Raw genomic sequence first — 65,331 nt, forward strand, 5'->3', positions numbered from 1 at the left:
ATCTTTCTTTCACTTAACTCTACCGTCAAAAACTGTTAAAATTGAGGGTATATTTGTCAAAACGCTTAAAAATACATTTTTTACTTTAAAAAAATTCTAAATTTATTAGATTTTTTTAATTTCTGAAATTTCTAATAAATATTTTTTTAATTAAATATATAATTTGAAAAAAAAATTGTCTTTTTTTTTCAGAATTTTTTTTAAAAAAGTTAGAAATGTATTTTTTAGTGTTTAGACAAATATACCCTCAATTTTAGTGGCTTTTAACGCTAGAATTAACGACAGTGAGTTAAGTGAAAGATGGATGTAAAAGTTGTAACAAAAAAAAAAGATGGATGTAAAAGTGAGTGAGGTAAATGATATTGTTGAAAATACAGTGAGTTAAGTGTTGAATGAGTCATAATTCAGTGACAATTTGTGATATTTCCACATAGTATCTATTAACAGAAGAATTTCAAAGATACAAGGAGAAAATTATTCATCCATATAGTATTTTGAAGTAGACAATAATTGCAGTTGGCTTGTTTCTCTGTCATCATATTGGCTTTTCAAAAAACATGATCATAGGTGATATGTGTAACATTTTAGGCGAGATGCTTGATATCTTGAAAAATAATAGAAACCATATGCTTCTACTTGCATAATTGACACAAACTCAATGGACATAGAATAAGCTGTAAAATATTTCTTCGAACAGCTTTGATTACAAAACCAGCAAACAACTTTTCCTTTTCCTAAACAAGCCACTAAAAAGTGTCAAAAAGCATTAGGGTGAAAGCTGCTAAAAGAACAGTGTCCAAAAGTGTGGTTCTGTCATTGCTGTATACAAACAACTCCAACTGAAATATGTTTGTTTTCACACCCAACAAATTTTCCATGATAAGTTTTAAGTGGGATTTGGGATTATAGCTTTGAACCATCCATTTATCTATTTGTACATCAGTCAATCCTCTATTCTCTAGCTAATATCATGCAAATAATCATTGATAGTTGAAATAATTATTGAACAAAAAGAAAAGAAAAGTCTTCAAGGAGTTTTGATAATATTTTTTTAGGGAAGAATACTGGCGGCACCCTATATTAGATGTTGCGATCATTCATTTCCAAAAAAGTTCCAAACTGAGAGGTGTTCGACTGAGACGGAAATTCTAGTATATGTTGACATATGCCATACATCAAGTTTTTGGAATATTTTAGACCGTTGAATTTAATTAAAAGTTGAATATATCTGACGGTCTGGAATATTCAATAGTGGTAACTTGCTTACCAGGTAACCTATATCTACTTTTTTTATTTTTTATTTTTTTTATTTTTTAAGATTCCCAATTACATATCAAAAAAAAAATTGAAAAGGAGAAGAAGAAGATTAAAGGAAGAATATTGTCCCTGTCCAGATTACTCATCCATTTTTTACAACAGTCATTCAGTTTTTGTATAATTTTGTTCTAAGAGAAAACCCTAATTTGAAGAGGAGAAGACGATAGGAAGGAGGAAGAGCTTGATCTAGGAAGGATATGTCGTAGCACGCCGGTAAGTTTTTTTTTCAATTAACCTTGTTTGCTTCCGTCAACCTTAAGTAATCCTTGTTTGCTTCAATTTGATGTTCGGAACTGATTCGAATTTTTAAAACCTGTTTGGGTTCAAGATTACATCCCAATCATCACTGGTCATCAGTAATCTAGATGCGATTGGAGTTGTGATCCTTCAAGTCGATCTATATAATCATGTCTTTTCAGTTGTGCCACAACTATATGAGCATTGCGAACGATGATGCTCCTTTGTAATCGATGCCTACCCTCATACATGGTGGATATTCTGTACCTCATGCATGTCGACACAGATTAATGTCAATTACTCCTATATATTACCCTCAATAAAACAAATTGTAATTTCTGTGTTTTACCCTCAATATATTAAATTGTCTTAATGTGACCATAATCCTTATTGGCCTTAATGTTAAATTGTCAATAACCTCTATATATGTTGGTGTACGTGTTGATGTAGGAACAGCTCGTGGATAAGCTGGAAGAGAGTAAGAAGAAAACAAACAAATCGAAATAGCTATATGTCTGCATGTTTTCTTCTAGTACTTGGACTGTCTTAGTTTCCAGTTTCCATTAGGAATTAAGTTTTCTTTTGAATAGAAGTTTCCTTGTCTAGCATATAAGGATAAGTTCCTAATCTAGTATGAATAGAATTATTATGTTCATTGGGAAGACACAATAAACCATTCGTTGAACCATATATCTTGAAGTAGTCTAGTCGGGATTTATAGTCTAGTTGGGGATGAAAGGGAGGTTTTAACTCCAGGGACTGCTCAAATCTTTCAAAAGGAAAAAGAGAGTAGCAAAGCTCAACTTGGTCAAACCTTGAGCAGTCATCCGTAATTAGATTGGTATGGGAATGTTGTCTGATATGTGTTGTAACAAAACTTGAGCCGCGAATCAAACCCGTCCACCACTTGCATACACATTGAAGCCGATCTTCGAGATTTTACTAGGAGCCTTACTAAGATTTCTAGGTGGAGATCTTCAATGATGGAACTAGCAACATCCTCACTGTGTTTGTTTCTCATCCTGAAGAACATACTTTGATAATTATTCAAGTTGATACTTATTCAAATAAGGCCATGTTGATGGTGGTGGTGGTCCTCGTACTGCCAGTGGGTATAGCATGCAAATAGACATGTCAATGTCTCATATGCTAGCTGATAGGCAATAGTCATTTGACTTGTTAACAATGATGCAGTGTTTGTAATGTAAGTATAGCTAGATATCATTATACTAAAACTATATTTATCAGTCTTAATCAAAGGCATGGCTAATAGGTCTTTTAGGCCATGCTGAGATCATTTCTGTAGTAGAAGTTTAGGGCTTTGGTATTGATATTTTGTTGGGACAGAATTTGGTCAATTGTTAGGCTGTAGTTGCTTTATATTTTTCAACCACCTTATAGGCTTCTACCAGTTGTTTAACATGATATCAATAGAGTAATGAAGCAATGAACGTGAAAGTTTTTATCCTTATTTTTCACTTCTCAACTGCTTTCCGAGGTTACAAAATTTTGGAAGACCAAGTAATCTCCTAACCTGGTAGTAGGTCTAGTCTTCATTATAAATTATATAACAAAACTGACCTCATGCAAAGGCTTTCCAGGTTCGATAGGATTTATGAAATCCGTGATTCCCATTGCTTGGCCTATGTTCACATTACGAAACTAGTACTAACTTAGCAAAGCTTTTAGAAATTAGAATCTAAATACCTTGTTGATTAAACAAAAAAAGAATATACATTTGATAAATTTATTGGGGTTAATGTCAACCCCAATTATTTTAGATGCTGCCCTGGCTCTTCCTTAAATTGGTCTACTATGCATGCACGCAACAATATTGTTGAAGCTCTCACCTTGTTGAAGCATTCAGACAACCAAGCATGCAACAATATTGCTGAAGCTAGACAAAGGTCACTTCAAAAAGTTATATGCAAGAAACGTGGACTAAACACAATGAAGACAGATCAAGACAGCACAACACGCAGCAATACCGATGAAGGTTTACAAAGGCCTCCAAAGAAAATGAAGCCAATCCAAGAAATAGATGCAGCCAACGTACGTGAACAAGAAAAAGGGTCTTGGTCGGTCTCGTGGCTCAAAGAATAAACCTAAGAAATAACTAATAGTGCACACCAAGTTACAACTAGTTACATTTTATCAGACTCTTTTGCAAGTTACAATTTTTGATTGTTAGAAATGCATTTCTTGAGGTGTCACTTTCGGTTTTGATGGTTTAACTGAACTGCTATGGATGATGACAAACTCAAAGCCTTGTTTATCCTTCCTTAGATGTCTGATGCTATTTTTCTATATATATGCCTTTTGTGTCAACGTTGTTGGAATATATATGACACCAACTTTGCCCACCTTTAGTGATGATAACACCAGGAATAACTTCATTTTATTTTTTTGTGTTCTCCTCTTCGTGATAAAACATCTTAATTTCAATGAGTAACTTCATCAAATGAAGCTAAATAGGTTTGGTTTGTAAAAAAAGATCTACTTTGGTGGGCAAGCTATATCTGTTTAGTAAATGTCCCTCTCTTTAGTAAGTGTCAGAAACATTATTTAAAACAAAAAAAGAAAAGAATAGCTCCATGGCTCTTCAAGTAAGTAGCATGCCTGTGCGGTATGTATTTGAAGCAACTCCAAACAGGGTAAGCCCCCATTGAGATTCCAATTACATAGAATTTGGACCCAATCTGCAACGTGTCAGCTAGTTCTTGAGTATCATATGCTTCACTCTTAACTGAGCGTGAGAGATACGGATCACTTTCGCCATAACCAGCTATGTCAAAGAAGAGAAAATATACCCTTAACTCGTCAACGAGTTCCTGACCATAAATAGAACACAAGTTAACTTCTTCTTTTTTTTGAACGAAAATACAGAAATTGAATTCCCAAATGCCATGGGAAAAATGACCACCCTAGAAATTGAATTCCCAAATGCCTTGTGTGCAAGTTCAGATACCAAAGACAATCACCACCCTAGCAAAATCTAAAGATGAAATGACCCTTATTTTGAATAAGCAATATGATAACAGAGGCACAAACTAGAGTTGCAAGATTGGCTAAATTTGGCCTTAAAAACTTTCATAATGAAAAGTCATTTAGATATACAAGATATTTACTAAAAGGAATCCATTGCTCTTGAAGATGCTAAGCCATACCAAAGACTTTTTATCTTTCAGAGCTAACACATACTCCTTAACTTCCAACACAAAGACCATAATCTACTAAGATCTCCATTGAAACTTTTCTGTTGTCGGTAAACCTGAACAAGACATCTCCAAGTACAAGATTACACGTACTTAAACACACTAGACAAACTCATGTAGCATCTCAACTCTCAAGCAAACACCACTCTCAGGTTAGCATAACCATTTTTTTTAAGGCGAAAATACAAATTGCATCACTGGTTCAGCAGCAACTGGCTAACTAATAAACTAATACATACCGGTGATCTATCATCATTCCATAATTCACGCCTTAAAGCTAAAATTCAAGACCGAAAATGAAAACAGGTAATTTATCAAACACCATCGTACTCCACCATTTATGCACTTGGTTTCATTTACCTACATTACTACTTAGGTAACAAATCATATGAATATTTAGTCTGAACCCAAAAGCATAACCAATCAAAGCCATTCATCTATACCAGCACAGAAATTTGACACTCTTAAGTCCCACCAAACAGCTCAACAACCATCCAGTCATGTAAACCAAGAACAATTCTCCACTTTCAATATAAATCCATTTCACAAAATCATAAACCCATCTCGAATTGAACAAAAGGGCAAGTGGGTATCTAATAAACTCGATGATAAACACCAATTTCAGACAAACAATGCAAACTACGGCCACCACACTTGTGTGAACAACTGTAATTGCTCACTGAAAGAGAGAGTGGATGTACCTGAAAAGACAGCAACGGGTGAAGAACACAAAGATTTAGGCTTTGTGCTCAAATTAGCATTTGGTTTTTCAAGGCTAAGCCCAAGACAATGACTTTTCAGAGGAGCTGAGGAAAACGTCGAGTTACAAAAATCAATGCTTTGTGTTGTGTTGTTTGCGTGTAAGGTGAAATGTAGTTTGTGAGCGGTATATGAGAAGAAGGGATATGGGAATTCAATTTTTGTGTTTTGATTCACTCAACCCTAAAATTAACCCAATAAGCAACATTTGGGGATATACCTAATTCCCTACTACTATCTTGTTCCTTCTCATCTCCTTCAGTCCATGGCAAGTTAACTATGGACCAAGAAGGAAGAAGGACGCTGGAAGACAAAGGCAAATAGAGAACCCCAATCCTCAGTTCGGGAAAAAAAAAAAAACTTGATTAGCCATGTTCTCTTTTGATTTTACGATAACAGAGGTCAATAGTAGTAATTAAAGTTGTAATTTTGATAATGCTTCGATATTCCAATCCTATGTCATAAAATTGATGATAGAACGAATTACTGTAAAAAGTGGTAATCAAGTTGTAATTAGTGTTAGTATTTCACTATAATAAGTTTGAGAACCGTTTTACCAATAAAACAATGAATTGTGGTAAAAAGTGGTAATTTAGTTATAATAAGTGTTAATAGTTCATTATTACAAGTTTTGAGAATCACTTTACTAATAAAACAACAAATGTGTTGCTATAACAGTAAAACTTCATCTTATTTAAGTAAATTTGCAGTGAGTTCTTTATGGTGTAATAAAATTGTCTATTTTGTAACTACTGTCCTTTAGGAGTTATTTACTTATTTGACAATGTTTTTTCAAGATTTTACGGCAATTGAGGTCCAAAATAATAACCAAGGTTGTATTTGTGGTAATTCTTTAATATTACAAGTCTGAGAACCATTTGACCAATGAGACAACAAATTGTTGTAGAAGTTGTAATCAAACTCTTATTTGTGGTAATTTTTTATATTACAAGTCTGAGAACCATTTTACTGATGTGACAACGAATTGCTGTGAAAGTGATAAAACTTTATGTTTATATTGTAAATGAGGCGCGAGTCCTTAATTGTGTATTAAAGTTCTCTATTTTGTAAATCTCATCATCCATGAGAGAATTACTTGTTTGACAATGCATTTTACTATAAATTACAACAATTGAGGTATAAAGTGGTAATTATGGTTGTTTTTATGATAATTACTTGAAATATGATCCATTTACAACAACAACAAAAAACTATCCATTTACCAATGCTACAACAAATGTTTTGTTTATATGGTAAATTATCATATTAGACCTAAAACTTTTCAAGTCTTTATTCTTGTAATCCAGTTGTTCTTTTTGTAATTAGAGTCATTTCTTTTTTAAATTATATCATCCATGAGGCATTTTAGAACAAAAGACCACATTGGACGTATTTAATGATAATTATAGTTGTAATAAAAGTAATTACTATATTTACGATCTTCATTACAAGTTTTTGAACGATTTACGTATAAAAGAATAAATGAGTACTTAGTATGATAATTTTTTTTTTAAGTACACATGTCAAATTATAAGTGGATAACCTGTTGACCTGTACAACATGTTTCACCAATTAATTTAATTTAATATATATTAATTAAAAAGTTGATGTATGACAAACATCAACACACTCTAGACTCCCCCGACTGAGAATAGGGTCTAGCATTACAATTCTAGTGCTTCATGTCCAAATTGGGGCATTGTGCTTTGGGGTCAATGATATGTTTTATGACGTGTCCTTGTGCGATGGTTGAGGAAAGATATTTAAGCTAGGTCATCGCAGAGTGGTATAAACTTTTGGTGGTGGTGGCAGGTTCTTTGGCCTCAACTTTGAACTACTGGCCTTGAATATCTTGACTGGTAACTTCGCTGGCACTGGAGGTAGTCGGTCTCTTTATGTTGGGGAACAATAGGTGGCCGGTGCCTGCAATTTTCTGTCTGTTTTCTTGGTGTGGCTATATTAGACGGCCATAGGATGATGGGAAGGAGATCACCATTGGTAGACACCAAGGTTTTCGGCGGGGCTCTCATATCCTTGACGTTTTGTTGTTTTTGATTTGGATGGGGCTGCTTCTTGGCAAGAATGATCAAGGCAAGGAATGAGTGGGGAGTTCAATGTCACCTCCCACGTCATCTTATCGTGCATGTGATTAGTTGAGAAATTTTTCAGTGCTACAGTAGAACCACATGGCAATCTGATGTGGTATGACGTCCCTATCCTATTTTGACACCTGTATTCTTCTTAAAACAACTTGGAATCCCCTTATCTTGATTCTCTGATGAAAAGACATTTCTGGGTTTTCTTTCTTCCTCATCGACTCTTCCTTAATACAATTGAAACTCTAATTATCCCAATTCGTTTTGCCGAAAATGTTATTCTAGTTCCAATCGATCATCCAAATAAACACGGTGTCTTGAATACAGTAGGTAGACATGAAACCTTGATCATTGTAATAAAGATGTGAAACCTGGACTAAGATGCATCCATGAGATGAGAAATTAATAAAGATAAACTTGAGAAGCTTTGTCCAACTTCAACTGCGATGGGTTGGGTTTTCAACTTTTCATTAATAGTTTCACTTCTTGATTTCAAAACTTCATGAATCTAATCAATCAATAGGATTATAATTTTCAATTTCAAAGAACCCAAATTGAATTTGTGAGATTCAATTACTGACTGGAGGCTTTGGACGACGAGCTCGGCCTCCTGGCGATGACTTTATTATTGAGTGAGATGCAGAAAATGGAGGCGGCCAATTTCAGGGTGAGTCCTCCGGCGTGCTTGGCAACTTCGAAATTCAAAATCGAAGAATCTTTTCAAAAGTTACTCAAAGATACAACAAAATTAGACTCATTATCCTAGGAATTGTTCCACTCGCAGAAAGTATAATTGATGAATAAGAGGCAAGAAGATGAACATGCTTTAGAGCTCAGAGACCACAGAACGAAGACCCAAAAAGGTCTTTCAGAAAAAAAGAAAAAAGAAAAAAAAAAAGACATAATTGAGTTTGTATTATATTTACTGGAAACTAAGTGTCAAAATAAGATGGTACGTCATACCACATCAGATTGTCACGTGGTTCTACTGTAGCACTGAAAAATTTATCCCAAAAGGGTTTTTGGCGGTCAACCAAGGACTACCCCAAAAGGGTCATCTTCGACGGTAGCCGCGCCTAGGGTTTGACCTTCCCCTCTGCCAGTTTATTAATGTGGCGAAGATTTTCTGGGTATGGAGTCATGGACTAAAGCATGAGCGATCGATAGCAGTTTGAAGCTATATATCGTCTCCGTTGGGTTTTAATGCTCAAATCCCACAACTTCCAAATGTCTCCCTTGACAAACTGAAATTTGTTTGTTTTTAAATGGTCACTGCTCTCTCTTCCATCTTCCTAAGGCGGTTGAGTTGTCACTTGTCACTAGAGTGCAAATCACGTTAATTGCTTTAGTCCTTGCCTTAGAAGGAATCCAATCTGATTCTCCCATGAATTATGAGGAGAATAATGTTATTCCGGATTCAACTGCTCATTTTAGACTTTAAACAACTAGTGGACCCTCTAACTCTACCTACTAATTGCAAACGTCATAGTCGCCTATCGGGAGCTAAAACTAAAGTACTAAACCAAAGGTATCCCAAGATGGCGGAACTTTCCAATAGCCAAGAATTGTGATGGAATAACTGATTGAACAAAGTCCCCGGCCCAGTACCTAATGTCTTAGAGACTACAGCATCAAGGCTCCAAAGTTCAATTTAATTTTAGCAGCTGCCTTGCAGGTGCTCTTATCGTCTCTAATTCAGTGCGCGTAAGTGCCTAATAAAATTAGTGAGGTCTTTCCGTAATACCCCAAAAAGAGTAGGACATCATTTGTAATATTTTTCAATACATTGGCCTCTTAAAAAAGAAAAAAAGAAATAAGAACAGTATTTGTTAATTATTTGCATAGGATCATATACTCTTAAAAGGAATACTTGTATACTAAATATAAGAAAATTAAACATTGTTTTTCGATGATCTTAATTGTTCCACTTGTTAGCTGTATTGAAAGATAGACTAACAAAACATCATAGTAAATTTAGGTCAACTAACATTCTAACCACAATTAAACAAATGGAAGAACATTAATGATAATAAACATGAACAAAAAAGATCATGACAAATCAAAAGCCATAGCTCAAACTGCAAATGAAGGGGTTTGGATGAATTATATTTGAAAAATAAAAAATCTATTATAGAGACTAATTTTCACCAGAAAGTAAATGCTTATATTGAAAATGAGAATAGATGATGGCTAGAAAAATCAAAGGTGATGACTGAATATTGTAGGTGTGTTAGCTAGTAAAGTAGGTCATTAGTTATTAGTTGAAAAGTTTTTCAAGCAATTCTGGTATTGGAGGTCCACAACATTTAATAATGAACATGTATGAGATGAGTCTATGGTTTTGTTCACCTGGTCAATTATTGACCAAGAAAATAATGTTTAACCACTCTTGGATGTAAATCCAATGGCAGAGAAAATTATTATTAAGTTGAAGTGTTTTGTTTTCCACTCTTGGATGTAAATCTAAGGGTTATTGAACATAAATTATTTGGTCAGCAACTGACCATGTGAACACCACTGATTAATGCGATTGATAATGTTGTATGCGTGTTAGCTAGTTAAAGTTGGCCATTAGTTAGTAGTTGAAAAGCTTTTCTAGCGATTCTGGTATTGGAGGTCCACAACATTTAATAATGAACATGTATGAGATGAGTCTATGACTTTGAAAACCTAATTAATATGCGATCGATAATGTTGTTGCATCTGCCTAGGGGAACAGATCAGACAAGGTCTATTTGTGTTAAATAATAATAATAAAAATAATAATAACAACAACAACAACAATAAGAATAATAATTTTAAGATTTCTAATTAATTTAATCTATTAATTATCGAGTATGTAAATTTAGTGGTTAATCCTCCCCAATTAAAGAAATATATCGTGTTTTTTACAAATCTATCACAACTTCACAAGCTCAGTTTATTAGATGGCCTCTCTCAAAAAAAAGTATTAGATGGCCTATTATTATAAGGGCAGTAGAAATATTGATTAAGCTCAATTTTAGCGTGGAGGGACTAGCAAGACATCCGAAAAGATGAATAATTGAGCCAGGAAAATAAAATAAACCAAGAACAAATCAAAGATCATTCTAAAACTAAACAACAGGCAGTAAGGTGGGTTTGCGAAACCAAAAGCTAAAAAATAAAAAATAAAAAAAACACATAATGGAATGAGTTTGTTTCAGTGTCGGTTTTTATCTATCCAAAACCTAACCAAACCAATTTGAATCAAAATTGTAAAATGAAGTTATTTTCTGCATTTCCAACAATCTCTGTCTAGGCTCCTCGATTAGCCCTCTAGATAGGCTTTCTATTTTAGTTTTTACTATAGCTCCCTAAAAGAGAGTTCTCTCATTTTCTCCTGCTTTTTCTAAACTCAAAATAATTTTTTACTTCCCGCCCATCCTTTATGTCAATTATAGTCAAATCCATGACATCTATGGTGTTTTTTTTTAATACGCAAGACATCTACGGTAATAGAACAGCGCAGTATTTTTTAGGGTTAACTACAAAGCACTACCAGACAACATATTTTTTGACAACTAAGTCCACAACCTTTTCCACTATACAATTAAGGACAGACACTATTCTCCTTTTACCTTCTTTGCTTTTTACATAGTATCAGCTACAGTACACAGTATCAGCCTATTTCTTTTCCAAACTAACACAGTATCAGCCTAAGGACTAGCCTTCAACATGCCACAATTTCACCTAACGACTTCCTGTCTAAGCGGCTACTACCAGGGCGGAATCACTGCTGCCTTAGTATGATAGGGGTCATTTTTTATAGAAAGACTGCTACTGCTTACTGACTGCTACTGCTACCAAAACATAGATGCAAAAACAGTAAAATATTTTTGTGACAGAGTACTGGGAACAAACTAAATTTATTTATTCAAACATAAATACAGATACAGAACCCAGAGCCTCACTCTTGGGCAAACAGCTAGAAGCTGTTTTAGCTACTCATAACTGATTTACAAACACTTACTTGTAATAGAAAGCACACTGTGTCCACAGACGGACTGCTACTGCTACTGAGATATGCTGATCTTAGAGATTTTCGAATATAGAACTAATGCCTTTTTCTTCGAATGCCTTCTAAGGGAAGCTAAAGCTCCTTATATAGGGAGCGGAACTCAAATTACAATTCAAAACAACAAAATGTACAGAACGACTCCGTGATTTCCTGCTTTCCTTAGTGCTCCTGTTGGTGGAGGTCGACCGGGGAAAAAGCAGATTCCTTTAGGTGAAATGTTTTTCACCTGCTTTTTGAAAAGCAAAAGTCACTTTTAGGAAAAATCCAAAAGGACTTTCGGTGTTTTCTACACCTGCTGCTTCACATGTTCTCGTCGGTTTCTGAATTGTGACCAAGGACAAACGAGTCGTTATCTGCCTGGGCCATCCTTACTGTTGTTGCATTGTCTTCGACATCTGTATCAACATACATCTTGTAGTGGTTGTCAGTTTCAAGTTTTTCCACCCATCGTAAGCATGCCAGTGTCGAATCTATCTCTTTTCTGGTAAGAGATAGAAACAAGTCACTGCTGACTACGTCAGGATGATCGTAAGCAGTGATGATAGTTTTCTCTCCTGCTGCCAGGAAGGTATTGTAGGTATCCTCAGAGATGATCTTTTTGATATATTCTAGAGTCATGGCTTTCATCCAAGGGATGCTTGAGTTTGGTTGGCCATTGTACCCTACACAGGCTGGTTGAAGATATTTCCTTTGAATAATTCTTACATAATGATAAGGAGGAATATATTCAACTTCACCGTTTGCCTTCTGGATCCATTCTGGAGGAGTGGATCTGAACTTCAGTCTAAGCATACAGTCATTTTTTCTTACATTTTTGACTGTATTAACAATGATAGGCGGCAAACCTTTTAGATCATCATTTGTTTTAGTCCACAGATTATGGACAAAACCATTTTCAACAAGCCAGAGCTTGTGTTCTTGAGGATGTTCACTCTGAACATTAACCAGGTATCTTCCAACATAAGGACCTGAAACAATAAAGAGAGTTGGAGGAACTAGGTCTTCTGGATTATGTCTTCCTATCAGACTGTGGAATTCATGCCAGTCTGATTCATTAAGTGCCATGACAGGAACTCTAGCACTTTCTGGACTTTCAAGGAAGAGAATTTTTCTTTTCTTACAGCACTCTGCTGTATATGACTTTCTTCAAATTGTGGTCTGGCGTTCTCATATAGTTCTTCAGCTAGTGCAAAGAGTGCCGGGAACATTAGACCACTGCTTCTTTCTTGGAAAGCAAATAAGAGATTATCTAAGATTGCCTTCTGGTGATAAGCTAGTCTCCTGCCAGTTCTGAACACAGGAGTGTCAAAAGTTCTTAATTCATAATTAAAAACATTTATGACTCCAGTTGGAGTTGGTCTGCTTTTTGGCAAAGCAGCAGCCGTCAACGGTCTTGATGAGCCTTTACCGTCTACCGTTTGAGACGGGCTAGCCAATCCTTTACCCTGGGATTGATCAGTTGAGGCTAGTCCTTTAGGACTTAGCAGAAACCTTTTAAGAACTTTTTCTTTGGTTTCCATAGGATCTTCTTGATGCTCATGTTCTTTCCCAGTCCTTCTGCTTCTGGGATTACGACCTTCGTCGTCTTCTCTTTGGCTAAACATTGCCATTTCCCTGGTCAATGCGTCTGGAAGATAATTCTTGTTTCCTGCAATTAATTCAACATTATAATCATATTGGTTAAGAAATAATTGCCAGTTTGCTAATCTTCCTCTATCAGCAGCTTTATCAAGTTTAAAATTTTTGAAATTCTTTACTCTGGCACAATCGGTGCGGACAGTAAAGGTTTTTCCAAGAAAAGCTGGTGAATTTAAAATCGTTTTCTTGACAGCCAAAATTTCTTTTTCCCCTGTGGGATAATTCAGTTCTGCAGGGCTGAACTTGCCACTACAAAATTTGCAGATCTTTTCAATGTTAGTTCCAGGCGCTCTTGCCAGAACAACACCGGACCAGTAATTATCGCTCGCATCTGTCTGGAGGATAATTTCATCATTCTCTTCTGGTTGTTGGAGAGGAGGGAGGTTTTTGCAGAGATTTTTTATCTGCTTCACAATCTTTTCATCATCTTCTGTGAAGTTCCATTTTCTTTTGGAACTTGTCTTAGGAGATAACATCGCTGTTAACCCTGAGATTTTAGGGATGAAATCTCTCCCATAATTTATGACACCAAGGAATCTCTCTAGACTCTTAGCATCAGGAATTTTGTCTGGGAACTTCCAGATCTTTTCAAGAATATGAGGTTGGAGTTTTATTACTCCATTTTTGATGTTTATCCCTAGGAAATCAACTTCATCAAGGATAAAGAAGATTTTCTTTTCACCTAGGATGATTCCATGCTGAACTATCAGCTTTACTACCTCATGGAGGTGTTTCATGTGTTCTTCTTTGTTTTTGGAGAAGACTAGGATGTCATCTATGTAGACGACGCAAAACTCTGCCACATGCTTGAAGATGTTGTCCATCTTTCTTTGGAAGATTGAGGGAGCTTGCTTTAGACCAAAAGGCATTACTAACCATTCGTAATGGCCTTGTGGTGTTCCAAATGCAGTGAGAGGTATGCTCTCAGGATGCATCTTGACTTGCCAGAAACCCGACTTTGCATCGAATTTCGAAAAGACTTTGGCTCCTCTGAGCTGGTTGATCAGTACTCTTACTTGAGCAATTTGATAACCATCTTTGACAGTCTTCTTGTTGACATCTCTGTAGTCAATCACCATTCTAGCTTTTCCTCTTAGAGTTTCTGCATGATTTCTCACGTAGAATGCTGGAGCATGATGAGGGCTAGTAGAAGGTTGAATCAATCTCTTGTTCAGGAGATCTTCAATATCTTTTCTGAATTCCTTTTGATCTTCCTCTTTGTAATGAGGAATGGCTTTGACATGGCAGATAGCATTCATGTCATGCAATTTCAATTCACAGACCACTGGGTCTTTTTCCCAAAACTTTTGAGGATTTGTATCCACATTCTGCTCGAGTAGTTTCTTGATTTTTTCAAGAGTGGGAATTTGCTGAGACTCAAGCTTATTCTGAAAGTGCTTGAGGTTGTGTTCATGGATGAAACTAGCTTCTTCATCTTCACTGGCTTCTTCTTCTTCTTCTTCTGAAGATTCTTCAACAAGCAATTCTTCTTGTTGTTTGATTTGGAGTATGGGCTCGAATTTGGGTTTGTAGGGGGAAGATCACCACTATTCTGTTGTGATCTCTGATAGTGAGTAGTAAAACCGGGACCTACCACACTGAATGCATGTGTGAGTCGGTCTGCCCAGAACACCCGTCCTCCTTTCCTGAAGCCTATCGCTTCTTCATCCTGAATAAATCTTTGTTGGAGAATAAAATCATTTCCTAACAGGAAATCAGATCCTTGGCCTTCTGACTGCCAAACATTCTGGATGATAAATGTTCCTCCACCAATGGTGATATGAACATTTTTTGCTACTTTCTTCATGGTGAGATGGCTTCCATCAAATGTAACACCAGTAGCAGACTTTTTCTTATCTTCTTTCCAGAGTTCATCTGGAATTGCAAATCTCTTTGCAACAGTAAAACCTGATCCATTATCTACAAAGGCATGTAGATGATATTTCCTGTGATCAGGGAATTTGAGTCCGATCTCTATGTAGTTGCTGTATCTACTTGTAGAGACGACTTTCGATTGGTGAGGCTCATTTTCTTGAGCTTGCTCTTTTGGAATGAATGGTTTACATTCTTCTGAAACATTTTCCTGCATGGGTGATTTATCTTCACTATCATCCCAGTTTGTAGGAATTATCTCTTTGATGTCTGGATCACTGAACCAGGACAGAGGATCATATCTGACTTTATAATCATACTTGCCAGAAGGTTGGCCAAGTAGATCCCATGTGTCAGTAGCCTCTTGTCTTTCTAAGAGATGTACCGTTTCTGGTGGTTTTACCAGTTCTACATTTTCTGGTATTTCAACCAGTTCAATATCTTCATCGACTTTTTCTTTATCGACGATTTCTTCCTTTTTCGAGGAAGACGGTTCCATGGTTTCCTGGAAAAGAGTTTCAATTTCTTTTGCCTTTTGCTCGGCAAAATACTCTTCATATTCTTGCTTAACCAATTGGCTGACAAGACCATTCTTGGTTTTTCTTCTCGCTTCAGCTATGAAGCATTCTTTGTGATAAGTCTTCTTAGACTCTTCACAAAACATTGGGAGACCATTCTTTTCGTGACAAAAGCAGTAGTCACAAACGAATGTACCAGGGTTCACCTGATAAGAAGACATGAAGGATTCTGTCTTGCTTTCTTCCCAGTTTTTTATTCTCAAAACATTCAGTTGTCTAGATTCGAAGTACTCTACTTCAGAATCAATCTCAGACTCTTCTGATGAACTTTCTTCTTCTCCAGACCAGGCAGAGTAGACTGACCTGTCGTCATCTTCGTCATCAGAATAGGCTATTTCGTAGCCTTTCATGTTTGCTACCTCTACTATTTGCTCATATTCTTCAAAGAGAGCCTTAGTAGATCTTTTACCCTTTTCCGGACATTCATTTGCATAGTGTCCTTCAGCTTTACACAACCAACATCTGCAAGCTTTCTTGCTAGGCTGTTTATGCTGATGAGTATTCTTCTTTTTGAAGAATTTCTTTTTAGGATCTTCATCCTGTTGCTTTTTGTAATTGGAACTTCTCTTGAATTTCCAATTCTTCTTCTGATTACTCTTTTTAAATTTTTTAGAGTAATATTTTTCTTTTTTCTTCTTTCTGTGGAATTTGGAGTCATGGCATCCCCAGTTTGTGGGCATATCTAATATTCCATAACAGAAATTTTCAACTCCTTTGAGTTGTTTCTTGGCCATCTTAGCTCTAAGATTGGCTTTGCATTGCTCTTTCAGTAATTGCCGGATTCTGTCGGCAATCCCTCCAACTGAAAATCTTTCAATTGGTTTTTCAGCTATGCTTTCTCTCACAGCTGTTCTCCATGGTTCAGGGAGTTTTCTGTGCAACAGATTAACTAGATCAGTATTTTCTAGTTCACCAATTGTACAGTAGTACTCTTGAAACTCATTCAAGTATTCTTCGAAATATCTCATGTCACAGATTTTAAGAGCATAGATATTCGATTTTGCCGTTTCTTTGGCTTTTTCACTCAGATTTGAAAGATCTCCACAGAACTGATCATACAGTGGTACTGCAAAATCATACGGAGATTTTGAATTTTTGATTTCTTCCAGCCAGTCTTTTCCTCTGGCAGTTTCTTTGAAAGATAGGTAGTACTTTTTTGCTACTCCAGTGAGAGTAGTTTCATAGTACACCTGCAGATCTGGTGCTTCAAATTTGCCAAGGGTGAGTGCAGAAGCCATCATCAGGCTATCTACCCATTGGTCAATGGTTTTTCTTTTGTCTAGACTCTTGTCTAGATTTAACCATATGCCATAGTTCGTGATCGGAACTCTAGGCAGATTGTCCTCTGGGACAAATCTTTGAGAATTTCTTTCTCCTTTTTTACCCGTGGGGGCTTTCTGAAATGGGAGTTTTATTTCTTTTTTTTCTCTGCTAATGAAAGTTCTGGAGCTTTCTCCTTCTTCCATTTCAATATCTTGATAAGGAAAGACTTTTCTTGTCTTTCTGAATTTGTATTCTTTCATTTCTTCGATTAGTTTTTCTAATCGTTCAGGATTTTCGCAATTCCCAGCTTCTTCATAAAGATCATAGAGCTTCTTAGTTCTGAACATATGGACTGGTCTGTTCAGATCAGCTTCCAATTCTTCTTCAGAAATTGTCTCTTCAATAGTGGGTTTTATAGCACTGACACTAGCTTCTCTAGTGCTGTAGCTTCTTCTTAGAAGATTGTTCTTGTTTATCCTGAGATTCTCAGGACTGACATCACTTCTTCTGTGATTGTCAAAATTAAGACTAATTTCTCCAGTCTTTCTACTCTCGTAGATCTTTGCTTTTGCTCTTTCCGGCTGCTTCTTTGGACCGGATAATTTCCATTCAAGAGGAAAAGTTACTTCATTCCAAGTAACTTTGTGGATTTGTTGTGAATGGTTCTTCTGATTGGTGAGGAATCCAGTAGTAAGACCTGGGATATTTGTTATCCTTGTCTTAGGGGCTACTGTAGTACTCATCAATTTATAGTATATTCTATATACTATAGCAAGTTCTTGCATATCTTCTTTCATGGATATACCATCTGTCTTGACTCTCAGTCTGAGACAATGAGCTGCATCTTTCAAGCTGGTGGTGAAGTTGGGGAAGCAGTTGAAATATGCTACTTGGTCGCATAAGGATGCTTCGAGTGTTCCCAACAGACTAGCTTGGAAGTCTATTAACCTGTTGTCCTGTAGGACACATAGGACCGAACAGTTTATGCCTTCACGTGCAAGCAGATTTATGCCTACTTGGACTGCTCCAATATGCATAAATTGATATTTTTTTGCTTGAGCTCTAGCAACTTCTGAAGGATTGATTAATAGAAGATCAGTCTCTCCTCCTGCTGTAGCTGGAGTTGTAATTTCCAGAAGTTTAAAATAATGGCTATCCATTAAATCAAACTTTCCCCTTTTGTAGATTTGTTTAAAATCTAACTTTGGGATTGAGGAATTTTTTACCTCTTGTTCGATTTCGTTGAATTCGAATTCTTCAGCATTTAGGAGCTGTACTCCCTTCTTTTTCCCAAAGATGCTTAACATCTTCATTTCTCTATTTTCCGGATTTTCATACCGGATACTAGTCTGACTAGTAGATGGTTCCAGAAAAATCATATTTGGAATACGATTTGTGTCTGGTTTTTCTAACGGTTTGAATCCATTAGTTTTCTTTTTTACTGTAGGCACTTTCTTGTCCTTCAGTATATTTTTCATGATATCCAGCGTTTTTTGCTGTTCATTGACTTTTCTACTGACAACTGTCAGCTTTTCTTCTTCCACTTTTGGAAGTTCTTTGATATAATCCAGTTTGTTTTCCAATCTTTCTAATTGGTGGATTATAGCAGGTAATTTTTCTAGATGAGTTTGACATCTAGATATTTCTAGTAACAACTTCTGATATTTCTCATCAGAAGATTTCAATAGAGAATTTATTTTTTCTAATAACAATTCTGACATTGTCCCCATTAAGGAGGGGTTCTCCTTGAGCTATTTTACAAGCTCTGATACCAGTGTTGTGCGGATCTAACCAATGCTCAAATAATCAAGAGGTTTTTGTTCCTCTTCCAGAACTTCTAAGAGATTATCTATCTCCTCTTCTATTCTATATATTCTAGTCTGTAGTCTATAGATAATATCCCAGTAATTGGGAGAATCTCTACTAAGATTATCTCTATAGGTTTTTAATTTTCTCAATTTCTCTCTCTCCTTTTGCAGTTCCTTAGTAGTAATTTTGCAAATAGCAATCAACTCAAGTCTATCAATAATAGAAATTATGAATGGTGAAAATAACCGTTTACCTTCGAGTATAGAGGCTGGATTTATACCTGCAATATGGTTAAACAAACAAATTCAAAAGCATGGGCCCACTACGCTCCGTCAATTTTATTTTTACCCAAGGAAGAGATAACTATTAAGGAAAGTAAAAGACTTACTAAAGACAAAATGTCCTTAAGTGTAAACTTTTGTCCTTAGATGTATAAAATCAAAAGTGGAGGAGTTATTTGTGTTTTGGACTTCTACTAGGGGGGTCTTTGTAGTTTGCTATATTTTTTATTGTTTGTTTTCTTTTACATTGCTAAAAATGTTTTCCAATCATCAATCAGGCTTCCTCAGCAAATATTAGAGTCAAGTGGATCCCAAAGGTCATCTTAGACAAATGGATCCCAAAGGTCATTTAGACAATTCAAAAGGCAGCTAACTAGCTAGAGTAATGAATAAAATGATCCACGCACAAATAACATAATACGACACCAGACACACTTCAGTTGTCAACCTTTCTTAAATCTAGTCATCTTTGTATGTCACATTGAATAATATGTCATGCTCAACATATAGTAATTGAGGTCAAATTTGTTAGAATTTACACAAAATGAATACTATAACCTATCTCAGAATAAGCAAATAGAATAAGCACATGTAAACACATATATTGCAATTTGCATTTTAGGAGTGCAACAGTAATCGCAGTGTATTTTAGAATTGTGGAAGCATATCTACATAATGTATAAACTGTGCAATATAGATAAGGTAATTACATGATGCATATACATCACATCTATATAAGAATACAAATAACTATTGATAAATATAGGATTGATATGTTATTTTGATCCTAAGTTAGGATGTATAAATCATTGCAATCATATAACATAGTAAGTACATATATATAGCGGCAAGCAATATAAATTGAAATCAAAGATAAAGGGTGTGTAGAGATACTGACTAGATCCACTGCCTCCTTCCATTGTTCTTCTCCTAGATTCACCCTTGATCTCAGATTGTTAACGGGACAATTTTATTGAGGTGTGGTGCTCTAGTAGGGATTAATATATCAAAACAGCAATTAAGGCAGTTCTTAATTCCATTAAGAAACTTTCTTATAACTTCCTTATCTTTGTATGATGGATTACTCTAATTAACCATACCTATTTCAATTCAAATTCAAAACAGATTGCATTAATAAAACTATTTTCGATTACAAGTTTTATTTAATACTCTGATGTTACAAACTAAACTCTAATACTCTTGAAAATGTCAGCATAAGTGAAAATGTTGATGTCTACTTCAATAAGGTCTTACAACGTTTCCACAGTTAAATTATGTAAAGACTATCTAAAGGACTTTTTGCACAGAATCTACCAACAAAGGGAGTTAGTCTTCACTCACAGAAACTGTCACACCCCGAATTGAATTTAGTAAAATCAGTAATCCCTGCATGGAAACTTAGTTTAGGAGATCACCAGACCGTAAAAAACCCTAGCAGAGTCGCGACGGCGCTCTGAGTATCGCCACGACAGCGGCGCACAAGGCGGTACCTGATGGCTTACCGCGTTCTCGCCTGGAATTGCAGAGGCATTGCAGGCTGCTATCGACGCAGAGCATTGATCGATTTAATCAGGCAAGAGAAACCTCGCATTCTCTTCCTCTCCGAGACTCTCTGTGATAAGAGGCAATTGGAAACTTTGAGAATCAAGGTCGGGTTTGACCAGTGTTTGGGGTATCCCAAAGGGAATGGTTCGAGGGGTGTGGCACTGTTATGGCAGAATGATGTTCCAGTCAACGTGAGAAACTATTCCATACGGCATGTCGACGTGACTGTGGGGGTAAGAGGCTCACCTGATGAATGGAGGCTTACGGGTATATATGGTTTCGCTCAAACCGGGGACAGAAGGGCGACTTGGGCTCTGATGCGGCAGTTGGCGGCGGAGATAAATCTACCGTGGCTGCTGTGCGGTGATTTCAACGAGATTGTGGATAGCAATGAGAAGTCTGGCGGCGGGGTTCGGAGGCTTGGGCAGATGCAAGCTTTCCGGGAGGCCATTACAGATTGTTCTCTAATTGATATGGGGTTTTACGGCAGCCCGTATACATGGTCTGATCATCAGACGAAGGAACGGCTAGACCGCAGTCTGTGGAATGTGGAGTTGCGTGATTTGTTCAGGCATTCACGCACTACACACCTTCACCCGAGTTCCTCTGATCATAGTCCACTCTTGATTGATATTTGTAATGACTCTACAACGCAGACAAGTCGGAAGAGGCATAGTTTTCGATTTGAACAGTTTTGGGCACGGCATAGTGATTGTGAGGCTGTGGTTCAGAATGGATGGCAGGGGGCTACTGAAGGGGACCCTATACAAAAGGTTTGTCAGCAAATTAAGAAAACAGGGAAGCAGTTGGCTACATGGCAGCGTAATACTTTTCTCTTTCGACAGACGGAGATGCGAGCTATTAGGGCGAGGCTGGATGAACTGTTACAAGCCCCCTTTGATGCTGCGATGAATGTTGAGAAGCAAGAATTAAATGGCAGGTTACAGGAGATGTTGACAGAGGAGGAAACTATTTGGAGTCAACGATCCAAGGCAATGTGGTTGAAAGAGGGAGATAGGAATACAGCTTATTTTCATAGAAGAGCATCAAACAGGAGGCAACGGAATACGATCAAGAGGTTGAAGAATGCAGATGGAGCTTGGGTAACGGAACCAGATGATATTGAGAATGTAGTGACTCAGTATTATCGTCACTTGTTCTCTACGGAAGGCACAAATGAGGCAGCTTTGGAATTGATTTTGAATACTGTCCATCCCAAAGTTACATTTGAGATGAATCAGCAATTATTGGCAGCATATACAGATGATGAAATTCGGGCAGCATTATTTCAGATGCATCCTTCCAAGGCCCCGGGTCCGGACGGCATGTCTCCTTTCTTCTTTCAGAAGTATTGGGACATTGTAGGTAGTGATGTCTGTAGGGCAGTACGTTCTTTTCTGGTGTCTGGAAATCTTATCAGAGAGGTGAACTTTACTCATGTCACCCTTATTCCCAAGGTGAAGGACCCGAAAGATATGACTGAGTTAAGGCCTATTGCACTATGTAATGTGGTATACCGAATTTGCTCTAAAGTGTTGGCCAATAGATTGAAGAAGATTTTGGGAGAGGTTATATCTCCACTACAGAGTGCATTTGTACCAGGCCGATTGATCTCTGACAATACTTTAGTGGCCACTGAGGTGGCTCATTTTCTGCATAAGAAGAGAAGCGGGGAGGAGTATTTCTCTCTAAAACTTGACATTAGTAAAGCGTATGATAGGCTGGAGTGGAATTTTTTGAGACAGATCCTTTTAAAGTTAGGGTTTGCAGAAGAGTGGGTGGATCTAGTGATGACTAGTATTCAAACAGTCAGCTATTCCTTCTTAGTGAATGGAGAAGTCCGGGGTTATGTTCGACCATCTCGGGGTATTAGACAAGGTGATCCATTGTCACCTTATCTATTTATCTTATGTGCTGAAGGGTTGTCTTCTCTGATTGAGTTTTTTGCACAGCAGCAATGGATTCAAGGTATCAAGGTTACTCCTACTGCACCGCTTTTACATCATTTATTGTTTGCAGATGATAGTTTTTTGTTTGGCGCTGCAACTGAAGAGGAATGTCAGCAATTCAGAAATATTTTATATGCCTACGAGATAGCTTCTGGGCAGAGAGTAAATCTACAGAAAAGCAATGTCACTTTTAGTAAGAATGTTAGTATGGACAGGCAATTGTATCTGGCAGATATCCTTGGGGTGCAAAGGGTGGATAAACATGAGAAATATCTTGGCTTGCCTACCCATGTTGGAAGATCAAAAACAGCTGCATTTGCTTACTTGAAAGAGAAACTTACAAAGAAAGTCATCAGCTGGAGAGCCAAATTATTAAGCAGTGCAGGTAAAGAAATTCTAATTAAAGCTGTTGCTCAAACTGTTCTAATGTATGTGATGAACTGCTATATGCTCCCTTTGGGTCTCTGTGATGATATGCATCAGTTATGTGCCGGTTTCTGGTGGGGGGATTCAAAGGAGAAAAATAAAATTCACTGGAGATCTTGGGAACGGTTATGTCTTCCTAAGAAGGAGGGTGGTATGCGCTTTAAGAACTTGCATTGGTTTAATAAGGCTATGTTGGCTAAACAAAGTTGGCGGTTGCTACAGAATCCAAATTCATTGATAGCTAGATTGTATAAAGCTATTTATTTTCCTAATGGTGAGTATCTCACAGCTGGTTTAGGGGATACACCCTCATTTTCATGGAGGAGCATTGTGGAAGCTAGGCAGGTGTTAGTACAGGGCCTCAGATGGCAGGTTGGGAATGGTGACCGTATTGAGATATGGAATCATAATTGGATTCCAGATGTGTACCCCAGAGGGCCGTCTTCACCTCCTCCGTATGATGCACCCCGTTTTGTTGAGGAGCTTATTGACCCTATTATTCGAAGTTGGGATGTAAATCTACTTGCCAGGTACTTTACCCAAACTGATATTGATTTGATATTGAGCATTCCATTGACACGGCATGCACAGAGTGATAGACAAATTTGGCATTTTCACAAGAAGGGTTTCTTTACTACAAATAGTGCATACTTTGTTGCTCGTGATTTGGCTTTGGGTTTAATTTTAGCCCCCCCACCACCTGTTGATTCTTATAAGACAGTGTGGAAGGCAATATGGGATGCTAAAATACCTAGCAAGGTAGCTCTACATGCATGGAAGACAGCGGTTAATATTCTTCCTACACGGGTGGGTTTGAGTACTAAAGGCTATAATGGAGAGATGGGGTGTTTATTGTGTCCTCATACTTTGGAAAACAGCTTGCATGTTTTTGTTGATTGTCCATATGCACAGGAAGTTTGGCATAGAGCTGGTTTACAGCTGCCTACTGGGCCGGGCGACAATTTTATAGATTGGTTTTTGGGTGCAATCAATAGTTTGACAAAGGAGCAGATAGCTAGGTGTTTGATGCTCTTATGGGGGATTTGGAAAAACAGGAACAGTCAATTATGGGAACATAAGAGACAGCATGCATCTGAGGCTGTGTTGCTCACTATGGGTTGGTATGAGGAGTTCAAAAAAGTAAATGTGCAGCCAACGGATATTAGGAGACAATTGGTGAAATGGACAAGACCACAAGAGAATTGGGTGAAGGTTAATTGTGATGGTGCATTTCAGCCGGCAACAAGAACGGGGGGTGCTGGAGTTGTGATCCGAGATGCTAATGGTGCTTTTCAAGTTGGTGCTGCTAGACTTCTCCCTTTAGTAACGTCGCCTTTCCATGCAGAATTGATGGCGTTAAAGGAAGGGATCAATTTGGCAGTGGCATTACAGCATGAGCAGGTACTGTTTGAATCTGATTGCTCTTTATTGGTTCAAGCTTTGCATTCAACTGAACCGGATTTATCTACAATGAGTATGTTGCTTGATGAGATCAGACTAGTGTTGCAAAATCATGGTGGTTATAGAATTAATTATGTATCAAGGGAAGCAAATACAGTAGCTCATGGATTTGCTTCTCATGCCTTAAGAAATAGTGATAGCCAAACTTGGTTTGGCATAGCTCCCGAATTTATAAGGGATGCCATTCGAAACGATTGTAATCGTTAATTGATTCAATGAAGTTTATTTTCAAAAAATAAAAAAAAAGGAGATCACATTAAAAACAAACAATAGAAATCATATAAATCCCTGCATGGAGTTTAGTTCAGGAATTACATTAAAACGAACAATACAAAGAGTAGTAATCCCTGCATATAACTTAGTTCAGGAGATTACATTAACACAAACAATTCAAAAGATAGTAATCCCTGCATATAACTTAGTTCAGGAGATTACATAAAAACAACAAAAGAATTCAAACAACTCACACCAAAGTCGATGATCACCCATAACATGAAAATCAAGTCCCTCTTGGACAATAAAAGAAAGAAACCACTTGAAACTCTCCTTTAAAAAATGTGTACTCAAGGGCACGATAACGCGAAGTTATCCCCCAAGCCGTACATTTGGCAGACAGACTAGAGCTCTAACTGAATTGTAACCTGACACCTCGGCCGAGGTTCAAGTATACAATATATGTGCCTCGATCACCAATGTGACAAAAGGTCCTCAGACCGAACATTTAAAAGTCCACATGACCCAAAATGTTACACTCAACCCAAGATACTCTTTTAATACAATTACATCAATCACTCACATGATGAATTGTATTCCATGACACTCAACTCAAAATACACTTTTAATACAATAACATCAATAAACATCCCCTCTTCTTACTCAGATATACAAGTTTGTTGCAAACAAAGAGAAAATGCCAGCTCTTCAAAAATTAAAAGAATGTAATGTACAACCTTTTGAACACTACATCTAAAGCAGTAAGAGGAGTCAATTATATGACACAAGAAATGGGATGACCATAGACATAAATGCGTTGTAACTGAACGTTGCTGAACCAGTATATCGCGGATCCTTCTCTTTGAACTTCTCAGTCAAGCCCTGAAACCAAAACAATATTAGTTTCATCAGATTCTAGCAAAATCTTCAGAAAAGAAATTGCATTCGATTATCTACTTAAGAAATTGCATCAGATCGAGTAGTTAGTCTTACCTTTACAATCATCCCACATCTGCATGTCAAACATAACATTATGTCAGAATCAGAACTCATAGGATTCCTAGGAAGAACAAAACGATGCATCTGAATTTATACTAGGCTAATGATATTGGTTAATAATAGGTTGCCTGATGCCCTGACTTTTAACTAATGTACTTCGAATTCACACTGGTGAACAACATGCTAGATGATAGATAATTCGTTCAATACTAGAGATCGAAGAATACTTACTCGACAAAACTGTCAAAATCGAGTTCAGCCCGACGCCCACTTCCATCTTCGTACCTGGAAGTCAAAACTTGAAGAACAGTAGGAGGGACTGCAAGCCCTAGACCATACAGTGCATCTCTCAACTCCAGCACATCAATCTTCCCACTCCTATCTGTGTCATATTTTTGAAACATGGTCTGAAATGGCAGGTTTAATTAGTAATTCAGTGTTGCAATTAGAAGGGCGCAAAGAGATAAAGAACAGATTTTTATGTAATCTAAGAGCAGTTTGCAGAACAACAAAAGGACTTGACACAAGTGTAGAGGGAAACCAGTGGCTAGTCCTTTCGTTACCAATATTCAATAGCCACTGACGATTAATACAAGGTGGTCTCTTTTGAATCAAGAAAATAAAGAGCAAATCAACATTCTGGCTATATGATGGTCAATAGCAGATCAGTATGTCTCAAAATTTTATCAGGTCGGGAATATCAGATTTATCACCAACACCTATGTTACCTATATAGTAGAAAACTGGAATCAATATTCCCAGCCAATAGAGATTATGTAACAGATTGTTGTCTTTACCAGATTGCAAGAAAGCTTCACTGCTGCATATATGAATCTTAATAATTTTATGAGCAAGTTGAATCATCAAACATTCGGATATTTACAGTGATACCAACTACCAACTGCAGGCTATCATAGTAAAAAAAAACAAATGTCATATTCAAGCTGAATGGCATTTAAACGATCCCTTGCCAACAATTAATGTATTTTCAATGAATGAAATAAAGAAACCTCTCATGCTGTTTTTCTGTTTCCTTACACAATAAAAAGATTCTACTAGGCCATTGTAATAATAATCATCAACCAGGATATATGTTACACTTACTCGCCATTCACCAAGACAACTCCAGAGTGCAGCAAATTCCTGAGGACCTGTATCACCAAAATCAACAAAACGGGAAGCATTAGAATTTCCTATTCTTCTCATAATTTCTAGTAAAACTCAACAAACCCTGCCGAACAACACAAGCTATTAGAGAGAGACAAAAACTGACCGAGTTTTAGAATATAATCATTGTCGGGATTTTTGAAGAGAAACATTAGCAAGCGAATGGTCCTGAGGCTAAACTTATGGTAGCCAGAAGAAAGAGCTAGTTGCAATTCATTGTCATCAATGAAGCCACTCCTGTCCTTATCCACCATCTGAAAGCTGCTAATCACAGCCGGGTCGGTTCCCGGTGGAAAATCCCCTCCCGATTCCCCATATGAAGAAGGAGACGGGCCCTCGTATCTACGGGCGTAACTATGGCCGTAACTACGGGCGTAACTACGCCCGTATTGTGAGAAAGGCTTGCTGTTCCCGTAGTAGTAATTTCTGGCCGCAGGAGGAGGAGGATCATTTGAAAAGGTGGTGCTGTAATATTCTTGTTCTTGGTGCTCAGGGGAGTCGGGCAGGGATGGGGCAGAAGCAGCGTATGAGTTAGAACCATAGTCGGCATTAGAAAAAGCCATTGAAGAAGAAGAAGAAGAACGTGTGTTTCTTGGATTGGGTGAAATTGAGAGGAGAAGCACCTGGTCAGGGGATTTGTTATGGTTTTGATATGCGTTCAAAGTTTGAGGCGGTTCAATGAGGGTGGCGTGTGAATGAATCCCTGTTTTCCACGGAAGCGCGTGGGGGTTATTGCAATGAAGGTTCTCCACTTCTCATGCGCTTGCCTAATGCTTAACGTTGTTTGCATTACCAAAAATATTTTGGTGGTCGCTGTTCGCATTCTAATTAGGATTCTTAACGATGGAACCCCCCAAAAGAAAACGTTATTTTGGAATACACCTCATATCCAATTTTAGTTTCATTTCTTCATATGCCAATGTACAAGGATGGATATACCAGGGAAAACATTTTGTAGGCATTGAACCTTTTTTTTTATTTTTTTTGACAATAGACCAATAGTATTGAACTATTAATTAGATGCCACAAAACTAATATCAAATTTCTTGCGGATACTAAGTTGGATACCTTGATCAATTTAATTTTTTTTTTTTACAAGAAATGAGAGCACTTCATTAACTCAGACTCATAATATTGCGAATGAACCTGCCATAGTGGCTCAAAGAAAAAAATTTCCCATACACAATACTTTTTTGAGTAAATGAATAATCTTTATTAATGGGGATTAGCCTGAGTTATAATCCCGAGCTTGTACATGCATCTAGGATACATTCTGGGGGCGTATCCCTCCATCCATACATGCCTCTCATTATCATCAAAAGCTAGGTTAGCTAACCTGTGAGCCACTCCATTATAGGTTCTAGGAGCAAAACACACTTGCAGTTCCGGTTTGGCCCTCAGCAGAGCCTGAATGTCAGCCATTATTGCTGCATATGCCAATAAATCAACAGGTTGCCCTGGAAAGGAACGCAACATTTTTAGTCTTTCGTTGATAGCCAGCAACTCTACTTATTTCGCACTTTCTACATGTTGAACTGGTAGTGTAAAAGCAGCCTTAAAATTTCCTTGCGCATCCCGTAAGATTCCACCAAGTCCTCCTCCGGTTTGATTTGGAACAAAACTGCCGTCAACATTTAGCTTCCAGTTACCTTCATTATCCGGTTGCCACTTGTTTTTCCGGTTTGACATTTTGGCTGGTTGGTTGGATTGTCTTGCTTTTCTGAACTCTTCAAGCCATGACAGTGCAGCAAACATCATCTTGGTATGTGGTTGAGAAGTACCATGCCAGAACATGTTGTTTCAGTTTTTCCAGATTGCCCAAAGACTCATGAACAGCTTGTCAAAAACATCTTGCTGCAGTGTTGTTGCCTTGTCTAGTATCTAAACCTTGAAATCCATATTGGGTGCAATATGTTGCTGGAAGTTAAAAGGTGGTGCAGAGAAAATATTGTGAGTTGTAGGACATTTAAAAAAGATGTGAATTCTATCTTCAAACTTGGCAGGGCAAATAAGGCACCTGGTGTCACCAGTGAAGCCTTTTCGAAGAAGGGAAGCTTTTGTAGGCAGCAAATTGTTACAAGCACGCCAAGCATTTTTTTGGACTTTACCTGGAACTTTTGATTTCCAGATTCGCTGCCACAAAGGACGGAAGGGATCTCCTTGAGATGTGGAGGCCATGATTGTGCTTAGGACTTGCTCTCGATCTCTGTGTTAGAACCCTCTTTCCAACCATATATGTCTTGCACCATGTTATTCACCATACACAATGAACTGAATAAAAGAAGTTTCGGCCCTTTTTCGACATCTTTTTCAAATTCCGACCAACTCCGGCCAAATTTGAAGGAGAGATCGACTAGGCTTTGTTCGTCTTGAAATTCTTTACAAATCTTCCAAATATCACATCTCAATTCAACCCAAAGAGGAAGATCCGGCCATCGGAATTTAGTGGCAGTGAGCAATGTTTTAAAAGGCTGAGGCGTAGCCGGGAGAGCCTCAGCAAGGCGTTCGCCTTGAGGCGTAAGGCGTAAGCCTTACGTATAAATTAGCTGTATTTATGTATAGAACTAGTCTTATATATAGAACATGTATTGTAACCAAAAAAACATTATAAATTGTCATCCATTCATAATAAGCAAGTACTAAAACCATATGATTCAACAAAATCACCAAACATAAAATAAATCCAAAGATTTAAAGTTGAATGACCAAAGAACATGAACAATTATTGAAATCAACTTCATCCATCGAAATCATCATCCTCATCAATTAAAAGATCAACATCCAAACTATCACCTCCATCGCCAAGCATGATCTATCTTTGTTGTCCCACTAGTACTAGAACTCATTGTGCCTACATTACACAATTTCAAAACGTATATCAATTTAAAGTGGGAGCAGGACAACTAAATACACAATGCCAATCATAAACAGAACCATGTTTTTCATTGTTCTTAAAATTATTAGTTTTTCACTAAATTCATGGATGTGATAAGGGTTAGGTAGATTTAACAACAGCTATAGTCCAGGGTCACCAACCACTAAGTACAAGTCTTGATCAATAGAAGTTAGCTCCAAACAGAGTTCTTTTCAATAGATAATTTGGAGTCAAGCCAGTAACAACCCTTCTGTGTAATATTTTAGTTGCTGATTAGGTGTCTTTTAATCAAATATCAAGTTTAAACAAGAGGATGCAATGCAGTGAGTAGATATATATTCCCTGCAAACTTTGTTAAAGCAGAAAATACACAGAAGCCAAAAGAAACGCACATAGATGCATGAAAAATTCAAATGCTAATGAGTATGGCCCATTAATGATTCTCATAATAAGAACAAGTATCCTCATGCATTCAAATCATACCAACTTTAATTGCCAGAAACTTGTTATTACCAGAAACTTCGGCCATAATGAAACACCATTACCGAATTTGCATATCATAAAATGCTGTGGTAGCAGACTAGCAACTGATACAACTGATCCAAATTCCAATATTTCCAATTGCACAAAACAAAGAAACACGAAACCATCCACAGAAAACAAGGAAAGTTGATCGAAGCATGATCATATTCATACCTTAAATTCCTTTTCTTCAAATCGAACTACAACTCTCCAACTCTCTTCAAATCGAATTTATTTCTTCCTCCACTGCAAATAGCCTCCTTTAGAACCAAATTCTTGAGAAAACTTATGGGCTCTTCATGATTTTATCAAATTTTCGAGTAAGTATTGGGATTGGCTGCTTTGAGAGTGTATGTCGGGGAGGAGGCTGCTTGGACTGATTCGGGGCTTGGCTCGACTTCAAAACTGAACCTAAATGAATTTGTCTCCCAAAATACCAAAACGACGTCGTTTTGGTGTAAAAAAAAAAAAAAAAATACCCAGGCGTGCGCGCAAGACTCCTTTCGCGCCTTTAGCAGCGCCTTCAACGCCTCTACGCCTCAGCTGCAAAACAGAGGCTTTCTCTTGTGCGCCTCACGCTTTATGAGCCTCGGGCGCGCTTTTTAATACCTTGGCAGTGAGAGAGGGAGAGAGAGAGTTTAGTAGCAATGCGTAATAGTGGTTTTCAAGAGTCTAAAATGAACATTTTGATCTTAAATTTGGTAAGTGAGAATTTTTTTTTTTTTTTGATGAAGTAAGTGAGAGTACCTTAGCATCATTTTGTGCATTGAATCAAGGCCCCATATATTTTTCTAGCCCTTTCCCCGCCTTCGTGGGTGGAAGGAATCAAAAAAAAAAACACAAAAAACAAAAAAAAGGGAGGCCGTATGTAATGAATAGTTCAATTTTGGTGGAAGCATTGTTGTCTCATCATTTTGCTTGAGCTAACGGGTACAAGTGCTCTAAGAAAGTGACATAGCTTTTACTTTTGCTTATGTTGTTATCATATTGTTTGATACAGATATTAGACACATCAATCATACAACTATCGTCTTCGTCGAAATGTTAAAGCAATCTTTAATGTATTTAATTAAAATTGAACAAATTTTAATACGGTCGATTAAAATTGGTAAATACATATGCTAATTTGAATTACCAACACTAGGTCGAAATTTAAAACGTATTTAACATGTCGCGTATTGTATGACTAGGTATGGACTATGGAGCCCTAAAAATGGCGGGGTCAGAGGGTAAGAAGAAAGGCGGGAAAATGAATGTTTTGGAAAATTACAATTGTAACCTCAACCCCTCTCCAGCTCAAAAGCGATTCCAACCTCCAGGTATTGTGAGAAACACAGGGTAACAATGGAAACGGCGGAGCTGCCCAAGACTATCGTGCGCCGTGTGGTGAAGGATAAGCTTTCCGAGTGCTCCAAAGGCGACGGCGACCTGAACGTCCACAAAGAAGCCCTCACCGCCTTCTCCGAGAGCGCCCGCATCTTCATCCACTACCTCTCCGCCACGTATGCAATTCTCTCTCTCTCTCGATCTCTCTCGATTCTCATCTCGATTGTTCGATTTCGCACTTCGTAATCGATTTTTGATTTGGTTGCAGAGCCAACGACATCTGCAAGGGATCGAAGAGGCAGACGATCAACGGCGACGATGTTTTGAAGGCGTTGGAGGACATCGAGTTCCCGGAGTTCGTCGAGCCTCTGAAGGCCTCTCTTGAAGGTAAATTAGTTTGATTGGGGGCATTATGTTTTGCACGTAAGGTGTTCGATGAAATGCTCGACTGAAATAGATCTAAAATGTTGTGTGTGTGGTGTTTTTTGATGTCGAGAATGTGCAAGTTGAATTTATTCATTGGATGTATGAGAGAATCGGGTCTTGTTGGTTCGATTTGCAGGGCTGAGGGAGAAGAATGCTGGGAAGAAGGCAGGAACATCAAAGGCAAAGGAAGCGAAAACAAAAGAGGCGAAAACAAAGGAAGTGAAAAAGAAGAGGAAATTGGAAGAGCCGCCGCCCAAGGAAGAGGAGGAAGAAGAGGAAGAAAACCAAGATGAGGATGGCGGCGATGGCGCTAGCGAAAGCTCGAGCAAAGAATGAACAATTTCTGCTAGCTTTGTATTGCTTTTTCTTTCAGGCTGTAGTTCGAAGCTGAAGTTCATGTTTGTTAGAATGGTTCCTGAACAATTACTTGTTTGAGTCGCAATGCGGCCACTCAAGTTTTCCCCTGTTTGCACCATCAAAAATCATGCTTCATTTTAAAAATGCAAACCATGTCTTACAGTGCATAGCCTAATTTGTAGCTCAGGTTTGTAATACCTTGGATTCTCTGGCAACAACTGCCCACCCAACCATAGGTTTTGCATCGATAAAACACTCGCTCATCTCATTTTACCCAAGTTTCACGCCACGCAATGCCTCGCAAGCACTTGTATACGCATAGGCATATCGTAGTATCATACTACTCTTATTCTTCATAAATAGGCAACCAAACTAAAGAGAATCATACATGATACACAATGCAGCACAAAAATTGTTTCACTCTGGCATGATGCCATTTTTTTTTCAACCAACCAAACTGACGAATACATTCTGCTAATATGCCTCTGTTGAACTTCTTGTTTCTTTTGCCGTACTTGCAAGATCAATAATAGATAAATCTATCAAATCAATTCTGACCAATAACAATACTTATGCAACTAATGAATACATCATTTATATATCTGTTGCTGAATGAAGAATCAGAATCCTAAACGCACTTCCATAAATAATCATGATGTTACAACTTTTTAACCATTACAACCAGGACTAGTAGAGTACACGAGAATGCAGACCTTCCCAACTAGCAACAATTACTAGAACAATCAATATGGGTGAAACCTGCGCCCATGCCCAGCATCATGGTTGTGCCTTCCCTTATTTGAACCACCACTACTCTTGCTACCGCTCCCGCCACCACCCCGGCCACTATTTCGCTGATGTGCATGCGGCGTGTGTGGGTGTGGGTGTGGGTGCGGGTGCGGGTGCGGGTGTGGGTGTGGGTGTGGGTATGGCTGAGGCCCTGGTTGTTGCCTGCAATAAGGACAATCAATTACTCTAGTTGGTAAATGCATTAGATCTAAAGTGTCAAATATCAACCAGATCCTGAATTATCATTGAGATGACAATAATCACATCCTGCAATAAACTTCCTTTGGAACAATTAGGCCCCCCATTTGGAGAACCGATGCACTACGGTATGTAAATTATACAAGCTAATTTCTAAAGCAATTGTGGTTATTGGTTTGTTATTCAAATCATCCCAACAAAGAGTTAAGTCTAGGCATGTTTACAAGAGTAAACAGACCAAGACCAACTTCTGTTAACGAAAAAATTAACAACTCAATGAACTCATATTTATAAGCTCCACCGGGAAAATTTACCCAAACAAATAAAACAGCAAGTTAGTTTTCTATGGATCAACTTCTTGTAACATCAAGCCTGAAGATACAATTACTTGAAACTAGAGCTCAGAAGTATAAGCCACTGGCTTTACTATTTGATTTACTCTATTACTTATTTTGCAAGGCAGACATAGAATGAAAAATGTAATGTCAAACAATAAGCAATTAAAGGTATTGAGCCAAAAGATGTACTGTGCTTACAAAACATATCCAATCCGTCCATCAGGCAGAAGCATCGGCATCATTGCCATGCCAGCAGGAGCCGGTCCTGGTCCAGGCATCAAAGGCTGCAATCAGGTTAAGGCAGACTCTTAGAAAATTTTGTCCTTCACGTCTTTGTATGACATTGAGAACTATGAACTAAAAACTGTCCCAGATGAGATTGAATCTTTATGATTTTGGTTCTCTAATTTGGATCCGGTGGCATTAAGTCATCAAAATTTGCATGTCACATGCTCTGAACAAAGAATGCAAAATCATACAAGTATTTTCAAAGATCTACAATGCATGGAGGGAAGAGCGCATACCAACCCCAGATGAACAAATATTTTCAAACAAAAAATAAAACAAACAAACAAACAAGTGAACCCTGAACTTTTATATACATCGAGAAAAATGCTTTATTCAAGAATCAACATGTTATTTAAAGAGATGGACGTGTAATTTGGAGAACGCTTTTCTGGAAACAGGGCCTTGCTATTAGTGTGAGTTACTCATAAGGTTATAATATACAAGCAATCAAGGAATCATACACTGATGCATGATCCATTTAAAACAGAACAAATAGAAGGCTTATTATTAAGTATCAGGGTCTCGTAAATACGATATTGGGCTTGGTACTTACATATTGGTTAAGAATAACTTTAGAATGTCATAACCTTGGAACTTTTGCAATGTCTACTGTGGATAGGGTTTACTGTTCCAACATTGGAAAAGAAAATTATGATGACTTTTAAGAATAGGGTGTATTGTTTTAAAATTGGATTGGCCATAATTATATATGTGTGTGTGCGAGCGCACAACACACAGAGAGACATAGAGATGTTAAAATACTCTTGTGGCTCAATGTTTCATGATATTTACTTTATTGTCTACAATCCAAGAAAAATAGTATTTGTATAGCCCATTCAAACTGCTAGAAAAGTTCCAAAACGGACATAACAGAAATCAGGGATCAACAGTCTAATCAAACACAAACAATAGTTATCAGGCCACAGAGAAAAGCCATTTGCAATATATTTGATATCCATTTATTGTTAAATTATGAAATTCCACGAGCAATATGTGAAACGTACATTTTAGTGGACTTATTATTTGAGAATACCCAACAAAATCAGCATAGGTCGGCAGACATATCTCACCTGTGCAAAACCTGCAGCACCATATCCTGCACCAAGAGCCCCATAGGCACCCCCAGGCACACCATAAAGAGCACGAGCTGGATAACTGGCAATCAACCCTGACCTCTGGGAATTCGATCCACCGGACTTTTGATCTGCCTGTGGCCTTGCAAGAGAGCACTCCAACAGCTGGCCTGAAGATAATGAGACCCATAAGAATTTACAAGCTTCTTCAAACATCATTTTTGAGAAGGAAAACGGAGAACAAAGAAAAAAAGGATTACAGTTAAGAGTTTAAGACATAATAGAATTTATTACCATCAAGTTCATAATTTTCAGTGTTCTTCAATGCTTTCATAGCACTTGACCTCTCTGAAAAATGTACAAAACCAATTCTATTCCTCTCCTGTCCGGATTTTGAAGCTGGCAGAACCACTTTCATGATTTTCCCGTGGTGTTCAAATAGCTTCTTTAACTGTTCTTGCGTCACAGTTTTGGGTAAATTCTTTACATAAACCGCCTTCACCTGTATTTTTTTATTTTGTTATTTTATGAGAACACAATTTCCACTGGGTAAAAAAAACAAAGCATACAACAACAGAGGACATCCCACTGAAGGCATGGCACAAACAAAAACAAAGCAATAACTTCACCAGTCAGAGACCAAGTACATAACAGAAGGTTGCAAAATAGGACACCAGAACTTCAAGCTTCCAGACAACTATCTTCTAGCTTGAAATTCTTCTGTCCTATTTTGTTATTTATTTTATGAGAAACTTAACTTCCATTCAGTAAAAGCAAAGCATTCAACAATAGAGGACAAGGATCCCACTGAAGGCAAGGCACAAAACAAAGCAAAAATACTTCACCAGTCACAGACCAAGTACATAACAGAAGGTTACGAAATAGGACACACAAGCTTCAAGCTTCCAGATGATTATCTTCTAGCTTGAAGCTCTGTTTCCAATAATACAGCTGTTCACCCACCAAGTAGTGAGATAACTATCAAGTATTAACAATACAGGAATCTACAGAAAAAAGCATACGAAACGGGAATGGACAAGTTCAAGAGGGGAGAAAACAATACAAGATGGACAATATTTAGACCAAGCATAGACCATACCAACAAGTTGAATGGTTTGCGGCTATTTAGGTAAGGGGATAAGGCCTAAAATACAATTGAAGTGCAGAAGTTATTTAGGGAAGCTGGGGTCTCCCAAAAGGGAGTCCCTATTCTCTTTTGTCAAAACCAGATCGCTTTTGACATTGTACCCAACAGAACTCCTGTGTTGATGCCCTGATAAGCAGAATTATGAATTTTTGTCTATATCTCAAGAAGTCAATTTCCGAAAAACAAAAGATTGTAGTTTATTTGGTCATCCACCAAGTCAAAAGATTGACATTTCCTTTTAATATCAACATTCCGGCTAGAGTTGAATCCTCAACCATCAGATGTGAAAGAAGAAGGGAGAAAGGAAAAAAAATAATAATAACAAAATGACACCTGAGAAGCAGCAGAAGACTCGGCGTTTTTAGGGTCTGCCCAGCTCACTGTTGGGGCATTATTATCCAGCTTAAATTTGGAGTCCATCATTTTTTGCCTTGAATAGTCAGCACATGCATGGTTATAGTAGTCAATGAAAGCAAACCCCCGGTTATTGCTTGTGTTCTTCATATCCTGTAACAAGAATTGAATAATCAAGGAAGAGAAGAAGCCAAGAATCAAGGAGAACAAGCTGGATCACTGACAACAAAATATAGTAGCCTCATCTTGGATAGCAAAGAAGTACCGTCTTAGGCATTGGAAACCCAGAACTAATCCCATGGGCCTAACTCCAAAAGACCTTTTGGGTCCAAAGAGAAGTCTCCATGGTAGTGCAATGCACGATAACAAAGAAATCCAGAGTCAAAATTAAGGCTTCCTTATTGATTTAGTTATGTATTTTTTTTTCTCTTTTTTAATGAGAAACAAACTTGAATTATAGTTCTCCAAGGGTAATTGTTATCTACCGACTCTTTTGATAAGTATTTTGGTATTTGAGGACTCTAGTAGATGTATTTGAAGCCTATGAATAACATTTTCTCTTGCAAGGAAAACCAAATTCGGAGTGAACGAAAACTGAGTGTCTTAAAGCCTTAATATCTTTTCTAGCTTCTACTCTCTTCTATCCTTTCTCTAAAATTACAGAAGTCAAAACCAATTATTCTCTAAACCTAATCCATTTCTTAACATATATATTATTCTAGGCCCTCCATAATCCTAGCCAACACTCACCATCACACATTTACCAGAAACTTTTTAATTGCTAGAAAGTTCAACAGGCTGAGAACAAGGGATAGAGAAACAAACACATAACTTGCTAAAACAATCCAACCACAATTAGCAACCATATCGCACTAACCTTGACCAGTTCTATACCAGAAACTCCAGGACCAACCTCCATCACAACCTTCCTCAGATCTTCTTCTCCCCAACTCCTTGGAACATTACCGATGAACAAACGGTGCTTTGCTTTAGAAGTTGAACATTTTATTCTTTTACCCTGAGAGAGAGAGAGAGAGAGTCAACACAAAAGCAGAGCAGCCTATTGATAATAAATAGCATGAAAGAATGCCCAAAAAGTAAAGAAACAAATTTTTTGTTTCTTTTCAAAATCAAACAAATATCTCAAGATTGTTAGCACTCGTATATCATAATTCAAGGTCAAGGATCAATTGTATGAATCCCCCTAAGCTATCTGCTTATGCAGAAAGAGATTACGCTACCTTAAATTCGGTATTATTCAATTCATCAATAGCATTAGAAGCCATCTCCATGTTTCTGAACGTCACAAATGCAAAGCCCTTATTGTCACCTAAATCCTTTCCCTTCATAATCCGAACCTGTTGTAAAAAATAGTAGCAGTATAAAAGATTTGTTTTTATAAGAGCATAAAAATGGTACTTTATAAAAAGCAATTAAATTAACCTCTGTAACTTCTCCTACAGCTTCACAAAAGACCCTTAACTCCTCCTGCATAGCATCATGAGGAATACCACCAATGTAAACTTCAGAACCATGTGGAGGAAGGGCAAGAAGTTCAGCATGTTTTTTCTTCTCCTCTTCACTGCTCTCTGAGTTCTTGACATCAGTTCCAGAGGCAATATTAGCATCTTCATCATCCACCTCTTCTTCTACCTCCTCTTCTTCCTCTTCCTCCTCTTCTTCCTCTTCTTCTTCCACTTCTTCTTCTATTTCTTCTACTTCTTCTTCTTCCTCAACCTCTTCATACTCAACCTCTTCATCCATTGCCTCATCAGGATCATTGTCTTCATCAATACCAACCTTCTCATCAGATGCTATTGACTTTTCAGGTTCAACTGATGAAGCATTTGTCTTTTCCCTTGGCATCTTATGTATCTAATAAAATAAGTTTGCAAGGCAACTGTGAAGAAGACACAGAAGCCAGAAGAGTTCATGGGAAGAAGTAAACACATATTGAAAGGAGGAAACAAAATGAATGGCCAAAAGGAGCTGCCTAATATGACTCTCAACTGAACAGGGTTCATGAGGTCAGAATAAAAAGGGTTTTCAAGTTGAAAGACTTTTATTAAGGGATAATGATAACTTGAGAAAGGAAATAGAGTCTTCTGACTGACTATTGAACGATTTATCAATGAGACTGCTGTCCAAACGAAAAAAAAAAATATTGGCTAGTTTAACCATCTCCAAGGATATATTTATCCACATTGCAATAACAACAATAGCCATGAAGCAGCATACAAGGATCTAGGGGAAAAAATGTTATAGATAACGGAGTCCATATGGAGACCTATATAATGCTTCATTGGTATGCAAATCGACAAAACAAAGGGGCGAAAAAGTAGCAACTGAGATTCTATTTTGATCACTCAGATATAAAAGGAATGAGACCGCTGAAACAAAAAGGAGAACAAAGCCACAACATAGTCCAATTTGACAAAGATAATACCAGTTCCCACACAAATGTACCAATCTGATTACTTTCCTGCAATAAATTGACATATAACGACTGAGATGGGAGTGGACTTTGCAGCTTCAATTTTCATGCACAATCATAATTCACTGTCAAGTAATACATCCTCTACGGCCCTTCCCATCCTTTCGAGAAAGAGAGAACTTGGACTAGTGACATTTCAATAGATACACATGAGATTACATAAAACAAGGTTTTTTTTTTTTCACTTTTGATTCCAAATTTTGACTAGTGCTGAAATTCAATACCACAACACTAATTTTGCCCTATCAGTATAATCAATTTATGTCTTCTATAGCCTTGATCAAATGGAAAAAAAAAAATCATGAAATCAAAATTCAAATCAGATTTTCACCATTAGGTCTAGAAATGGTAAAATGTGAGCAAGATGTTTAATTTTGTTATTATTGCGAGTTATAACAGAAGTTTAAGTTTGATTTTGTCTTTGTTGAAGCAAATCCAACATAAGTTGGGGCAATTTAGAGTTCAATACTGAATGCATGCACATCTTATATATAAATTTTATTTATTCCCAGTGGATTCAATCATATATAGACATATAGGTTCTATCAATAGTAGAATCAATCGAAGTAGAGAAAACTACATGAAACGGGTTACAGGAGTACAGTAACTACTCAAAGCCAGAAAATAGGTAACATTCTAATGTACGGTAACTAAATGAACCGTGTGCAAAATTTTGAGACATAATGGATCCTCTTTTCTGTTATACTCTTTTCCAAATTTCTCTCAAATGCTACTTTAAAGCCCCCAAATCACCAACGTGAACTACAAAACCTTCATCTGGATCATTGAATCCATCTAAAATTGAATATCCCAGCATAGCTGAACTAACTTTTCACATTTTCACAACATAAAACTATGTCTTCCTTTTCACAATGATTTTAAAGTTTAAGGTATACAGATAATCAGAGTATACAGCTCACAACAATGGAATGAGATTTTCTTTTTCTTCTTTTTTAATTTCTGAAGCTCAGCAAGCTCAATCAGTCACAAACCCACAAAGAAAATGTGAATGAAATCAAGAAAGTTTTAAAAAAAAATTTGAAACCCCAACAGAAATATTCCAAATCCCAACTAAGATACAGGGAGACCATTCACAACTGGGGCTGTAATTTCAACACACCCAATCACATTAGCCAACCATAAACTAGATTTCCACAACATAAACACAGACACTCAATAAACAAGTAGTTGCTACATGAAAAAACCAGTGAAGCATGAGTAGCACATAGAAAAAGAGTAAGAAAAAGTACCCAGTAATCGTTGTGGAGATTGAGTTTTCTTTCTTCTGGATTGTGCGTGAGGAGCAAATGAAAGAAGGGAATTCGAGAACTTGGGCAGAGGCCGAATGGGTCTAGACTCTAGAGGGATTCTAGAAACCAAGTAGAGGTAAAAAGTCGCTCAGTGTTGGAGCAAAGGAAAAGATTCGGTCTCGTTTACCAAACGGGGCTTCCCCTAATGCTATCATACAGGTCGAGCTCTCCTACAACATATTTACCAAGTTTACCTTGTACATAAACAGCAGTGTGTTACTAAATAATGTTAGCCTCTTGACCCACATGCGGGAATCAATGTAGATGGGTACAAACAAAACAATCATACCATTTGCTTCATCTCCAAAAATGGAATGGGATTTCTTTTTTTCTTTTTTTTAATTTTTGAAGCTCCTCAATACGAACCTTTCGAGGTATTTTCTGCGCTTTTCATTCATTTATGGGTTTTGGTAGGTAAAGAAGATGTTGGGATTGTTGTGAGTAGTTTGGTGTATAGTTTGTACCCCAAATTGCAAGTTGAGGTAACTGTGCGTGGGGGCGCGTCCAGCCACTTTAGGGCTTCTGTTTTTGTGAGTCAGGTAGAGAGTAACGTTACGGACTTGTGGATATGAATTTTGTATTGATTGGTGTACATTTTGAAAATGATTGAAAATTTTGAAGTTCCGAGATTTCGGAGTATTATTCATGATGATCCGACCATTGGATCAACTGCATTTTTCGATAGGTTGTTAAAGTTATCAAGTCAACGTAACCTATGAAATTTGAGCTCGTTTCGATATGAGTTCGACCTTTCAACGAATTATCATTTAGGGGTTTCGGTTTCATTATCATGAATTTATTTTCAATTCTCACAATTAGTTATTCATAATATCAATTTGTTCAGGGTGATATGTAGATCGAGCTCAAAGAAGAATTCGTCTGACGGTCGTTGTAGTCGTAATTCAGTGAGGGGACAATTATTTTTAAATTAATTATGCATGTAGTATTTTACTTTGAATATTGATTTATCGTAATGATTATTATTATATTATTTGAGTATTGTTGATTTATTGGAGTTTCATAATATTATGTTTTTGATGACATGATAATAATTTTTGACATTAATTAAGTTTTGTTGAAGGAAAACCTAATTTGTGTTTAGCCCAAACTCTAGGTTACTTGACCTAGTGGTAATATGATTTAATTAGAAGGATCTAGAATCCTAATCAATGTAGAATTACTTTCCTTGTATGATTGAGATTCTATGCATTGTAATCCTCTATATAAAGAGGCCCCTATTATCAATGAGAATACACAGCAAATTCCTCTCAAATTCAGTTTCTCTACAACACGTTATTAGCACGAAGCCCTAACCCTGAAACAAATAGCCAAACCCTGATTCAAGAAGCTAAAAACCTTGAATCCGAATACAATTCGTTGAAGCCTTTTCTGCCTCCACCTCACACCTTGAAGAACTTTATCCCAGGAGTCCAGAACCGGCAGCCCCACCTCAAGAACCGGCCGGAAAACCACCGAACCGGCCACCAGAAGCTCTATACAACTAGCAGCAAATATTCCACCGGTTCACCATCTTCCGGACCTCCGATTTCCACCAAATTTTGGTACAAGAAGCCTCTCAAGACAAAGATTCTGGAACCGGAAGAAAAAGTGAGAAAACCGGCCTAAAAGTGCGTGAACCGGCCGACTAAATATCCTGCAGAAAACCGGCAGAAAAGAAAAGAAAAAAAAGAAAAAAAAGAAAAAAAAAAGGGAAAGGAAGCCCAGAAGCCCAAGAAGCAGAAGCCCAAGCCCATGGTAGAGGCCCACTGACGCAGGCCCACTTCCACATCAGCAGGAGGACCCACTGCCACATCAGCACTGCCACGTCAGCACACTGACCCACTGCCACGTCAGCGGTCAACAGTCAGCAGTCAACTCCGGTCAACTATTTTCCGGCCAGTTTCCGGCATCTTTCCGGCCGATTTCCGGCGAATTTTCCGGTCAGCTACAGTGATTTTTCCTGTCAGCTACAGTAACTTTTCCGGCGACATTTTTTTTTTCCGGCCATCTTTTTAAGGTAAACTTTCCTAAAAGTTCCCGTTTTTGAAGTTTTTTTTTATTTATTTCTTCTTCTTTTCTCGGAGACTTCCAAAATCCCTTCTTCTACCCCCCTTTCTTCTTCATAGGGGAGACCAATAGCCGAACTGTGGGGGTTCGTGCTCACTCCAAGCTTGGAGCTTGTAGAGTCCTCCAAACTTAGAGTTTGTTGAGAAGAAAATGATCGACCGCATACATCGTTGTTTCGATCTAATCCAAAACCCCTCTTGGAATAGGATTTTCTTGGAAGCGACTACGCTCAGAAAAATCCCTAATTTCTTGGAAGCGACTACGCTCAGAAATTTAATAAGTTTTTCGTGGTAGCCCTTTTCGCTCCGAAACTAACCCTAATTTCTTGTTCTCTTTCAGGATGAGTAACCTGAACAAATTGGACTTTGCTCCATTGGGAACAACTGGCTCTGGATATCACAGGTGGGTTCGTGATATCCGCCAGCATCTCAAGGCTGTAGGAATCTTGGATATGATTCTCGAGCCTAGCCAGGACGTGATAACTGTTGAGCAAGCTCAAGCTTTGGAAGCAAATAGAGCAGCCTTAGAGGCAAATAAGGCGAAAGCCATCATCCTAATGACTCGTCATATGGATGATTCGCTCCAGTACGAGTATATGAATGAAGAAGACCCCAGAAGGCTGTGGGTCTCACTCGAAGAAAGATTTGGCAACGTCCGTGACTCCCTGCTTCCTGACCTAGAAGTGAGATGGCATAGCCTCCGCTTCTGTGATTTCAAGTCAGTTCTTGACTACAGCTCGGAAGCACTTCGCATTAAATCCTTCATGGAATTCTGTGGTAAAGAGATCACAAATGCGATGTTGATTGAGAAGACTCTCTCTACTTTCCCCGTCTCTGCATTGATGGTTGCTAAGAACTATCAAATCAATGTTACTGCAAGACGAATCACAAGGTTTCATGAACTCATTGAAGCTATGAATGTCGCTGAAAAGCATGACAACATCCTTATTAAGAACTATAATTCGAGATCCGTGGGAACAGAACATATTCCGGAATCCAATTATAGTCGCGCCCCAAAGAAAGGGCGCCAAGAGCGAAACCCTAATCTTAGGGATACATTTGGACGTTCTGCTCCATATAATCGCTCTACTTGGGAAGGTAACCGCCAAAATAGGCGAATACGGAACCGAAAAGGTCAACGTGGAAAGAGAGAGGGAGGCAACGCCTCTGGCCATGTTGGTGGCGCCACCAACACTAAGAGCCATCTAAATGACGCTTTCAAAGCCCCTCAATCAATGGAGTTTGAGCAAAGAGATGTATGTTCTCGATGTGGAGTGTCTGAGCATTGGACACACATTTGTAGAGCTCGTGAAGAACTTGTCACCGCCTACAAAGCATATTGTGAAGCAAGAGAAGCTCACTATGTGGAACAAGAAGATCAAGAAAATGATCTAGAGTGAAGGGTTGCAGACTACAAATCTGGCTGGAATCAATAGATCGCCAATTCTGTTTAAGTCTTTATTTTCCAAGAGATGTAGGCGATTGCCATATTACCTTTATTGGATTAGATTTTCTTTGATCATAGAAACAATGATGTACTCCGTTGGCTTATGAATAAAATTTCGAGTTCTTTTCATTATGACTCAATTTTGATTCTAAGCATATTACTTTGTGACTACGATGGCTAGGCCATCAGTATTAATTCAAGGACATGGAATAGCCCAAGTTCCACTTGCCAAATGGCACCTTGATTACTGTTGTCACAGAAACTCTCTACGCTCTTGGGGCAAATAGTACCCTATGAATAGCCAACGAATTCCATGCGAAAATGCATGTAGAGAACGGAAATGAGTTCCTTTGCATTACCTCTAATGATTGCGAACAAAGATGCATCTTAGAGAAGTTTATGTGTCGCTCTAGTGGACTTTATGTCACTATTCGAGCTATTAAATCCAATAAAGTTATGAGAGAAGATCTCTTGGACTTAGACACATATTGGCTTTGTCACGACAGGATAGGTCATCCTGGTCATGATATGATGATTCGTCTACAAAAAGACTTCACACGGACATCGTTTACTAAGCCTGTTCCTTAGAGAAATTAGGACTGAGATCGTCCTATGCAAAGGATATGACATTACTCATTCTGTTCTTACAAAGAATCCGTAGGGATTTTGTGGATTGATTCAACCAACTTGTGGACGCTTAAATATTTTATGATGTTGGTTGACACGCAAACACGCTAGTCACGTGTTGTGCCATTGTCCACCTATAAATGCTGCATACGCTACACTCCTAGCACATATCATATGACAATGGGCTCACTCCCCAAATCATCCTATTCAGTCAATTGGATTTGACTATGCTAGTGAGTTTACATCGAAGACTTTCGATGGATATTGCAATGGGCTTGATGTTGGACATCACATTCCCATGTACACACCCAAATGGTCTCACGGAAACGACTACGATGGTAGTCTGAACATTGGTAATGCGCACCAATCTTCTTACATCCGCTTGGGGTGATGCAATATCGCATGCAGCTATGCTAATTCGTCTACGACCTAATGCCACTCAATGTACCTCTGCGTTACAGCTAGTGACTGGGTACACGTCTTTTGTACTTACGCACATTTGAGTGAGCCATTTTTGTGCCAATTGCGCCGCCACAGCGCTCTATGATGGGTCCTTACAGACGAATGGGCAACTACGTTGGATTTGAGACTCCAACAATCGTCCGCCACTTAATGCCCTTCCAAGGCGATCTCTTTACCACTAGATTTGCGGGTTGTCACTTTGATGAGACAGTCTTCCCGTCGTTAGGGGGAGATAAGAACACGGATGTTCAACAGGAACGACAGGAATTGTCGTTGTCTGTCCCCACTATGTCTCATCTCGATCCCTATTACAGTGACGAGATCACACAAATATGCTGCAAACATGCCTGCAAGGAAGGACGTCCCTACTAGAGGACGTAGCGCCACCCTACACGGAGGTAGGCATGGCGCCAATGCCAAAGAGAGTGGCACTCTGGCGTTACAGGCCATGGCCTCAGCTAGGATGCGTGGGAGGCCTGTGGGTTCGAATGATACTTTGGCACATTCCAATCCTTTGATCATCAAGACTCAAAATCCGTCTCATGAGTATCTTCCGGGTTATGGTTATCGTTGGGGGACGCCTCAACGTCAAACCCTATTCCTGAGAATATAGAGCTCTATGAAACTTACACTAGTGTACATGAGACGTGGGATAGAAACTCCATCATAATTGATGATGTAGTTACGCATTTTGTTGCGCATGAGTTTGCTGAGTCCGATGATATCGAACCACGCTCCGTTGATGAATGAATGCCAACGTAGAGAGTTTTTGGCTTAAATGGAAAGATGCGATCCAGGTTAAGATGGATTCTCTAACGAAGAGGAAGGTTTTCGAGCTAGAGATGCTAACACCTCCTAATATAAAACCTGTTAACTAATGGGTCTTCGTTAGAAAGCGTAGTGAGAAAAAGAGATGGTAATCTCGCCTTATGGCGCAAGGCTTCTCACAAAACGCCCTGGAATCGACTACGATGAGACATATTCTCTCGTAATGGATGTCATTGCACTCCACTACCTTGTCAGTTTGGTAGTTTCCGAATAACTGAACATGCAGCCTACAAATGTGGTCACTATGTATCTCTATAGGGATCTAGATACGGAATATACATGAAGGTTCGTGGCGAACTTCATTTACCCAAGTCAAGTAGCTCTAGACCATGGAGCGCGTTTACAATAAGGTTGAAACGCTCACTAAAATGACTACTTGATTGGGAAGGGATATGCTCACGCGTTTCTATAACAAGTTTCGGATTCCATCGCGGTTCATGTTGGATATGATCTTCATTAGAAGCCTTTAAAGAGTTAAGGGAAACCGCTGAACACTTGAAATCTGTAGTTTGAGATGAAGGATTTTGGGAAAACACGATTATGTCTCGGTTTGGAACTTGAGCATCATGTCGATAGATGCTTAGGCATTTTGACAAGGTCAAGCCTTCAAGCACCCCCATGATCGTCCGTAGTCTTGATCCTGAAAAGGATCCTCTTCGTCAGAGGATGATGACGAAGATGTGCTAGAGGCAAAAGTGTCTTACTTAGTACAATAGGCGCATTATTGTATTTATCTCAATGCACAAGACCGGACATCTCATATGTTGTGAACTTGTTAGCTAGATATAGCTCTGCGCCAACGCGACGCCATTGGATTGGTGTAAAAGATATCTTTCGATACTTGAGATGTACGATTGATATGGGCTTGTTCTATCCCTATACGAAGAGATGATGGATTCGGACCCATCACACACCAGGAACGCCGCCAACACTGGCCTGCGTCCATTATCCCCATCCCAAAACGACATGTGTTTTGGAAGGTTTTGCTGATGTTGGGTATCTGTCTGACCCACACAATGGTCATTCCTAATCTGGTTAAGTGTTCACCATGGGAAAAGACCGTGACACCTTGGAGGTCTACAGAATAGACCCTAGTCGCTATATCTTCGAACAATGCAGAGATCATTGCTCTTCACGAAGTGGTTCGTGAATGTATATGGATTGGATCCATAATTACGCATGTTCGAACAATTGTGGTTTGAAGTCTACCACAGATGAGCCTACGAGCATTTAGGATAATGTTACTTGTTTTGAACAAATGAGGCAAGGCTACATCAAAAGCGACAACACCAAGCATAATCAGCAACAACAGACACTCCTCGAGATCAAAGTGAACTAGGTTCGATCTGAGGACAGTGAGGCAGACTTGTTTACTAAGTCATTGCCCAATTCCACGTTCGAGAAACATGTGGCAAGAATTGGCTTGCGGAAATTATCTGAACTCCCATGATCGTAGTCATCAGGGGGAGGCACAGACATCAGGGGGAGATGTCTACATGTTCACCTCGAAACGTGAAAGGTGTGTTGTGCTCTTTTTCCCCTTCGACCGAGGTTATTTTTGTCCCACTGGGTTTTTGTTACTCGGTAAGGTTTTTAACGAGGCAACGAGAGAAGCACCGCGTTTGGGCAACACAAGGGGGAGTGTTGAAGGAAAACCTAATTTGTGTTTAGCCCAAACTCTAGGTTACTTGACCTAGTGGTAATAGGATTTAATTAGAAGGATCTAGAATCCTAATCAATGTAGAATTACTTTCCTTGTATGATTGAGATTTTATGCATTGTAATCCTCTATATAAAGAGGCCCCTATTATCAATGAGAATACACAGCAAATTCCTCTCAAATTCAGTTTCTCTACAACAAGTTTCAAGTTGTTTTCCTTTCCGAAAGTTTTTATTAATTTCCGAGTTTATTAAATTTCGAGCTATTGAGCCATTAATAAAATTAAGCTTTTATTAATTTTCGAGTTTCTTGCTGCTAATTCGATCCAATAATAATAACGAATATTTTTAAATTTTAATAATAATATTAATCTTCAAGTAAATCCAGAATATGTGTCTGACCCAAACTCTAGGTTACTTAATATAGTGGTAATAGGGTTAGAATTAGAGATAATATCAGAGAATCTTGGAGATATCCAATCAATGTAATATTACATTTCCTTATACAACTCTGATTTTATACCTTGGAATCCTCTCTATAAAGAGGCCCCCTATTATCAATAAAAGTACGACTCAATTCTCTCTCAATTTCAATTTTCCTTAAACAATTAAATTTTTATCATGCTACTTCATGAAATAGTAATAATAATACTGTATATTTATTATTTTATATTTAAGAATAATAAATATTCTTAATATTTTATAGTTAATATTTTGTAAAATAACTTTTAATTATTATAAAAAAGAATTGGATCAACCTAAATCCGTATTTGATCTGTTAAATAAACTGATTAACGGATCAAATTTTCAATGCTTTTCCTTGGGCTTTTTCTGTTTTTTGTGCACAATCTGCAGATTAATTTAGGTCAAGCGTGTGTAGGAGTCGAGGCATAGTGCACACCACCTTCATCTCTATTGTAAGTTACATGTTTAGTCTTCTTATATCTTATTTCACTTGTTTACCTAGATTGCTCTGATGGGCTGTTTTCAATTGTAATAGTAGTAAATTGAGATTCGAGAATTGTATTTCAGATTACCTTTATATTACATCATAGGAGTTGAATGCTGAGGAGAGCATGTAGGTTTGTTGGAGTTGGAATTATAGTTGAAAATCTTAGAAGTGATAAAATATTTTTACAGGCTTGGGTAGTTCGCTCTTAGAATAAATTTTACCAAATTTCCGACAGGTAAACCATGCACGCAAGCCCACTTGGTATTTTAGGGTAAAATCTAAAGCGGATTCAGTCATTATAAATTAAGCAACTTTTGAAATAAGTTTATACGTATCAAACTGGGCCTAAAGCAAGTCCCATGAATACTCCATCCGATATAGAAAAATTTCTCTTACTCTCGGTGCCCATTTTGCATAAAAATAAAACCAACTCCACCACCAGTATGGTGTTAGCTTGTTGAGTGTTGACAACCGAAGTTGTTAGTTGTGCAAGAAAAAATAAAAAATAGAAAAAGGTAACTGAAGTTTGAAGGGGAAACAGATGTCTCGTTCAAATTCTCAACAGATTCCAGAGCAGCGGCGTTCCTTGCTCCATTTAGCGTTGTTCGCCTCTGCGATTTCCCAATTTGGGTCAGTAATTTTGGTTCAAAATTTCTCTCTTTGATTCTGTTTTCAATCCTCTAAATTGTTTGTTGCTGATAACCTCGTGTAATTAGGAATTCGAGAAAGGGGTGATTTAGGGATTGAATTGGTTGATGATCAGATTCATTGCTACCTACCAAAAGGGGGTTTGGCAGACCATTTTCGTTTTTGGGTTCCAAGACCAAAAGTGAGAGATTTGAGCTTGTTAGCATTACACATTTGAAATGATGAGCCAACTTTGTAAACCTACCAATTCCCAGCTGTATACAAACACTTCAAGTGTTTAAACTGAACTAGCTACTGATCATCGCCTCATCGGTAAGCTAATGTGATCGATAGAGGTGATAGTGAAGTATGATGCTGATATCTGGAAAGATTAGTAAGGTGACATTGCACGTGGTGGAGTGTCCACCATGTTCCCAGGAACTGCTGATCAGGTGAGGAAGGACATGACAGCCCTTGCACCATGTAGCATGAATATTAAGGTGGTAGCACCTCCAAAGAGAAAGTACAGTGCTTGGATGGAAAGGCCTATATTGGCGTCACTGAGCACATTCCAGCAATGGCCATTCTTTTATATTTGATTTATCTTGAACTTTTCTTTGATATTATTTTTATTAACCATAGAAATTGTTGGTTGATGAATTTGAATTTTCTATAAAAGGATTTAAGAGGATAAACTCCGAAACTAGAAAATGTGTGGATTCCCTCGTATTCTCAAGGAATAAAATAGAGGCTAAGGGTTTACTAAGTTGGTTGTGACTTGTAAAAGATCAGATCAGGTTCAGGTTGTAAGTTGAACAAATCTGTAGATACATTGCATATAAAATGACCAGCTCATCCATTTTCATGAATTCTTGGAGTGTTTTGTTCAGGTGATATGATTCTAGTATAAATTTGACTGTTGGTTTGCTTAATGTAGATGTGGATATCTAAGCCAGAGTATGTAGAATTTGGTCCATCCATTTGTCCACGGTAACTTACTGCACATGTGATTGGATTGTTTTTTTTCCCCTCTTGGCTTCTGTGGTTCATTTGTCATGTGAGATTTGGTGTGCTTCTGGTCGGCTTGTAATCTTGTTTTTTCTTTCTTGCTATCACATTTACTTTCATACTGCTCTTGTTTTAATATGTCATCAGTAATTTATTGTTGTTTCTGATATGTGTGCTTTACTGCCTTTCTTGATTGTTGAAAAGATAAATATGATAGTATCATTAATCAGGTTGTTTGTTTCCGATGCTATTAGGGAGTTTGATATGGCTGGAAAATTGAGACAGACGTTACCAATCAAACCTATAAAGTATAAACACAGACGTAGCCACATACTTGACTTCAGTTATGTTTTTCCACTCAGTGATAAAGGCCAAAGTCATTTGTCATAAGCCGAATTGAATCTAGTTATAGAAAAGTAGTTATCAAAACTCAAAATGCTTCATGCAATATAAATCATGACTGCGTGACTGGTTACCTTCTGACAAGTTCTTGCATACCAGTTTTTGGCACATGGAGAGATCAAGAACCTGTAGATGTTCCCAATTCACTATTGCTGTATGATCAAAGTTTGGTTTCTAAATAATATCTGTAACTTTATCACAGGTGGAAACTTGTATGGACCCTAATGGATCAGCACTGGAAACACTTAGACCGACAACTTTATTCATGGGAGAGGATAACAGCAACAGGCAAACCTTGGAGCTGAAATTCTGAGTACAGAAGCACATTTGCATTAGGTATGTGGTGAATCTCACATCTCATAAAACTGTATATTTTGCATCTCAGTGCTCTGTTGTCATCTATCATTCAACTATTGTTCTTTTCATCATATGATTTATAAAGAATGACAAGGTTTTTGCCTCCTTTAAATGTAACTGCAGGTAGAGTCTTTGCCTTCTTGTCTGTTTATTATGGAGCTGGGCAACTAGATACAAGATGGTATGGTGAACAATATGCTAGTAGAGGTGAGGATGCAGACTGCGCATTGCTTCCTGAGCAGACACCTTTCTACAATGATTTTGTAATTTAATATTTCTTGTCTTTGGTATCGTCTGCTGAATCTGTCTTTGTAATTGTAACCATTGACGTATTGTACAGGCTGCTGTCGCTGTTCAAGCAGGTGTTTGCATGGACATTTTTGCCATTACAAATGAGTATACAGATCTGGCGTCTTTGAAGTTTCTTAGTGTAGAGCGTGGATATCCATATACTGACGATAGTCATGTCTTCCAGAGGGCATGTAAGTATGCCATGAAATACTGTGGATTTACTTGACCTTTCAGTGTTTGATGTTGGATAAAACTCAACTAGGAACCACTATTAACGTCACAAATAATTTAAACTTTGAAGCTCATCTAGCATGCACGCAGCACACTCGTCTACATATTATGAAGTTTAAAGGAAAGAACAATTTAGTTTTACTTCTTACTTTAAGTTCCTTGGAATATCTGAAATTAGTGCATACTTTGGACTTTGTTTTTTTTTTTTCAGTGCAAGTCTTAGTTCATTTATAAATTACTGTTCATGGCAATTAACGATCAATAAATTATATGCAAAGTACAGGATTTGAAGAGATATGAGAGCATATCTGTTGGTGTTAGCTATGGTTAATTCTCATATTTATTGAAGTTTATAACTTGAAAATCATGCATGTCTCTTGACTTCATTTTCTTGGTTTGTCGGTTGATCCACTTCAAAAGGATTTGAGTGCGCATTCAATCCAGTACCACATCCCACCTCCAGTTGTAGGAAACATTTACAAATTGATCAGTGCTTTCTACGCAACTTTCTAGATTCTAGTTCCAAATCCCATTATCCATATGTTCAATTCCTTTTCAGTTCTATTAACTTAAAAGAAAAGAAAAGGAAAAAAAAAAATCCTGTTTTGCTACAATGTCATACTATGTCAAATGATTTTGTTTTGATATTGATTCTTTTTTCTTGCCCAACTGTAATCAGTAACTGTGATTTCGAGTTTGTTAAGTGGAAAATTTATAATTTAAGTTGGATAGGTAAATTGGTCGTTAGTGCTTAGTAGCACTATGTCTTCTTTTCTTTTGGGCTGGTGTGGTTGATTGAATGAACTGTATGATGTAAAAGGAATTCTGCAGATATAAGCCATCTGTTATTGAACAGGTTATTTCCTTTGTATATTGTCCACCATTTACCTTCTCTACCCAGTAAATTCTGATCTTGCTCATGGATAAACTTGTTCACCAGTTCACCCTTTTTTGTTTTTGATTTGTTTTTAATGAAAAAGCAATTACACCTTAAGATTGAATCATGACTCATTTTGTATTGGACTAGTAGACATTGATGGTGAAATCTATCAATGTATGATCTGACTCATTTTGTATTGGATTACCATTTATTTATGGTGAAATCCACATCATTTAGATTTATGATCTCATAAGTTAAAACTCACCTACCTAAGAAGCCAAAAAATAGATGAGATTAAGCCATTTAGAGCGGACAGCTGATTCAATGTGTTATTATCAGTCCTTTTCTTCTTCATCGTTGAGCCACTTAGACCATTATTTAAACAACCTAAAATTAACCTAGAAAGGTTTGCACACCTTTCTAATGATAGTTATATTAGGTGGATTTTGCTTTTTCTTCATTTTCATAGTGCAGTCTAACCACAGATTAAGCATCTCATACTTTGAGTCTCATTTTGTATTGGATTACCATAGTGGAATCCAGATCATTTAGAGCTATGATCTCGTCAAAGTTAAAACTCACCTACCTAAGAAGCCAAAAATAGATGTTGAGCCATTTTGAGAGGATTGATTCAATGCATTGTTATCAGTCCTTTTCCTGTACAGCTTTGAGCAACTCAGACCATTATCTAAACAACCTAGAATAACATAGAAGGGTTTGCACACCTTTCTAATAATAGTTATATTAGGTGGATTTAATATGCTCAATTTTTCTTCTCTGGTTTCTTCTCCAAATTTCTGCAGTGCAACCACAGAAGAATACTCCTAGTGTAAGTCAAGAGAACACTTGCCTCTTAACCCTCTATATATTCTCCCAAGCCCCAGTTTTCCTTCCATACATCAAAAACAAGAAAAGAAAAATTATGGCCAAGCCCCACTTCCTCCTCCTCCTTCTCCTCGTACTCCTCCTCAACTGCGACCTAACATCCCTCTCAGTCTTCAAGATACACTCATCTGGTCACCAAAAGCTCTCTACTGATTCCACCACCATCCCTCAGCCCCCACCAGCAAAGTTATTCATTACTCAGTCATGAGACCTATATATTTCGTAGTTGAAATCAACATAGGCATACCCACCCAGAATTTCTTCAGTCTGGCCCTTGATATAAAAAATCCATTCACATGGGTTGGCACCTCCTCCAAGCCAAACATCTCGCATTCATTCCTGGCCATGCCAGGAAAGGACCCGCTGTGCCTGCCGCCTCTGCTGCATCTTGCGCATATGACTTTGGTTATGCTCATGGGATGTGGGTTTGATTATTTCTTGGGCATAGAATCTCAGATCAAGGCTCCCCTTGGCTGGGGGATTTTTACGGACGAACGGGAGGAGGGCGTGCGAGGCAGTAGTAGAGATGCAGATGGCATCTTAGGGTTGGGAGTAGGGCACCCAGCCCACCTGTTAGAGGGGCTGGGGGCGGCAACTCTTTATCAATTCTCTTACTGTTTGCCACTGAACTATGTGATTGAAGAAAGTACTGACCAGCAACGCCACCCGGCTACTCTAAACTTCGGAGAAAATGCAGCTATCAGGGGTCATCGGGCTGTGAGAACGCCCATTCTAAGGCTGAAAGGGTCAGGACCCACCAAGGATTTTTCATATCTGAATCGGACAGGGATCTATGTGAACCGCCATAGGCTGCATATAAACACACAAGTCTTTCATCCCTCCCAGGGAGGATTCATTGTGGACACAGGTGAGGATCGATTATCAATTCCCTTTTATTATATTCTAGCATACTTTTTCCTTTTGGTACAAGATTAGAAACTGGCATCTGTGTTTTTGATAAAGATTTAACAATAGCAATCTTTAATAAACAGCATCGCCGAACTGGAAGTGAGGAGGCCTACAAGGAATTGAGACTAGCAATCCACTTTTTTTTTTTTTTCTGAACAGTATCCTGGTCTGGAGCCATTGAAGGACCCAAAATCAGGGTTTGATATGTGCTTGCTCACATCGCCGCTGGTGCTACGAAGGCCTTCAATCCAGCTCATGTTTGAAGGTGGAGCCAAGCTCATGCTAAACCCAGCGACAACTTTCCATGAGTTAGGACCTCAACGAGTTCTGCCTTCTCATACTACCACGCTCTTCTTTCCATGATGGTGGTTCTGCTCCCAGTGTCTTGGGTGTTCTCCAGCAAGTCGAACACAGGTTCCACTTTGACATTCACGCTTCAATTATACCCATAATATCTACTTGAGACTGCTGAGCCTCATGCAGCAGTGTAACAAAGTTCGGGAGCAAAGGCCAGAATTGAAGCGTGAATGTCAAAGTGGAACCTGTGTCCGACTTGCTGGAGAACACCCAAGACACTGGGAGCAGAACCACCATCATGGATAAAAACTATATGAATAAAAACTATGGGTGTGGTCTGTGTACGACCCATTTGAACCAAGATGTTGCTTTTTTCCAGTTATCAATTTCAGTTATTTTGAGTGCTTTAATTCCAGTACTTGGGTCTGCTTCTATCACTGTCTCGTACTTCTCGTTCTGTGCTCTGTTATTTGTTTCAATATCTTCTCGTTCTGTGCTCTGTTATTTGTTTCAATATTTATTCATTTCAATATGTTTGCCTAACTAGTAGACCTGTAAATGGACCGGATTTGGATCGGATCGATCTAAATCCAAATCCGTTTACTTAAAAAAAAATTCGATCCAAACCCGCTCTGTTAACCCGGCGGATTGTTGATAGCTCGATCTAAATCCGTATATGCCGGATTAACGGATACTCGATCCCCTAATCGACCTGTTATAATTTCAAATATTTTAAAATTTTAAATAGTAATATTAAATTTATATCATAATACCTCATAAGATATTAATAAAATATTAAAACTGTATAAGGAAAACTGAATTGGGAGAGAATTGAGTCGTCCTTTTATTGATAATATGGGCATCTTTATATAGAGGATTACAAGCATAAAGATAGAGTTGTACATGGAAACATAATCGTACATTGATTGGATATCTCATAAGATTTTCCGAGAATATCTCTAATATAAACCCTATTTCAACTAGAGCAAGTAACCTCGAGTTGACATCTCCCCCTAATGACAACGGTCATGGGAGTTCGGATAACTTCCGCAAAAGATGCTACCAACATGTTTGTCGAAAGTGGAATTTAGGCAATGACTTAGTGAGCAAGTCTGCCACACTGTCCTCAGATCGAACCTAGTTCACTTTGATCTTGAGAAGAGTCTGTTGTTGCTGATTATGCTTGGTGTTGTCACTTTTGATGTAGCATTTGCTTCTTTATTCAAAACAAGCAGGATTATCTTAAATGCTCGTAAGCTCATCTGTGGTAGACTTCAAACCACAATTGTTCGAACTTGCGTAATTATGGATCCAATCCATATACATTCACGAACCACTTTGTGAAGAGCAATAATATATGCATTGTTCGAAGATATAGGGACTAGGGTCTATTTCTGTAGACCTCCAAGATATCACGGTCTTTACCCATGGTGAACACTTAACCATTTTGGGAATGACCTTTGTATGGGTCAGAGAGATACCTAACATCAGCAAAACCTTTCAAAACACATGTCGTTTTAGGATAGGGATAGTGGACGCAGGCCAGTGTTGGCGGCGTTCCTGGTGTGTGATGGGTATGAATCCATCATCTCTCTATAGGGATAGAACGAGCCCATATCAATCGTACATCTCGAGTACCGAAAGATATCTTTTACACCAATCAAATGGCGCTGTGTCGGCACAGAGCTATACCTTAGCTAACAAGTTCACTGCAAATGAGATGTCCGTTGTGCATTGAGCTAAGTATAATAATGCGCCTATTGTACTCAAGGCACTCTTGCCTCTAGCACATCTTCATTATCATCCTTCGAATGAAGAGGATCATTTTCAGGATCAAGACTACGAACGATCATGGGGGTGCTTGAAGGTTTGACCTTGTCAAAATGCCTAAGCATCTATCAACAAGATGCTCAAGTTCCAAACCGAGATATAATCGCGTTCTCCCAAAATCCTTCATCTCAAACTCGGATTTCAAGTGTTCAGTGGTTTCGCTTAACTCTTTAAGGGCTTCTAATGAAGATCATGTCCAACATGAACTGCGATAGAATCCGAAACTTGTTATGGAAACGCGTGAGCATATCCCTTCCCAATCATGTAGTCATTTTAGCGAGCGTTTCAACCTCTTTGTAAACGCGCTCGTGGTCTAGAGCCACTTGACTTGGGTAAATGAAGTTCACCATGAACCTTCATGTATATTCCATATCTAGATCCCTATAGAGATACGTAGTGACCACATTTGTAAGCTGCATGTTCAGTTATTCGGAAACTACCAAACTGACAGGGTAGTGAAGTGCAATGACATCCATTATGAGAGAATATGTCTCATCGTAGTCGATTCCAGGGCGTTTTATGAGAATCTTTGCGCCATAAGGCGAGATTACCATCTTTTTTTCTCACTACACTTTCTAACGAAGACCCATTAGTCAGCAGGTTTTATGTTAGGAGGTGTTGACATCAGTAGCTCGAAAACCTTTCTCTTCGTTAGAGAATCCATCTTATCCGGGATCGCATCTTTCCATTTAGGCCAAATCTCTCTACGTTGGCATTCATTCATCAACGGAGTGTGGTTCGATATCATCGGAGTCAACAAACTCATGCGCAACTACATCAACAATTATGATGGAGTTTTTATCCCACGTCTCATGTACACTAGTGTAATTTTCATAGAGCTCTATATTCTCATGAATAAGTTCTGACGTTGAGGCGTCCCCCAACGATAACCATAACCTGGAAGATTCTCATGAGACAGATTTTGAGTGTCGATGATCAAAGGATTGGAGTGTGCCAAAGCATCCTTTGAACCCACACATCCTAGCTGGGGTCATGGCCTGTAACGCCAGATTACCACTCTCTTTGGCGTTGGCGCCATACCTACCTCTATGTAGGGTGGCACTATGTCCTCTTGTAGGGACGTACTTCCTTGCAGGCATATTTGCAGCAGATGTGTGATCTTGTCACTTTAGTAGGGATTGAGATGGGACATAGTGGGGACTGGCCACGATAAATTCCTGTCGTTCATGCTGAACATCTGTGTTCTTATCTCCCCCTAACGGCGGGAAGACTGTCTCATCAAAGTGACAACCAGCAAATCTAGCGGTAAGGAGATCGTCTTGCAAGGGCATTAAGTGCCGGATGATTGTTGGAGTCTCAAATCCAACGTAATTGCCCATTCGTCTGTACGGACCCATCATAGAGCGCTGTGGCGGCACAATTGGCACATAAATGGCACACTCAAAGATGCGTAAGTACGATACTTATACCCAGTCACTAGCTGTAACACAAAGGTAGATTGATTGGCGGTGGGTCGTAGACGAATTAACATAGCTGCATGTGATATTGCATCACCCCAAGCAGATATAAGGAGATTGGTGTGCATTACCAATGTCCGGACTAAAATCGTAGACATTTCTGCGAGACCATTTGGGTGAGTTCATGGGAATGTGATGTCCAACATCAGTCCCAATGCAATAACCATCAAAAGTCTTTGATGTAAACTCGCTAGCAGCGTCAAGTCCAATTGACGGAATAGGATGATCGGGGGAGTGAGCCCGTTGTCATATGATATTTGCTAGGAGTGTAGCATAAGCAGCATTACAAGTGGACAATGGCAAAACACGTGACCAGCGTGTTTGCGTATCAACCAATATCATGAGATATTTAAACGTCCGCAAGTTGGTTGAATCAATCTATATAATCCCCATGGATTCTATGTAAGAACATAATGAGTATTTTCATATCCTTTGCATAGGACGGTCTCAGTCCTAATTTCTCTAAGGAACGGGCTTTGTAAAACGAGCGAGAGGCTTTAGAAGCAACCAATGAGAATTTTGGTTGGGCCTGAGCGTCTGAAACGCTATTTGAAGCAAGTTGGTGATTGCAGCATCACCTAGGGCTCCATCACCATGATGGACGCCATCCATGGCGTCATGGATAGGGACTGCGCCAGCCCTAGGCTGGTGGTGGACGGAGGCGCTGCCCTAGGCAGCTGCGTCGGTCACACTTAGTCCAAAAATCAACTTTTGATTCATGCTTCGTTTCGCTCGAAAGAAATGATGTCCATGTGAAGTCTTTAGTAGACGGATCATCATATCATGACTAAGATAATCTATTCTGTCGTGATAAAGCCAATATGTGTCTAAATCCAAGAGATCTTCTCTCATAACTTTATTGGATTAATAACTCGAATAGTAACATAGAATCCACTAGAGAGACACATAAACTTCTCTAAGATGCGCCTTTGTTCGCAATCATTAGAGGCAAGGTTCTAAAAATCGGCCTAGGAGGAGCCTAGGCGCTAGGCGCAGCCACCCCATTCCGATTATGGCCTAGTCGATCAAGCTAGGAGCTGGGCAGAAAGTCGGCGGCCTAGGCGGTGCTAGGCGGTGATGGGCGTTGCTGGGGGTGCTGGGAGGTCGGCGATTAGGCTTTTCGGTGATATATATTTTTCTCAAATTTTCGACATAACCAAATCCCAGACCCAATCACTCGTCGCACAGCCTCTCTCTCTCTCTCCTCTGAGTCCTCTCTCACGGCCTATTCTCTCTTCGACGATGATGGACTTACGGTGGTAACTGGTAAGTCTGGGTTTATGGGTTTGTGTTTTTCACTTTTCATAGTCTTCAATTGATCGGTCTCTTACTGCAACTGCGTTACTGGGTTTTCAATTTTTAGTCTTCCATTCTTCAAGCAGTAAAGCAGAGGTCCTCAAGAGTCAAGGCTCAAGCAGATTTATGGTTTCTTGAAGGTTGGGTTCAATCAATACTTCGATTTCAGTTTTTGATTTCAGATTCTTGAAGCTGGGTTCGATTTCGGATTTCTGGGTAAGTTGCTTGGTTACTCACTTTACTTACAGACTTAAGGATTCGATTTCGGATTTGGATTTCTGGGTAAGGCTGGGTTCAATCGATACTAGTCTTCCATTTATGGGTTCGATTTCAGTTTTTCCAGTTTTCTTCATACTTCATAGTTGTTAATTTTGTTATTACTATCTCATCTCTCTGTGTGTGTAATTACTGATATGCTGTCCCTAGAAAGGTAGTTGATTCAATTGATTTCTTGGCATGCAGGCCATGCCCCAGCTCACTAACAGATCAAGGATTCCAAATATTGTGGATCGCGTGATAAAAGATACCATGGATTTAAAACACTATGTTGATACTCCTAGACATGTTTGTTCTTGTATGAGTTGCTAAGTTGAATTTATTACAATATGAATAGGTTGCTGCTGTGGCAGTATTTGTTTTAGAAACTCATACTACCGGTCGCTAATCCAACTCATACTGCACTCCCACAAACAGTATACGTACTGCACTCCTGGACATGTTTGTTCTTGTATGAGTTGCTAAGTTGGATCTTGGAGGGTCGCTGGGAATTGCAGACTGCATACCCTCTGTTTAAGCCAAACCTTCCCCCTGATAACCTGTGCTGTATAGTCAAGGCTACAGATGGTCACATTTCTTATTGGTGGACAATGGTCTGAAGTGGTAGTTAGCACTTTAGTGTTCTGCCCATCCTTTTGTTGTATCTTTTTCCTCGAAGGATTCAGATAAAGGAAAGTTTTGATTGAAATAAATTTATGCTCAGTGTTCCATCTATTTGTAAATTCAACCAAATTGAATGTAGGAGTTTCATATAATACTTTTTATATTTTTATTTATATAATTATATGTTATAAAATAAAATTAAAATAAAATTAAAAAAACTCCTAGTCCCCGCCTAGGATTCCGCCTAGGCCCCTGGGCGTTAGTCCCCGGACTTTCGCCGGACTAGCGCCTAGTGTTTTTTAGAACCTTGATTAGAGGTACTGCAAAGGAACTCATTTCCGTTCTCTACATGCGTTTTCGCATGGAATCCATTGGCTATTCATAGGTGCGATTGGCCCTAGGAGCGTGGAGAGTTTCTGTGACAGTAATTAAGGTGTCATTTGGCAAGTGGAACTTGGGTTATTCCATGTCCTTGAATTAATACTGATGGCCAAGCCATCGTAGTCACAAAAGTCATATGCTCAGAATCAAAATGGAGTCATAAAGAACTTGAAATTTTATTCATAAGCCAACAGAGTTACATCATTGTCTCTTTGACTAAACAAAATCTAATCCAAAATGATAGCTAATGCAAAACAATGGTAGTCGTCTAACTTTTTTCGGTAATTCCAAAATAAATGTGACCAGGTGAGTAGAGAGATGTCGGTGGAGCAAGGCTCACTTAAGTACCACTAATCTCAGAACCTTCCTAGACATCACACTTACTTTGAGTGAGCCTACTTTGAAGAAAAACTAAACCATTGGCATTTACTACAAAAATATATGGCAATTGCCTATTACATCTCTTGGAAAAATAAAGACTTAAACAGAATTGGCGATGTATTGATCCCAGCCAGATTTGTAGTCTTCAACCCTTCACTCTAGATCATCTTCTTGATCTTCTTGTTCCATATAGTGAGCTTCTCTCGCTTCACAATATGCTTTGTAGGCTGTGACGATTTCTTCACGAGCTCTACAAATGCGTGCCCAATGATTAGACACTCCACATCGAGAACATACATCTCTTTGCTCAAACTCCATTGATTGAGGCACTTTGAAAGCGTCATTTAGATGGCTCTTAGTGTTGGTGGCGCCACCAACACGGCCAGAGGCGTTGCCTCCCTCTCTCTTTCCACGTTTACGTCTTCGGTTCCATGTTCACCTATTTTGGCTGTTACCTTCCCAAGTAGAGCGATTATATGGACCAGAACGTCCAGAAGTATCCCTAAGATTAGGATTTCGTTCTTGGCACCTTCTCTTAGGGGCGCGACTATAATTGGATTCCAGAATATGCTCTATTTCCACGAATCTCAAATTATAGTTCTTCACAAGGATGTTATCATGCTTTTCAGTGACATTCATAGCTCCAATGAGCTCATGAAACCTTGTGATCCGTCCTGCAACAACATCGATTTGATAGTTCTTAGCAACCATCAATGCAGAGACGGGGAAGGTAGAGAGAGTCTTCTCAATCAACGTCGCATTTGTGATCTCTTTACCATAGAATTCCATTCAGGATTTAATGCGAAGTGATTCCGAGTTGTAGTCAAGAACTGACTTGAAATCACAGAAGCGGAGGCTATGCCATCTCACTTCTAGGTCAGGAAGCAGGGAGTCACAGACGTTGCCAAATCTTTCATCGAGTGAGACCCACAACCTTCTGGGGTTTTCTTCATTCATACACTCGTACTGGAGCGGATCATCCATATGACGAGTCATTAGCATGATGGCTTTCGCCTTATTTGCCTCTAAGGCTGCTCTATTGGCTTCCAAAGCTTGAGCTTGCTCAACAGTTAGCACGTCCTGGCTAGGCTCGAGAATCGTATCCAGGATTTCATCGATCTTGACATGCTGGCAGGCATCACGAACCCACCTGTGATATCCAGAGCCAGTTGTTCCCAATGGAGCAAAGTCCAATATATTTGGGTTACTCATCCTGAAAGAGAACAAGAAATTAAGGTTAGTTTCGGAGCGTAAAATGCTACCACGAAAACATATAAAATTTCTGAGCGTGGTTGCTCCCAAGAAATTAGGAATTTCTGAGCGTAATTGCTTCCAAGAAATTCAATTCCAAGAGGTATTGGATTAGATCGAAACAATGACGTAAGTGGTCAATCATAAATTCTCTACAAACTCTAAATTTGGAGATCTCAACAAGCTCCAAACTTAGAGTGAGCACGAACCCCCACAGTTCGGCTTAATTAGGTCTCCCCTATGAAGAAGAAAGGGGGTAGAAGAAGGGATGTTGCAAGTCCCTGAAAAAGAAAAGAAATTGAATTTAAAAACTCTAAAAAAAGGGGAACGTTTAGTAAAAAATACCTCAAAATAGGTCGCCGGAAAATTTGACCTGAAAAATTGGTCGGAAAATGGCCGAAAAAGTCGTTGACCGGGTGTTGACCGGAGGATGATGTGGCACTGATGCTGATGTGGCAGTGGGTCCTGTTGCTGACGTGGCAGTAGGTCCTGTTGCTGACATGGCGCGGGTCCTAGGGCTGATGTCAGCGGGCTTCTGGGCTTGGGTCAGTTGGCTTTTGGGCCTGTTCCTTTTTCTTCTGGGCTGGGCCTTCCTTTCTTCTCTCTTTCTTCTTCTTTTCTTTTCTTTTCTTCTTCTTTCTTTTCTGCCGGTTCAAGGTGCAGCTGCTCAGGTGGCCGGTTCACGACTTTTTAGGCTGGTTTTTGGACTTTTTCTTCCGGTTCCTGAAACACGGGCTTCTGCTATCAAAATTTGGTGGAAATTGGAGGTCCGGAAGATGGTGAACATTTGCTGTGAGTTGTATGGTGCTTCCGGTGGCCGGTTCGGTAGGTTTCCGGCCGGTTCTTGGAGTGCGGCAGCCGGTTCTGGACTCCTGGAATCGAGTTCTTCAAGGTGTGAGGTGGAGGCAGAAAAGGCTTCAAGGTTTTGTATTCGGATTCAAGGTTTTTAGTTTCTTGAATCAGGATTTGGCTATTTGTTTCAGGGTTAGGGCTTCGTGCTGATAACGTGTTTAAGGAAAACTGAATTGGGAGAGAATTGAGTCGTCATTTCATTGATAATAGGGGTCTCTTTATATAGAGGATTACAAAAGCATAGAGATAGAGTTGTACATGGAAACATAATTGTACATTGATTGGATATCTCCTAAGATTCTCCGAGAATATATCTAATATAAACTCTATTTCAACTAGAGCAGTAACCTCGAGTTTGGGCCAAACACATATTTTGGATTTACTTGAACAAAAACAACATTTAAAGTATCACCAAAAGTAGAATTACATTATCAAAATTATTAATGCTTCTTGGAATCTTGGGTGATAGACCTTAGATTTTTGCAAAAAAATTGTATTAGAAATTCTTCATATTTTATATTTTTTTAAAATAATAATATATTAATAAATTAATAAATTTATTATTACAAAAACGGGCCGAATCATTAACGGATTGGATCGACCTAGATCCGTATTAGATCAATTAAATAAAGGGAAAATGATCATTTACCCAATTTTGGGGTTAATTAACCCCACTTACCCAAACACTCTAAGAGATCATTTCCCTAATACTCAATTAAGTATTTTTTTATTCCTTTTTATTTATTTTTGGGACAATTTTGCCCTCTCCTTCTTTGTCATTTAGAGAGAGAAGTCATCGGAGACCTTGCAGGACTCCGGTGATCGGAATTCCGAATCCAGCAACCGGACTGGTGACCTAATTCCGGTGTCTGAATTTATTACCCCCTAATAATACCCAGTAACCATATTATTGCCCCCCTCCCCCCCCCCCCCCCCCCCTCCAATAATCATATTATTGCCTCTCAATAAACATATTATTGCCTCTCAATACTCTTTTTATTGCCACCCAATAATCTAATTACTGCCCCAATAAACATTTTATTGCCCCTCAATAATCTTATTATTGCTCCCAATACAATACCGACAAGACGATTAAAACAGTTAAACATTAGTATAGGCAGTCACCAATCCACAAAATCTACCAAACATATGCTATTCTAGTACATAGTACATAACTGGAATGAAAACATCTTTTCTGCATATTTCCACATACTTTTCTTTTTCTTTTCCTTAGGCCTTCTGCCACCATTTTACCAAAAAAAAAAAAAAAAAACCATAACAAAAAAAAAAAAACCAGAATGAGCAAAGAAAAAAAAAAAGCCACGACGAGAAAATCGTGTTTCGAGAACGGACGCCGTCGTTGCCATTACTAGAGAGACCGGCGTCACTCATCCTCGCCGTATCCTTCACAGAAGAGGCTAGCAAGTTCGGCGTCATCGGCGTCACTTTGCCTTACCGTGTCGCCGTCGTCTCCGTAGCCATCATGATCCGAACCTGCGCAGGGAAAATTGATCCAGAACATAGCGTCTCCTACCACGGCTACTTAGCGCTGACGAGCACCGTTCAGCCTTTTGCGTTCCCTGCGCTGGTAGCCCAGACCGAAACTTGCTTCTTGATCATCATCCCCAACCTAGATCTCCAATCACTGTCCATTCCTCGCTCGGCAAAAATGGTGGAGGGACGCCGAGATCTTCATCTGCAACTGCCTCGCCAATCGCGTCAATTCCTCGTCCGGCAGGGATGGTTGTTGTTGCCCACTGGTTGCGACTCGCTGAGTCGACTCAGTCGAGGAAGGAAGAGAGAGAGAGAGAGAGAGAGAGAGAGAGAGAGAGAGAGAGAGAGAGAGAGAGAGAGAGAGTTTTTAAGAGGAGATGAGATAGAGAGTTTTTAAGAGGAGATGAGATAGAGAGAGAGAGTCTAAGGGGTTTGTTAATTAAAATGAGGGTAACATTGTCATTCATGTTTAAATTGGGTAAAAGGGATTAAAAATTTCTTAGTGGAGTAAGTGGGTAATTTTTAGGCTCAAATTGGATAAGTGGTCACGGCCCCTTAAATAAACGGGTTAAAGGATTCGAATCATTAACGGATTAACGGATCAAAACTTTCGATCCAAACCCGTCCAATAGTCACGGATCTAGAGCGGGTCCGGATCAAAATCCGGTCCATTTACAGGTCTAGCTATAGTCAAATCATGTGTCAATATGACACGGTTTGATCTCTCACTAGAAAACTGACACATGTAGGGCATGTATAGTCTCCATAAATTCAATATCTCACATTTAACGTCGTCAAATTTCTAGAAATAATTGAAAGAAAAAAAATATCTATCTAATTTCTAGAGCTTCTTCTTCTCTATCTACCTCTGTTTTTTATTTCTCGCTTTCTGTTCCTTCTCCATTACTCGACCTCTTTCCCTCTTCAAATTCATGAACCAAAGCAAACTCAATTTCAACCTCACACCATCTCCATCGTTTTCTTATGTTTCTCTTTATTTCTCAACAAAAATAATAGAATTAGTTTGAACTTTTGTATTTTCTTTTCACAATTTTCAACTGTCTAGGCAGATAACATCATGTTGGAGATGAGTTCAGCCAAAATCATCCCCCAAAAACTCTAGACGTGGCTTGATAGAAATCTTGATATGATTATCAAATTAAATATGCTTTATTGAGACAGAAATTTGGATCTGGGTTT

At 38.6% G+C, this 65,331-nt stretch overlaps 3 protein-coding genes and 1 long non-coding RNA gene across 9 annotated transcripts; 2 read left to right on the forward strand and 2 right to left on the reverse strand.

Annotated features, from left to right (window-relative positions):
- Positions 1-24,935: 24,935 nt before the first annotated feature.
- Positions 24,936-27,633, reverse strand: LOC112168156 (probable calcium-binding protein CML48). The gene is made up of 5 exons (XM_024305283.2): positions 26,971-27,633; positions 26,802-26,848; positions 25,929-26,104; positions 25,692-25,710; positions 24,936-25,580 (listed from the first exon to the last, which is right to left on the reverse strand). Exons 1-5 carry the CDS (start codon positions 27,425-27,427, stop codon positions 25,470-25,472), a joined length of 810 nt encoding a protein of 269 aa, XP_024161051.1. The 5' UTR covers positions 27,428-27,633; the 3' UTR covers positions 24,936-25,469.
- A 3,879-nt stretch (positions 27,634-31,512) lies between these two features.
- LOC112168159 (DNA polymerase epsilon subunit 3) lies at positions 31,513-32,643 on the forward strand. Its single transcript, XM_024305286.2, has 3 exons — positions 31,513-31,763; positions 31,856-31,974; positions 32,150-32,643. Exons 1-3 carry the CDS (start codon positions 31,606-31,608, stop codon positions 32,347-32,349), a joined length of 477 nt encoding a protein of 158 aa, XP_024161054.1. The 5' UTR covers positions 31,513-31,605; the 3' UTR covers positions 32,350-32,643.
- A 255-nt stretch (positions 32,644-32,898) lies between these two features.
- Positions 32,899-40,530, reverse strand: LOC112168155 (heterogeneous nuclear ribonucleoprotein Q). Of its 3 annotated transcripts, none has more exons than XM_024305282.2 (9): positions 40,302-40,530; positions 38,001-38,432; positions 37,799-37,915; positions 37,435-37,575; positions 36,537-36,710; positions 35,351-35,558; positions 35,054-35,226; positions 33,894-33,979; positions 32,899-33,321 (listed from the first exon to the last, which is right to left on the reverse strand). In XM_024305282.2, the coding sequence occupies exons 2-9, from the start codon at positions 38,421-38,423 to the stop codon at positions 33,114-33,116; spliced, it is 1,530 nt and encodes a 509-aa protein (XP_024161050.1). In that variant the 5' UTR covers positions 38,424-38,432; positions 40,302-40,530; the 3' UTR covers positions 32,899-33,113. The 3 variants fall into 3 exon arrangements, with proteins under 3 accessions (XP_024161050.1, XP_024161047.1, XP_024161045.1); XM_024305279.2 differs by having other exon boundaries at positions 38,001-38,457; XM_024305277.2 differs by having other exon boundaries at positions 38,001-39,039.
- An 8,233-nt stretch (positions 40,531-48,763) lies between these two features.
- Positions 48,764-54,704, forward strand: LOC112168163. 4 transcript variants are annotated; one of them, XR_002924113.2, is made up of 7 exons: positions 48,764-49,032; positions 49,119-49,481; positions 49,967-50,019; positions 50,642-50,775; positions 50,920-51,003; positions 51,137-53,951; positions 54,076-54,704. It is a non-coding gene; the product is annotated as an uncharacterized LOC112168163 (long non-coding RNA). The 4 variants fall into 4 exon arrangements; XR_002924114.2 differs by lacking the exon at positions 49,119-49,481 and having other exon boundaries at positions 48,765-49,032; XR_005800249.1 differs by lacking the exons at positions 49,119-49,481; positions 49,967-50,019 and having other exon boundaries at positions 48,780-49,032; positions 51,137-51,278; positions 53,002-53,951.
- Positions 54,705-65,331: the final 10,627 nt, after the last annotated feature.

The sequence above is a fragment of the Rosa chinensis genome, chromosome 5 (assembly GCF_002994745.2).
Source record: "Rosa chinensis cultivar Old Blush chromosome 5, RchiOBHm-V2, whole genome shotgun sequence".
NCBI lineage: Eukaryota > Viridiplantae > Streptophyta > Magnoliopsida > Rosales > Rosaceae > Rosa > Rosa chinensis.

Excerpts from the sequence above, each read along its gene's own strand:
- LOC112168156 (XM_024305283.2), bottom strand. The coding sequence starts at position 27,427 with ATGGCTTTTTCTAATGCCGACTATGGTTCTAACTCATACGCTGCTTCT. Across the intron at positions 26,849-26,970 it reads TGATTATATTCTAAAACTCG|GTCCTCAGGAATTTGCTGCA; the intron begins GTCAGTTTTTGT and ends TTGGTGATACAG. Across the intron at positions 26,105-26,801 it reads GTTGTCTTGGTGAATGGCGA|ACCATGTTTCAAAAATATGA; the intron begins GTAAGTGTAACA and ends CTGCCATTTCAG.
- LOC112168159 (XM_024305286.2), top strand. The coding sequence starts at position 31,606 with ATGGAAACGGCGGAGCTGCCCAAGACTATCGTGCGCCGTGTGGTGAAG. Across the intron at positions 31,764-31,855 it reads ATCCACTACCTCTCCGCCAC|AGCCAACGACATCTGCAAGG; the intron begins GTATGCAATTCT and ends ATTTGGTTGCAG. Across the intron at positions 31,975-32,149 it reads TCTGAAGGCCTCTCTTGAAG|GGCTGAGGGAGAAGAATGCT; the intron begins GTAAATTAGTTT and ends TTCGATTTGCAG.
- LOC112168155 (XM_024305282.2), bottom strand. The coding sequence starts at position 38,423 with ATGCCAAGGGAAAAGACAAATGCTTCATCAGTTGAACCTGAAAAGTCA. Across the intron at positions 35,559-36,536 it reads AGTCTTCTGCTGCTTCTCAG|GTGAAGGCGGTTTATGTAAA; the intron begins GTGTCATTTTGT and ends AAAAAAATACAG. Across the intron at positions 33,322-33,893 it reads GGACGGATTGGATATGTTTT|GCAACAACCAGGGCCTCAGC; the intron begins GTAAGCACAGTA and ends TCCTTATTGCAG.